Source organism: Mirounga angustirostris, unplaced genomic scaffold, assembly GCF_029215605.1.
Source record: "Mirounga angustirostris isolate CCGP_5_RB_7025 unplaced genomic scaffold, mMirAng1.0.hap1 SCAF_9, whole genome shotgun sequence".
Taxonomy (NCBI): Eukaryota; Metazoa; Chordata; class Mammalia; order Carnivora; family Phocidae; genus Mirounga; species Mirounga angustirostris.
Genome location: NW_026991717.1, coordinates 73,915,448 through 73,982,857, shown reverse-complemented (window position 1 = coordinate 73,982,857; position 67,410 = coordinate 73,915,448). Strand labels below are relative to the sequence as shown.

General features: G+C 53.2%; 4 protein-coding genes across 16 annotated transcripts in view; 1 reads left to right on the top strand and 3 right to left on the bottom strand.

Annotated features, from left to right (window-relative positions):
• Positions 1-8,337, bottom strand: part of KHNYN (KH and NYN domain containing) — an 8,490-nt gene extending 153 nt beyond the window's left edge. The window contains exons 1-8 of one of the 2 annotated variants that reach the window (XM_064570890.1): positions 8,200-8,332; positions 7,353-7,573; positions 5,409-6,523; positions 5,159-5,289; positions 4,977-5,073; positions 2,077-2,184; positions 1,782-1,883; positions 1-1,216 (exon numbers count right to left, since the gene is read on the bottom strand). The exon at positions 1-1,216 is cut by the window's left edge and continues 153 nt beyond it. In XM_064570890.1, the coding sequence (XP_064426960.1) occupies positions 964-1,216; positions 1,782-1,883; positions 2,077-2,184; positions 4,977-5,073; positions 5,159-5,289; positions 5,409-6,523; positions 7,353-7,553 (2,007 nt within the window). In that variant the 5' untranslated portion in view covers positions 7,554-7,573; positions 8,200-8,332 and the 3' untranslated portion in view covers positions 1-963. Of the gene's footprint in view, positions 1,217-1,781; positions 1,884-2,076; positions 2,185-4,976; positions 5,074-5,158; positions 5,290-5,408; positions 6,524-7,352 lie in introns of both variants that reach the window. The other variant, XM_064570891.1, reaches the window with a different exon arrangement.
• An 848-nt stretch (positions 8,338-9,185) lies between these two features.
• Positions 9,186-10,704, top strand: CBLN3 (cerebellin 3 precursor). Its single transcript, XM_045901955.3, has 3 exons — positions 9,186-9,635; positions 9,920-10,039; positions 10,378-10,704. Exons 1-3 carry the CDS (start codon positions 9,336-9,338, stop codon positions 10,573-10,575), a joined length of 618 nt encoding a protein of 205 aa, XP_045757911.1. The 5' UTR covers positions 9,186-9,335; the 3' UTR covers positions 10,576-10,704.
• A 10,597-nt stretch (positions 10,705-21,301) lies between these two features.
• On the bottom strand, positions 21,302-41,225 carry NYNRIN (NYN domain and retroviral integrase containing). Of its 3 annotated transcripts, none has more exons than XM_045900631.3 (9): positions 40,827-41,225; positions 40,443-40,657; positions 31,170-31,837; positions 29,516-31,051; positions 28,474-28,604; positions 28,286-28,382; positions 26,471-26,572; positions 26,148-26,249; positions 21,302-25,044 (listed from the first exon to the last, which is right to left on the bottom strand). In XM_045900631.3, exons 2-9 carry the CDS (start codon positions 40,638-40,640, stop codon positions 22,194-22,196), a joined length of 5,685 nt encoding a protein of 1,894 aa, XP_045756587.1. In that variant the 5' UTR covers positions 40,641-40,657; positions 40,827-41,225; the 3' UTR covers positions 21,302-22,193. The 3 variants fall into 3 exon arrangements, with proteins under 3 accessions (XP_045756587.1, XP_045756588.1, XP_054369635.1); XM_045900632.3 differs by having other exon boundaries at positions 31,170-31,354; positions 40,827-41,224; XM_054513660.2 differs by lacking the exon at positions 40,827-41,225 and having other exon boundaries at positions 40,443-40,772.
• A 1,576-nt stretch (positions 41,226-42,801) lies between these two features.
• Positions 42,802-66,873, bottom strand: NFATC4 (nuclear factor of activated T cells 4). 10 transcript variants are annotated; one of them, XR_010405131.1, is made up of 11 exons: positions 66,607-66,839; positions 64,403-65,501; positions 62,889-63,051; positions 62,100-62,299; positions 61,597-61,769; positions 60,975-61,115; positions 60,083-60,138; positions 59,679-59,805; positions 58,901-59,482; positions 58,314-58,393; positions 57,782-58,152 (listed from the first exon to the last, which is right to left on the bottom strand). XR_010405131.1 is itself a non-coding variant. In XM_064570888.1 (10 exons), the coding sequence occupies exons 1-10, from the start codon at positions 66,704-66,706 to the stop codon at positions 48,790-48,792; spliced, it is 2,682 nt and encodes an 893-aa protein (XP_064426958.1). In that variant the 5' UTR covers positions 66,707-66,839; the 3' UTR covers positions 48,640-48,789. The 10 variants fall into 10 exon arrangements, 9 of the variants coding, with proteins under 9 accessions (XP_054369634.1, XP_064426958.1, XP_064426959.1 ...); XM_064570888.1 differs by lacking the exons at positions 57,782-58,152; positions 58,314-58,393 and adding an exon at positions 48,640-48,830; XM_064570889.1 differs by having other exon boundaries at positions 57,782-58,393.
• Positions 66,874-67,410: the final 537 nt, after the last annotated feature.

The following is a 67,410-nucleotide window of genomic DNA, read 5'->3' as shown; positions in this document are numbered from 1 at the left end:
ACATTCGTTCATCTGTAAACACTTGAACGCAACAGGAGAGCTGCCATTTACAGGAACCCTGAGAGTATTTTGGTAATGCAAACAGTCACCCCTAATTAACTGTTTTGTAAATGTGGATTTGGGGGGTTGCCCAAAAGGGACGCAGCCATTACAGGGCATATGATACTGAGGACGCAGTGTTAATTAAAATCAAGGGCCTGAGCCCTGGGGACAGAGGATCCTCAGCTCTGGCAAAGTGAGGTTTTGGTTAGGCAGCCTGTGCAGCCACAGACAGACACACCTGAGACTTGATGCAAGTACCTTTCCTCCGAGGAGCTTTCCGCTGTGTTCTCATTTCTCTTCCCAGCCGGCATTTTTAGCCCTGATTTACAAGCAGAAGTAAAGGCCAAGCAGCTCCATCAAGGTCACAGACAGACATAGCTGAGACCGGAAGCCAAGTCTCCCTCCCTGTGCCTTCTCCACCAGCAACCTGCTGCCCCACTGTGACCCAGACCCCATAATACCTCCCCAGGGCCTCCCCAGGGCCCAGCATTCCCTTCGATGAACCCAGCAGCCCAGCCAGGCCTGGGAAGCAACTGTCCCTCTGGCATCCAGAGCCACAGCCAAGGGGGAGGAAAGACTTCGCTTCCTTGCCACCTGCTCTTCATTCCCCACCCACCCCCCCAAGCCTCCATCCCCAACTCAGTTTGAAGGAGCCGGCAGTCCCCACTTCCAGGACCTGCTCTTCCCAGTAGGTCCCCACTCCCTACAGAAACCCTGTGCTATGGCAAGGTTGAGAACTTAAGGCTGAGCAGAACCTCTTGAGAGCTATCTGAGGTCCCGACTCAAGATGAGATCAAGTCCCACCAACTCAGAGTGAGTCTAGGTCAGGGTCTGAGCAGCACAAGGACCCTCACAGAAAGAGCTGAGCTGGGCCAGGCTGAAGCTGACCGGGCGGCAGGCAGGCAGTCAGGCAGGGGAGGCTCAGAAGTTGAGACTCAGCAGGGCCTCAGAGAGCTGGTTGATGTCCCGGCAGTAGGGTTCCCGCTGCAGGATGAAGTCCACCTTGTGATCCTGGCCCCAGAACACCTCCAGCAGCTGGCGCCGCAGCCGCTCAGTCTCCCGGGTCTTCCGGATGCCACTGCTGCCTTTTTCCTCCTCTTCTCTCCCCTGCTGCTGCTGACCGGGTTCTGCGAAGGCCCTGGAAGGATGCTGAGCCTTAGAAGCCCCCTGTGCCCTGGGAAGAAGCAGAGGGTACACGAAGAGCTGATGAGCATCCTGGGGGGAAGCGAGAGCTCAGTGGGCCTCCCAGGTAACGGCCCGGCCTATTCCTGGCTTAGGAGTGGGGCTGGGGCCACGGTGGAAGACGCAGTCCTGATGTTCCCCAAGCTGACCACTGAGTGGCAGCATCAAGCCACTTCTGAAGGGGAGAAGACCGGTCCCTTTAGAACCAGGAAGGTGAAGCCTGTCACTATTATGATCTAGTTCTAGTCTAATACAGTGATCGCTTACGGAATAGTCCAGCAGAGGGTGTGTGGAATACAACTGGCTGTAAGTAAAAGCAACCATGTTCCAAATAATCCACCAAAAATATGGATTAGGGGAAGCGCCCCTCCCAGCCAGGAGGGCCTAGATCAGGATGCCCTGAAAAGCAGTTAAAATGCCAGGCCCACAGCAACCAACCAGTACAGAAGCAAGCTGGCCCAGATGAGGTCACCCTGCCCCCAAGTCTCGGGATCTACAAGGCCCCTGCAGACAGAGGGCCAAGGCTGGGGGCTGCCTGGGAGAATGTGGGGCATTACCTGACTGGCTTCTTCAGGAACTCATCCAGCGTGGGGCCATTTCGCCCTAACGGGTCATCAGGAACCATGAAGAGGTTTCCCACAAAAGTGAAAGGCAGCAGGCTGGGTGCGGAAAGAAAACATATGGTCACAGGGGTGCTCTGACGAACCTGCCAGACAGCTGAGACCAGCACCACCAGAAAACTACTGGCCACCATCCTTCGAGACCATATCAAGCCCCTTCCCAGAGTCTTCACCCGGTGGCAGAGCAGAACTGGTTTAGAGAAAGGTCTGAGTACACGCCCTGTTCTCTCACCGCTCCCTGATGATCGCCATCCACTTCTCAGACTCCTCCGCCAGGTCCCGGAACTGGTCATTGGAGACAATGACCCCATCGGTCTCTTCAGCCAGCTTCACCATGAACCTGTCTCAAAAATCACAGCAGCCGTTCTGGCATTCTCCAAGGCCCCAACCCCAAAGAGTATTATTGACTCCCATGACCCACTTCTGTGGATGGAGATCTGGCCCCCCACCTCACCTTGACCCAGCCACCAGGTGCCTGCCAGATTTGGGTGCCATGGGTTGGAGAGGAAACAAAGATGAAGCCAGCATGGTGTCCCAATAGCATCCCCTCCACCTACCACAATCTTCCACCCAACACTTTGTGCCTCATTAGTGAGAGACAGTGAGATCTGGCTCCAGCGCAGTCTTCTTCCACCCTACCCCACCAGTCAGTCACAGATCTATCATGTTCTTCTCCTGAAAAGCCTTCCACTCTGCCCCTTCCTTTCCAGTCATACCATTACCCTTGCAGCTGAGACACCGCATAGCCTCCTGATAAGGGGGTCCCCTGACCCCAACCATTCACCACCCTGCAGTCTCTCCTGCCTTCCCCTCAACAAATCTCTCCCCTGCTTGCCCTTTATCTACCGAGTAAAGTCCACATGCCCAGGCCTGGCAGCTAGGGCCTTCTAAGCCCAGCTCGAGCCATCCTTACAGCCTTATCTCTCCTGGTATTCCTAATGAACTTTCAACTCTGCCAAAATCAATGATCAGATAACACCCCGTTCTCCAAACATGTCCTGTGCTGACTGCCACCATGTTTCTCAAACTATTCCCTCCATCTGGAGGTGCTTCCCTAACCGCACTGATGAACAGAATCACCAGGGAACTTTTAAAAAAAAAAAAGAGATGCCTGGGCCCCACTTTAGAAATTCTGACTCCACAAGACTGGGATAGGACTCATGAGGCAGTGGATGGGGGTCTTTTCTAACAAGTTTAGAAACTAAAAGATGCAGCCTAGCCCAAGTCCTCAATCGACAAAAAACTGGCAAATCCCTCCCTTCCCAGAAAACTCCTACTAGAAGGGGGCTCCCTTTCCTCCAAGTTGCCACTGTGTTTGGTTTAGGGTTTGTGTGGGCTCCGAAGTCAATGATCAGGCCCGCCCTAATTCCCAGCATCCCCACCTCCTCCTGCAGGCCATGCGCCTACTGCTAGGTGCTAAGTGAGCAGGCAGTATTTGAAAGACAGTGTGGCACACAGGAGACTAGTAATCAGGATTCAGTGTAACATGTCTGGTTCTGAGTTTCTGTCTGGGAAACAAATGAAGGTGTATCCATGGTATCACAGGATAGACAAAAGGCATTTGCTGGTTAAGGGTATTTTACTATCGTGTTACTTCATCTGTTGCTCAGCAGTACTCATTCCGTGGGCCTACGCCACGCACCACCGTGTCATTCACTGTAACCAGACAAAATTCCAAATTCGCATTGCGCTGTCTGCCTACTGGGACCTACATAGCTGTACAGACACGTGCCTTTAAAATTCATTGCAACTGACTCGCTCTTCAATTTCAATTCTGTGTCAATGCTGGTGTGGAAAGGTTCCATATCTTGGATAATCTGTGAAATCTAGACATAAAACAGAAGAGCATTGGGAGAAAGTGAACTGCCTTTTTGTAGAATACCATTTGCTTGTTAGGGAGGAAACGTTGTTTGAAAAGACAAAATATATAAGCGCTATAGTTGGAAACTAGTTTTTCTTTAAAACTGAAAATCCTAGAGAATAAAGAACTTGTAGTAGTAAAAATTTTTTAATTGGTTAATTGGGTTTTAAAACCTGCCCATTTCTGTGGCGCCTGGGTGGGTCGGTCGGTTAAGTGTCCGACTCTTGATTTTGGCTCAGGTCATGATCTCAGGGTTGTGGGATGGAGCCCCGCACTGGGCTCTGCGCTCAGTGTGGAGTCTTCTTGTCCCTCTCCCTCTACTCCTCCCCTCCACCACCCACTCCCCACCGCTGCTCTCCCTATCTCTGAAATAAATAAATAAAATCTTTAAAATCTGCCCATTTCCCCACTGTATAAACTCTGGGGAGGGAATGTGCCCTTCGTTTTTCATTTAAACAATTTGGCAGTTTTAAGTTCTCACTTTTCCTTTGCCATGTAATAGCCTTGGTCAAGAGAGGTCACCACTCCTACCCTATGTCTGCGGTTCTGTAGGACAGAGACGAGACCCACTGCCACACTTGATTGGGTCTGTGAACAGTTAAGGAATATCACTGTACACTTGCCTAGCACCTTGAGTGAGGCAAGCACATCCCTCAGCTCCTTTTGATATTCACAAGGAGGGTGACCAAATGAAGAGGACCGAGACAGAGGTTAGCCCGCTAAGAGACTGGTCCACGGGCAGAGTCAATGAATAGTACAACTTGGGGCTCAAATTCAGATCTTCTGATTCTAAGTCCAGTGACCTTTCTATCAGAACATGTTTTGTATACTCTTAGAATGCATGGCTTGTGTCTCTTCATTTGACTTGTGATTTTGAACATTTACCCTGGCGCTTCCAGAACGTTGGGGAATTTCTCTACATGTTTGGAAATGTGGGTTGTCAGAAGGTACTTGTCAGTTACCCACGTCACCAGCTTTCCATTAAACTAGGATTTTCTAGACAGGAAAGCCTACATAAATACAAGGCAGCATTCAGCTTGAGGAACGAAAAATGAATGAATGGACACCCACGGCTGTCCACCATCTGTCTCATCACGCCTGCGGGGCAGGTTTACTGACCCGTTCGTACAGGTCCATGAAGGAATGACTGGCCATTTTCCCGCTGCCCAGGCTTAGAGACAGCACAAGGGGTCAGGAGCTTCTGTCTCTCCCTCAGTTTCCCCACTGTGTTCCTGGAATCTCAAGACGGGGGCCAGGAGAGAAGCAAGTACCTATCATCATAGGAGGAGATCCTCTTGCCATCCATGACTCGGGAGGGAGTGAGGGAGAGCAGGCTGAGGGAATACAGCTTTTGCAGGAAGTGGCCCTCTAGAGAAACACAGGCGCACAACGGGGTTATCCTCAGGCTAAAGCGGGGCCTATCCCAGGTTACAAAAGACCAGGCCCAACTCACCTCTGACCCTGGCATCCTTACTGAAGCGCCACTGAGGCACAAAGACGGTTATGTCCCGGTGGCCCCGGTCCCAGAAGTATTGTACAGCAATGGCGATGCCCCGGCTGGAGAAGTAGTGTTGGAGGCCGTGCCTGCGGCGGGAAGGGGTCAGCGCTCCGGGGCCCCAGAGGGGCCACTCGGGGTCAGGAACTCTGCTCGGATCATCCCTCTCACCCCCCAGCCCAGATCCTCAAGCCCACCGGGTACTCACACCATGGCCACATTGCTGCCGTCGATGACAATGTGACGGAGGTCTGGCTGGCCGGGGACATTGGCAAGGCACAGGGTGAAAGGGTCCTGCAGGGCCTCCTGGAAACGCTGCGTGCCGGTCACCAAGTTGCCCCCGCGCGAGCCTCGTTTCCACGGAGACCCACGACCTCGTGCCGCGACCTGCTGCTTATCTCCCCTGTCTCCTCGGTCTCCACAGTGCCACGGGGGTTCGGGCGCAGGTGGAGGGCTAGGCACCCTTGGAGGTGAGGCTTTCCCGTTGTGTAGCCGCTGCAGGAGGGAGGCTCCCCGGGGCTGAGCTGCCCTCTGACAGGGGCCCTGGGCACCAGGAGGCTCGCCCTGGACACAGACCGACCTTCCTCTGTCCTGAGGCACCCCCTCCTTGCCCAGGGCCTTTCCTGGCAGGGGCCGTACCTGCCCTGCCATTCCTCCTCCTGACTGTGATCTGAAGGCCCCTTCTTTCTCCCAAGGCTCTTTCCCAGGCAGCTCCTTCCACCCCAAATCCATCTCCCTGGGACCACCCTGCTTCCCTCCCTCCAGCTCCATAACCTGTCTCTCTACCCTCAACTCTCGCCACCCCGTAGGTCCAGGGTCCAGGGACTCCCTGCCTTCACTCGAGGGAGCTCTGACACCCTGGTACTGAGCACCCAGTGGGCCGGGGCTCCCCCCACCGCAGGGGGGCAGTGCCTGAGGCCCCTGCCCCCTGGCTGCCTCCTGCACCAGGCTCAACAGTTCCTCCTGGACAGCTAGGGGCAGCTGCAGCAGGGCCTCTCTGTGGGCATCCCCACAGGGCTGCAGCAGGGCCGAGAAGTCTCGCAGCACTCCAGCACACTGGGAGGTTCCAGGGGCTCGCCCTGGCCGAAAGTCCCAGCTCAGCCGCTCCACCAGCTCCTCCACTCTGCTCTGAGCCATGACGAAGGCCTCGGTCAGGCCACTGACCATCAGCGAACCAGGGGGCCCTGGCACGAGGTGGGCTGATGTGCTCCAGACCAGACAGTCAAGGAAGAAGCCCTGGGCTCCCAGGAAGATGCAATGCAGTTTGGGTGGATAGTGGACTTCATCCTGCAGCTCTGGGCTGCAAAGACCCTTCAGGAACTCCTGGGGGAGGAATGGGCGGGGGGGGGGGGGGGGGGGGCGGGGAGGGAAAAAGGACTGCTGGAATTCTACATGGCCCAGTAGCCTCTTCAAGCCCATTGCATCCCACCCCAAGCTCCAAGACGCCTGGGCAGAGCAATGGAGCCCCATAGATCCTGACAAAGGTAAGGATTAAAAAGGGATCAAGAATCCACTTCCTTCCCTTTTCAGCTGATAGTCTATGGCTAATATTTCCATTTAGAACTTGACTCAACTTAAGGTACTATTATAATTAACTGATTATAATTAACAAGGTTGTCTCTCTAAATATTTATGCGTGTATGTGTGTTACATATTTCCATCATAATGACTGTCATTGCTAACTTTTGCTGAACTCATGCTTTATCTCATTCACAATAAGCCCAATGAGGTGGACACTGCTATTATTCACATTCCATAAATAAGGAAATAGGAGACTCTGTCACAGAGCTGGTAGGTGGTGGAGCTGTACTGGAACCTCTGACTGAAGGAAGCAATGTGGCCTGGCTTCCCATCCCCCACTGAATTCCTTGGTGGGGCCTGCTTGCCCAACTGGATTATCTCCCAGTCACAACTGATTTGAGCGAATCACCTGTCGCTAAGTCTTGGCAGAAACTGGCTCATCACGGCTGAAATGAAACCAAAACTCCACAGAAATAGATTTGCAAAGTCCCTCAAAGTTCAGAGCCACTGAGGTTGCCAGTAAGACAACCAAGGAGTGAGTGGAGATCCTCCCCAGCAGCCCCTCCTCTCCTCTGCCTCTGTGCAGGGGAGGGAGTCACTGTTCCCTGAAGGGGCAGAGAGGGGTGTTCACCTTGGCTCTGCTGGCATTCTCCTTGGGGCCCTCCAGCTGCAGCCAGATGTGAGGATTCTCAGGACAGTCCTTCGGGAGGACACTCATCCCCACGCTGAAGATGCGCTCCACGTACGGTTGCTGCTCCCGCACCTTGTTCTCAGCCTCCGCGGACACAGCAAAGCGGTCAGGGGACGGCGAGCCAGCCCCCCACGTAGGCATGGCTGCTTGGCCACCCAGCCCTGGAAGGAGGGAAGGCAGCTCAGAGCCTCCTCGTCCCCTCAACCCAAATTTTGGTCTCCCAGCCGACACCAGCTATCAACAGGTCGCACTTAGTTACCCATCTAGTAAACACCCTGGGTCCATCTAGGAAGGGAATGTCAGATTATGCGGAACGGGGTCTTCTCTCCGAGACGAAGTCATGGGCAAACAAGGCTGCCTGTTGGGGATGGGCATCTGGCCTCTGGAAAAGGCTGACCAGGGCCCTAAGCAGGAAGAGTGGGGGGCTCCAGCTCGGTCTGGAGGCCAGAAGTGAACAGATGACAAAACAGTCTCTCTCCTCGGGGTCTCTGCAGTCTCCGGGTCCAAAGCGGCCTCTTAAAGACGAATCCTCACCGGGGCTTGAGCTGGGATGTCCTCGCGAGTCCCTGGTCTGCCATTTCCAAGGTTCTAGCCCCTCCCACCTCTCCCCCTCCCTCCGCTGTCCGCCGCTCCTCTCCGGCGCGGTACGGCCCCACTCGGGGCCCAGGGGCCAGGCCGGGTACCGCCCACAGCCGCCTGCGGCCGCCGCCCCTCCCCCCGGCCGCGCTCTGCACGGGGGCCTCCGGCTCGGCTCCCGCGGCCCGGGCGCGGGGGAGAGCGAGCCTACCCGCCTCGGCCGCCCGCTTCGGCCTCAGTCCCGCCGGCGCCTCTCGGAGCCTGCCGCCCCCAGCTTCGCCCGCGCCCCAGGCCCAGAGGAGAAGGGCGGGGGGCGGGGGGAGGGCCGAATCTGGGCGGGCCTTCCCGAAGTCCTCACCCAACTGGGACCTGTCTTCACATCTCGGACAGTTTTTTGAGTCACTTCCTGGCCCGGGGTGGAGTCAGCCAGACCCCACCCCGCGCTGGGCCGGCTCCGGGCCCTAGCGCGCGCCTGCCGCCGGGCTCCTCCCCGGCCCGCCCCCGGCCCCGCCTCCCCGGCCCGCCCACTCGCCCGCAGTTCCCCCGGGCTCCGCGTCCGAGCCTGGCTGATGGGCTCTTCCGCGCAAGTCTGGGTTCTCGCTCCTTCTGAGCAGCTGTTTCTCGGGAGAGAAAAGCCACTCGTTGAGAGCTGGAGGTGAAGAAGGCCTTAAAGGGACTAATCCATTACCTTCGGATGAAGATATGGAAGACCAAGGAGAGAAAGAGACTGGCCCACGGTCACAAGATACTGACACCGTTGGCCCAAGCACTTTCCACCAAAACAATTGTAGGGAAAAGACAAGGGCGCCCGCTTTCTTCCAAGAGCGGAAAGGGGCCACTGAGGGCTGTTGACTAGCGAGGGATTTTGAAGAGGGGAGGAACAAGGAGAAGTAAGGGACTGTAGCGCTGTCTTGCGCACGCATGCACTCACACACACACACGACGGGCACTCACACGTCCTCACAGGCACATGTACACTCTTACGAACACACCAAGTTCTCTGTCGTCCCATATGCAGCCTTCAGTGCTCTCCAGGAGGGCTGCCCTGGGTTCTGGCTGTAGCCCTCCTGTCTGGCTGCTTCATCCCTCCTCTCCCTCCTCGAGCCCAACTGCTGCTGTCACTTCATGCCCTGCCAAGGAGGAGGGAACTGCAGTGACGGTGGGAGAGAGAGGCAGGACAGAGAGGTATGGAGAGAGACATGCTGAGACCAGGGAACAGTGAGACCCAGAGAGAGGGCTGAGGAGCAGGGTGAGAGGTAGTGAGAGTCCGCCAGAAGCGGAAACTGAAAGGAACACCGAGAGGGGGCAGAAGACAGGAGGACTTGTGGGTCACAGAGCCACTCAGCCATGCTGGGAGCCAAGCGACACTGGCTACCGGGTCTCCTACCCAGCCCCAGGCTGCGCTTGGCCCTGATGCTTCTGGCTCTAGGGTGCGGGTGGGCCCAAGAGGGGGCAGAGCCTGTCCTCCTGGAGGGTGAGTGCCTGGTGGTCTGTGAGCCTGGCCGAGCTGCTGCAGGGGGGCCTGGGGGAGCAGCCCTGGGAGAGGCGCCCCCTGGAAGAGTGGCATTTGCCGCAGTCCGAAGCCACCACCATGAGCCAGCAGGAGAGATCAGCAATGGCACCAGTGGGGCCATCTACTTCGACCAGGTAATCCCCCTACCCTTGTCCAGACGACCTGTAAGGACCTGGAATCAACTGCCCAAACCCACTTTGCTCTTAAGGAAAAGCCCCCCACTGTGACCAGGGGCTCCTCAGCGCCACTGCCCATCTCCCTTCCCTACACTCCTACCCACATCCCTCCTTGCCCTTTCTCACCATTTCTTTTGAATCTGGGCCTTCCTCCTGTTCTTGTCTTCTTGCCACCCCTACTTTTCCTCCCCACAGCCCAGTAGTTTCCCCGAGCCCCACTCAGCAGAGTCTGCTTCCCACAGGTCCTGGTAAATGAGGGTGGTGGCTTTGACCGGGCCTCAGGCTCCTTCGTGGCCCCTGTCCGTGGTGTCTATAGCTTCCGGTTCCATGTGGTGAAGGTGTACAACCGCCAAACTGTTCAGGTGACCTGTGGGCTGGGGCCCTGTCCTGGCTCAGGAGGGGAGGGGAGGGAGGGTGAACAAGTGGAGTCCAGCTGTGACTCCTCGGTAGACCCTCCATTGACCTGTGGGGTGGGGGGCTGGCAGGGGCAAGGGCGGAAAGGACCGGCCTAGCAGAGAGGGTGGAGGAGGTAGAGGACAACACTGGCCACCTCTCAGCCCTCCTACAAGAGTGCACTGAGCCCCAAGTTCCCAGGATTACAGAGTCCCTTAGGAGCTGGAGAAAAAAAGCAGCCCTCAGGAAAGTGGGGGGTCTTGGGACAAGGGCTGGGCAGAAGTGCTAACTGGGCTCACCTCCCCAGGTGAGCCTGATGCTGAACACATGGCCTGTCATCTCAGCCTTTGCCAACGACCCTGATGTGACTCGAGAGGCAGCCACCAGCTCTGTGTTACTGCCCCTGGACCCAGGGGACCGGGTGTCCCTGCGCCTGCGTCGGGGGAACCTACTGGGTGGCTGGAAATATTCAAGCTTCTCTGGCTTCCTCATTTTCCCACTCTAAAGGTTCAAGCTTTTCAAGGACTGGAATCTAACCCTTGACCTCTGACCTCCGCCCTCTGCCCTCTCCTGCCCCAGAAGCAGCTTCTTTGGGGTAGGAGAGAGGCTCCCTCTGGCTGCCTGTATTCTACCTTCTTGCATGGGACCCTGTGCCTAACACCCAAGGTGAAGAGTGAAGAGTAGAGCTGTGGTGTCTGGGGACCTGGCCCCTCTTACCTCCCCTCCCACCCCCTGCCTCCCACTGCAGCTCTTTGTGCCTGTGGGGTTTGGCAGATAGGGAGGTCTGTGCCACTTTGCAGACTCTGCTCTTCCTGTTCCTCCACCCCCAGCTCTCCACTCAGTGCTATTTGGGGACAGGTGGCCCAGGTGAGCCTGACAGGCCCCCACCGGGGCCCAGATGGACCAGCCTCAGTGTACCCTGCAGGCTCCTTCCTATGAGGTGTGCCAGCATCACGGATCTTGGCCAGCACAATCAGAAGCTGAGCCAGCACCGTGTGGGCTAGGGCAGGAGGCTTAGGCACCAGCAGAAGTGCGGGGAGGACCACAGAGTGGCCCGGAGCCTGTGGCTGGTGAGGCAGGCAGGGCAGGTGCCCAGCCTGAACATGGTATACGTATTTCATTTACATGGGGACAGCCAGCAGGCAGTGAACCTGGGTATCCATCTGTGCTAGGTCCCAGATGGACTCTGGCCTTCCCCTCCCCATCCAAGAGATGGGGTGTGTGTGTTCGCTCTAGCCAAGAGTGGGTGTACCCAGTTTCCTTAGACAGCTGGAGGTAGGGGTAGAAAGTCACATGTGAGCAAGTGTAGATCTCCAGGCATGGAATGTGTCAATGACAAGGCCACCTCCTAGAACTGCTCCACCTTTGTGATCTGAACTTCAGCCACTCCACACTCTGACGGTCACCTCGCAGCTCTCTCAGCTTCCTTCACTGTACCTGTTCCAGATGATCCCTCAGCCTCTCTTCTTTCTCCTGATTTGTGCTGTCTTGTCCTCCTTTCTTAAACTTCCTGTTATCTTGGATGCTATGACTCATCCCTTCAACCACTCTCCTGCTGGTATTTTAAAATCTCTCTGTCTTACCGAGCTGTCCCATTCTCCCAGCATGGATGAGCCTATCAGTAAAGCAACTAGAGAATGATGGTCAATGAGAAACTGCAGGATCACTGAAGAGACAAGATGCCATTACAATTGGGATCAGGGGTTACAAGTTACAGGCAGGTATGTTGTTGAGAAGATAAATGTAAGCTTGTATATTCAAGTCAAATAAAAAAGGAAATTAGTAATGCTTGAATTAAATAGGAAATACCAATGTGAATTTGTGGTTTTCAAAAGAAATAACTTTTTCAAATGTTGTCATTAAAGTAGCCTAGAAACAACATCAGGAAAAATCTGATATGCATTCTTAGCACCAGGATCTTTGCCTCAAATATTATTCACCTTTAAAATAACTCATGGGGGAGGGGCACCTGGGTGGCTCAGCCAGTTAAGCAGCTGCCTTCGGCTCAGGTCATGATCCCAGGGTCCAGACATCAAGCCCCACCTTGGGCTCCCTGCTCAGCGGAGAGTCTGCTTCTCCCTCTCCCTCTGCCCCTCCACCCACTTGTGCTCGCGCTCTCTCTCTCTCTCTCAAATAAATAAATAAAATCTTTAAAAATTAATTAATTAATTAATTTAATTAGATTAAATAACTCAGGTGGAAGGGTGCCTAGCTGGCTCAGTCAGTGGAACGTGTGACCCTTAATCTCGGGGTTGTAGGTTCGAGCCCCCTGCTGGGTATAGAGATTACTTAAAAATAAAAATCTTTGGGGTGCCTGGGTGGCTCAGTTGGTTAAACGACTGCCTTCGGCTCAGGTCATGATCCTGGAGTCCCGGGATCGAGTCCCGCATCGGGCTCTCTGCTCAGCAGGGAGTCTGCTTCTCCCTCTGACCCTCCTCCCTCTCATGCTCTCTGTCTCTCATTCTCTCTCTCTCAAATAAATAAATAAAATCTTTAAAAAAATAAAAATAAAAATCTTTAATAAATAAATAAATAAATAGAACTCAGTGTTCCTTGGAGAATAAATAGCTCCATGTCTTAAATAACTCTAGGCCTGGAACATGTTGTTAATGACAAAAAGCAAGGATATTTTTTTAAAACTGTATAAGGTAGCGCTGAAAAGGCAAAGGAATCCGTCTTAAAATGCTCCCACCTGACATACTGTGACAATTTGATCATCAAAAGGAAAATAATAGGGGCACCTGGGTAGCTCAGTCGGTTAAGCACCTGCCTTCGGCTCAGGTCGTGATCTCAGTGTCCTGGGATCGGGCTCTCCGCTCAGTGGGGAGTCTGCTTCTCCCTCTTCCTGACCCTCTGCCCCTAGCCCCACTCGTGCTCTCTCTCACTCTCTCTCTCAAATAAATAAAATCTTTTTAAATTTTTAAAAATTTTTTTTAAGATTTTATTTATTTGTCAGAGAGAGAGAGACAGAGAGAGATCACAAGCAGGGGGAGAGGCAGAGGCAGAGGGAGGAGCAGGCTCCCCGCTGAGCAAGGAGCCCGATGCGGGACTCAATCTCAGGACCCTGGGATCATGACCTGAGCCGAAGGCAGACGCTTAACTGACTGAGCCATCAGGCGTCCCGAAATTTTTTTTTTAATTTTTTAAAAAAGGAAAATAATGGGGCGCCTGGGTGGCTCAGTCGGTTAAGCAACTGCCTTCGGCTCAGGTCATGATCCTGGAGTCCCAGGATCGAGTCCCGCATCAGGCTACCTGCTCAGTGGGGAGTCTGCTTCTCCCTCTCCCGCTCCCCCCTCTTGTGCTCTCTCTCTCTCACTCTCTCTCTCAAACAAATAAATAGAATCTTTAAAAAAAAAAAAAAGGAAAATAATATAATTAATCAGAACAAGGTGAATTTTTAAAATCCATGACTCTGAAGTGATATTCAAAAAGGAAACAGTCACTATAAAAATGTCCAAAAAGATAGTTAATATACCAAGTGGAGAAGAACAAATATAATGGTATATTTTTAGTTAATTCTGATAAGTAGAAGAGTATAAAAATAGTAGGTATTTTATCTCTTCATAAGGTACACTCATTTCTCTTTATCTGTATAAGTAGGGAGGGGTGGACACATAGAGCTGTGAGTGATTCCAGAGAAAGTTGGAACTGTGTCAAGAATGAAGAAGACTGATTGGCACCATCTGGTCACATATTACGACTAGGAAGAAAGGGAGCCCAACAGTGGGTTGCAAGACGATGAATTAGTCAAACGTCTAAAAGATAACTGCTCACAGCTCGAACTTGATCCTTCCTCTCTTGGGAAAGGGAGCCTCTATGTTACGATACTAATTACAATGAGATTTCAGTAAGAGTAAACCCGATAATAATGGCTTAACCGAGGAAGATTATTTCTGTCTCACATAGAAGAATTCGCACATAAAGAGTCTAGGGCCGGATTGCAGTTTCATGATGATCACAGCTGAGTTTCCCTTCTTGCAGTTCTACCACCTTAGCATGCCATCTCATGGCCCAACATGGCTCCTTGCACTACAGCCATTGCATCAGCCTTACAGCCCCCCAGGAAGGAGGAGGGAAGAAAGGGCACACCACTTTCCTTTATAGAAGCCTTCTGAAAGGTGCATCCCAAATTCCGGTTGCATCTCATTGACTAGAATTTAGTCACACCTGGCCACACCAGGCCAGGGAGAGAGGCTAGGAGGTAGAGTCTTTATTCCAGGCTGCTCTGCCCAACTAAACATTAGAAGTTTTATAATGAGGAAAAAGAGGAAACTGCATATTGGGGGAAAACAACTAGATGTTTCTAAAAGTGCAAATGGACTACATAAATTTGTCAATAATGACAGTGAAGTTGTAGTATTGGTTTTCCATTGCTGTGTAACCAATTACCATACAATTAGCAGCTTGACACAACACCTATCCATTATCTCAAAGTTTTCTGTAGGTCAGAAGTCCAGCAGAGCATGACTGGATTCTCTATCTGGGGTTTCATAAGGTCAAAAGCAAGGGCTGCCTTCCTTGCTGAAGGAGAAGAATCCACTTTCAAGCTCATTCAGAGTTCAGTTCCTTATGGCTGTAGGACTGAGATCCACCATCTTTGAGCCAACAATGTTGGGCCAAGCCCCTCATACACTTTGAATCTCCCTGACCCATCCATGTCTCTGACTTCAGTGGAGAAAGTTCTCTGATTTTAAGTGACCACATGATTAGTTTGGGCCCACTCAGAAAATCCGGGATAATCTCCCTATTTTAACCTAAATTACATATGAAAATGTCCATTTTACCATGAAACATAATTCAAGTTTCCAGGAATCAGGGCATGGACATTTTTGGAACATCTGCATGGAACATGGACATTTTTGGAATATCCTCGTCATTAAATTTAAGGTTGGCATCATCTAAAGGAAAGCCATCCAGCTACAACACACTAATCATGTGGGGAAAGTGTGGGCTTGAGGAATTCCCATGCTATTCAAGGTAAACACTGGCTCTGATTTTAGTCATTTTAGAAGGGGATCCAGTTCCCAGGTCCCAACCAAGAATTCGTTGATGAGTAATACAAAACTTCATCTGCACTGAGATAAGTTTCTTTTTTTGGATAGCTAAACTGAGATAGTATCCATCTCTTGGGTCTACAAACCCATTTTTATAATAAGTGTAAGTGTAGGTGTAATAAACGTCATGGTCCTTGTAAGATGTGTGTGCTTTACCAAAATCATGCTTTTAGAGAACTTAATACATTATATTGGTGATCCTATTGAAATATGTATGAGGATTTAAGTTTACAATCAATGTGTAAATCACTTGATTTGTAAAATACATTTATTGGGTATATAAATCGTGTTTAAATGTTTAGACAATTTTGCTTAAGTAGGTTTACAAGGTAAATAGATTAAACAACAAATAAAGCACAGATGGCGGTTAGTGTTCCTCTCCAGGTACAAAAAGCTCCTCAGACTTTAAGGATCCTAAGAATAGAATCCAGCTGTTTTACCTTCCTATGCCCACATCCTGGCAGCAGGTTGTGGCAGAGAAAGTCCCACCACTGAAAGATGCGCTGTAGATCTAAACTCCTGGTGTCCAGCCACCCCTGGTCCTCAAGCCCTCTGTCCAAGTCTCTGTGGTTTCCTCGGCCAGGTGTTCTCGTCATCCTCCCCAGCATGCAACTGAAGCCTTCTGTTCTCTCCTGAAACCTTGTACACCACCAACTCTGCCCCGTTGTCAGCAGCAGACAGCCCCCTTCACAGAAGCAGCAGAAACACCAGGCAGGAACCCTTCCCACCACCACATCTAGAAACTCACCATTCTCAGCTCTGCTTCGTCCTATCTGGCTCAGTAGAAGCTGGGTCCCTCTTCTTGTCAGGGCTGCCATCTCCATCCACCAGTCACGAAGCTCACTTCCCCCAGACATCCCCTTTTCTTTTCCTCACTTCTCTCTTGTAGGTGCAACTTCTCCCTCTCTACTCCTTCTCTTCAGCAGTTAACTAGACTCAAGTATCTTAAACCTGAAAGAGAAGAAGATGGGTATGGAAATAGTTGTAGGTATAGAGTTGTCCTCGGCTTTATATGCCCCCAAGGCTACTTGGTGCCATCTCTCCTCCTCTTTAGAGTCAAATATTTATGCTCACCAGTTACCCACCTCTTAAGTCAACTGTGGCCTCCACTGCCCCACCTAAACTGCTCTCAGCTGGTCACTCACAACTTCTGTGTCACTAAAGTCAGTGGACACTTCCTGGTCCTTCTGTTATTTGGGCTCTCCCTAACATTTGGCCCTGTTGACCTCACCCTCTTACTAGAATTCTCTGTGCCAGTTTCCCTGACTATACGCCTTCTGGGCTTGCCCTCCACTCTCGGCCCAGGCTCCAGTTTCTTTTCCAGGGTCCTCCACCTCTGCCCATGGCTTAAATGTTGGTTTTCCTCAAGGTTCTGCCCTAGGATTCCTTCTGTCCTGACACACTCTCATCCATGTGCTGACAGCTTCCACATTTGTTATCTTTCTCCCTGATCTCCCTCCTGCATCTCAGACTCATACCTTGGACAGCCCACCTTAAAGTCAACCTCCTAAAATGATAGACTTTCCTCCCTAGATCTGTTCTCTCTGTGTGTCTGTTCTCTGTAAATGGAACCTCCCAGTTGCCCTAACCCAGCACTAGCCATTGTCCTCAGTTCTCCCCTCTCCCTTATCCCCCCACAGCTAATCACTTACACCCATGGGTTCCATCCATTGTTTTCCATCCATCCTGGCTCAAACTACCAATCTCCCAGATGGAGTTTCCCAAAACCTTTCTTTTTTGGGTTTTTTTTTTTTTGTGGGGGGTGGGTTGTGTTCTTTTGAGGTAAGGGAGGGACAGAGGGAGAGGGAGAGAGAAAATCTTAAGCAGGCTCCACACCCAGCATGGAGCCCGACTCAGGGCTCAATCTCACGACCCTGAGATCATAACCTGAGCCGAAATCAAGAGTTGGATGCTTAACCGACTGTGCCATCCAGGTGACCCTAGTTCCCCAAAAGCTTCCTAACTTATCCCTTGGCCTCCAGTTTCACCTCCCTCCACCCGTTCTCCACACTGGGGCTGCCATAATGATGTTTGCAAATGAGCTTCACTGCCTAAAGCCCTTTAGGGGATGAGGTGTGAGTCTCAGAATGAGACATATCTTTGTGTGGTTTTTGAGATCCTTGGCAGTCCAGGCTCAGTAAACTCTCCTGCTTCATTTTCACCATCTGCAAGAATGTGGAGGCTTACAAAGTAGCACCAGGTACTAGCAGAGGGAAAGCGGCACCATCCTCTGTTGGGGGACCTGGAGCTGGTATATTAAATTAAAACTCTGCAGCTTATGACCTGCTGAATGAGGAGGCACAAGCCACCCACACGGATGTTGTAGGCAGGTCGCTCCCTCCCCATCTGAGCTCTCACCTCAGGGGGATGAAAACCCCAGGACCATTTTCACTGGAGGTGCAGTTTCAGTACATGCACACAAAGGAAGGAAAGACACAAGATTTATTACTTACAAATCCCAGACTTGGAGGCGGGGGTTCACGCAATGAACCAAGGGAAGGGCAGTCGTCTATCCCTGGTCACGAGTGAGCGAGCAGGAAGTAGAGAGCAGGGTAACAAGACCTATTAATCATAAGGTGGTCGGCCCAGAGGTCACTAAAATGTTTGTGGACTCAACTCTAAGTGGTTATTTTAAAAGGTGCCCCAGGAAAAGCAAAGTGGGAACTTGGGGCGGGGTGGGGGCGGGAGGAGCACGGCATCCTGAGCTCTGATCCTTGAAAATGGCCCAGCCTCTGGCATGAGCCAGGTTGCCGTACTGCAAAATGGCCAAGCAGCAATTCAAAAATCACTGTTTTCTCATCACACCACAGAAAAAGAAGGCATGGCTTTCAAGTCAAAATTTATCAAGGCCAAGAGAATCGTTCTTGGGCCCACCTGAGGTAAATCGGGACCTGTTTTAGTTTGTAAAGCATCTTGATCTGGACCAACCTGAAATGGAGAAATCTTAACTGACCCTGTGTAACACATTCGTGAAAGATGGAGAGCCACAGATTGAAGGCGGGGGGGGTGGGGGAGTAACTCTAGCAACCAGGTGAATATGCTCACATGAGAAGCAGTGAGCATAGCGGTTAAGATGGTGGCGCGGGAGCCTCTCACTTAGAAGCTGCATGTGACCTTCTGTGACTTAACCTCTCTGTACTAATTCTTCCTCTATACAATGGAAAAAAGAATTGGATCTACTGCACAGGGTTGGGAAACACCTAGAACGGTGCCTGGCACAAAGCAAGTGCTCTATATAAGTGACTGTTACCATTTGTATTAGTAAATAAATTAAAACTGGCGCATGTCCCCAAGATTCTTGGGCAATCTTTAAAAAGCAGGTAGGATTTTTGTTTTGTTTTATAGTGGCCACTTACCTGTTACAAAACGTCTTTCGTTCTGATGTGTTCACTTTTACCCCGAACACAAGGACTTAGTAACTGGTTGCTCAGAAAACGTGGTATAACGTAAAGCTGAGAGGTCCTAATCTCACTAGCTAGTTTATGTAAGTTTTAACATGGGAACGGGATACAGTGTGGAACGTTCTTTGTCTTTACAGCTTGTGTTACATCATGGGACTATCTGCATAATGGCTGTTTTGTAATTTCTCTGCTAGAGACTTGGGGAAGCCCACCTGCCAGTGCCGCATATAAGAAGGGAAAATCGTGATGGGTGTAAATGAGAGAAGCAGTGACTGGTAGTCTACCATGCCTATGATGCTCAACTGTAGATAGACGTTTTTTATTCACTCCCCCAAAGAGAGAGGAGGAGTCGCAAATCCTGCTCAGACCTTGTAAGTTGTTCCATAGCGAAGAAGAAGAATCTCACCATCAGAGGGCTGAGAAGCCAATGTGGGTAAAATCTGATTATGGCTTAAAGTCATCCTGAGTAGCAAATAGGTTTTGCTGAGCCACCTTTCTGATCAGCCTTCCACTTAGGAGTTCGAGCCTTTCACTTGCTGACCTGTACTAAGAGCATGTGCACGGCTCTCGGCAAGCCCAGGACCTCTCTGAATGGCCTGTGAGCTGAGATCCCAGGCGCCTGAGCCACAAGCTCCTCTGGAACACTCTCTCTTACCACCCTGCTCTGCATTTGCTTGTTGAGTCACCTTGAATCATCTCCCTCACCCGAGTGTGGGTACCAAAGGGGCAGAGACCATATCACTCACATTACCCGCTACCCACCCCACACCTAGACAGGGCCTGGCACATAGCTCCACAAATAATGAATGACAGGGTACACACAAACTGGGGAGTTCTCAGGAAGGACATTTCCTTCCCACCACTCCATACCCCTGCCAGTGCTGGACAGAAGTTTGGGCAGGTGAGGTGCGCCTGGGTGGCTCAGTCAGTGAAGCATCTGACTCTTGCTCTGGGCTCAGGTCTTGATCTCAGAGTCCTGGGATCGAGCCCTGCATCGGGCTCCCTGCTTCTCCCTCTCCCACTCCCCCTGCTTGTGTTCCCTCTCTCACTGTGTGTGTCTCTCTCTCTCAAATAAATAAATAAAATCTTAAAAAAAAAAGAAGTTTGGGCAGGTGAAAAAGGCAGCAAGAAGCAGAGGCCCAACTTTGGGAAGCTTGGCCACCATTAGGACAGTGTCTGAGCCTGAAGGGCAGTAAGAGCAAGAGTCCAGGGGCAGGAAGAAGAGAAATGTTAGCTGGCATGCAATTGGCGTAGTCCACTCAGGCTGCTATAACAAAATGCCGTAGACTGGGGGGCTTACACAACAGGCATTTATTTCTCACAGTTCTGGAGGCTGGACATTCAAGATCAAGGTGATGACAGATCCAGTCTGTGGTGAGAGCCCACTTCCTGGCTCGGAGATGGCCACCTTCTCACTATACCACACATGGTGGAGATAAAGTGACTTCTAGCATCTTTCTCTTCTATTAAGGACACTAATCCCACCATGGAGGCTCCACCTTAATGACCTCATCTCTGATCACCTCCGGAGGGCCCTTCTAATACCTTCTAATACCTCTAATATCTAATACCTCCTAAGAGCATCCTACTGGGGGTTAGGGTTTCAACAGATGAACTGGGCGGGGGGGGGACTCAAACATGCAGTCCCTCCTAGCCCTGCCGCAAACCAGCAGTGGGGCCTGACGCCTGTCGATGCTCGGGGCTGGTCTCCCCATCTGTGAAATAAGAGCATGGATCAGGTGAGCTCGGAAGGGTGGTGCCCAGGCCTTCAACTCTGCAGGTCAGCCTGGGAAACGTGCGGCAGCGGTACCCCCACGACCACCTCCCACCCTCCCCACTCCCAGAATTGAGTCCGTAGCTAAAAAGAACTGGCCATTGACTCCATGTGGATCCATTTATTGACAAATCGAATGAAGAAAAAATCATATAAAAGGGTATAAGATCATAAATGTGGTTAACAGCTGGGCGGGGGGGGGGGGGAGGGAGGCAGGACGTGGGTCCAGCACGGAGGGGAGGTTGGCATACTATTGGAGGGAGGAGGCAGAGAAGCCGGGGAGCAGGGAGTGGAGGGAAAAGAGGAAAGAAGGTATCTGCTAACAATCCCACAGCTCACCTTTCAATTTCTCAGCTGTCACCCAGTCATTCTCTCCTGGACAGAATGAACAGCTGGAAATGGTTTAAGGGCAACATCGAAGCCGTTTGTCTACGAGAGCTGGGAGATGGGGAACCAGAGAGGATTCTGAGGGATCCTCTCCCTCGAACCTGTCGCCACAACCCTGTTTAAAGTGAACTGAGAGTCGGGAAGCCGAATCCCGGTCCCAACTCAGCCACCAACTAGCTGTGTGACTTTGGGCACATCGATGCCCCCTCTGGGCCTCTTTCCTTGGCTGCAAAACAAGCAGATTGGACGCGACGGTAGGCAATGCCTAGCTCTAGCAATGCCAAGTGCTTTGGCAACCTGGGCCGGGCCAGGAGACTGGCTCAGCTTCGGAGAAATAAAACTACTCAGAGGCCCCGCCGGAGTGACACGGTGCTGGCCTTCACCTGGAACTGCTCTGTGGGTGGAAACAGCAACTCGGAGGGGTCTGTGCAAGCACACACATCTAGGAGAAATTCACTCTCCCTACAAGATGATCTCTGCAGAGAGTGGCTCGGAGGGAGCTGGGTTTTGCTCTACACAGAAGGCAGGTGCAGGGGATGGGGTGATCCAACCAAAGCAGTCACACACTGTGCAGGGTCTAGGGATGCAGGGCACAGCAGACATGGGAGAAGGAGAGGGCTGTGGGCTTTGGGGTGGGGTTGGGAGGGCGAGCCATGCCAGCACGTCACCGTGTGCCAGACTGCTCATTTCAGACGCCCTGCCCCCCTTGAAACAGAGGCCTGGGCCCCTTGGTCTAGTTGAAGTAGCTTGTCAGGCGGAGATGCCACACTCGGCATCGAGATCCTTGATTTCTGGATGGTTGACGCCATTGAAGCAAGGGACGGGGACTTGTCTCCATTGGCTGGAGCCAACTGAGGTAGGCCGACTGTCTCCCCTCGCCCTTCCCCTGCTGACAAGCAGAACGCTCGGCGTGGCTGGCCGTACTCCTACCCCAGCTCCGAGCCTCGGGCCCAGAACTGCCAACCCCTCCTTAGCTGGGCAGGCCTAGCCTGGCCCGAGGAAGGTGGCCAGGAGACTGGGAATGAGCTGTGACAACCTCATGGACTTGAGTCACCTCTGACAACTTGAAGGGCAAGAGCCCCCAGTTGAACGTTCAGGGGAAGAGTCCACATTAGAGGAGGGAATGGAGTTCCGGTCTTGAGGCCCAGAAGCACACCAGAAGTAAAAGTCGGGGGGGCATGTGTATCTACCTGCCCACGTGCGACAGGACAAAGGAAATACTTGGCGAAAGACATTGAGCCTGGCCTACCCTTACCCCAGGGTGAAATCGCCAGAGGTCCATATCTCACAGCCTTTGATAGATTCTCCCAATACCCCAAACTGGGGATGTTTCCGTAGGGACACTTGTCCCCAGTTCAAGGCAATTCAGCAAAGCTTTGTGAATTAACGTCTCCGCAAAAGGCACAACCGAGGCCCCCGGGGGGCTGTGAGACCACTTCCCGGGGCTGGGGGCGGCCTAGCAGCAAAAGCCCAGGACCTCGGCGTGGGGGCTCTCCTACCACCCCGGTCATTGCTCCAAGACCTTGAAGGACAGGGGTGTGCCGCTCTTGGCAAAGGCCTTCATCAGACTGCTGGGGTAGATGCACCCCAGTTTCTCCGGGGTTGGGAAGCCCCAGACCCTGTAGAGAGACAGGCTCAGGCGGTCCCCGACATAGAAGGGGCCCACCCATTTGGCATTGCTGCCGTTCCTGGGCAGGGAGAGCAAAAGGACCTGGTCGCCCACGTTCCACTCCTTCTCCTGACTCTCCCGCTTGAACCGCCTGTTCTCCACCTTTTCACTAGCCTTGTCAGCCACCCGCCAGTGTAGCTCCAACAGCTCCCCAATGAGCTGCAGCAGGAAGACATCCATCTTGAGGCCTTCGACGTTGGCACTGCTCATCTCCCACCATAGGGGCTCGCTCAGCCTCACTTCGTCCCCCGTCAGGATCTGGACAGGCGTGGCCTGGGCAGAGGAGGCCCTGAAAGCCAGGTGCAGCAAGGGCAGGGAAGCCGCCCACTTCTTGCCGTGCAGGAAGATGAACTCCTTGAGGGCCCTCTTGAATTCCCAGTAGGCGTCGGAGCTGGTCAAGCAGGGGAACTGGAGGTCCCGGCTCAGGGAGGCGGCCTGGGCTCCCAGGGCCAGCCCACAGCTCACCAGGACGTGCCGAGCGAACTGGGGGCCCTGGGCGGCCTCCAGCCTCACAGGGACGCCCCACCTGGCAAACACATGCTGCAGCAGCACCTGGGCCACGGCCGTGTGCGTGTAGGGCTTCAGCGGGAACGCCTCCACCCACCTGGTGTTAGGGTCGGCCACGATCAGCACATGCTTGTGGCCCTCCTCGCTGATGGTGATGGGGCCCACCACCTCGATCTGCAGGGTGGACCAGGGGGCAGTGGACCTGAGGGGCCAGGGGGACTCAAGGACCTTCAAGTCACTGCCAGTGAGGTTGCGGGGGATGCAGAACAGGCAGCTCCGGCAGTAGTCCCTCACGTGCTCCTGCATCCCGGGCCACCACCCCAGCAAACGCAACTTCTTGTAGGTCTCCTCGGGCCTCTGGTGGGCGCCCAGGGGCAGGTCGTGCACAGAGAAAATCAGGTCCCTCCGGAGTTGCCTCGGGACCACCCAGACCCTGGGCCTCTTGTCCCCCTTGAACATGAGCAGGCCGCTCTCCTGGTCGAGGCTGAGGGAGTTGAAGACAGAACTGAAGGGGGAGGAGCCAGGCAGTTTCTGCCCCACCCGCAGCTTGGCAATGATCTCCGCCAGGGTGCCGTCACTCCGCTGCAACGCCAGCAGGTCGGGCCTCTTGCCCATAGTGTGGGGGGACACAGCAGGGACCGGCACGTCCTTTGGCAGGTCCCACCACTGCCCACCCCCCTGCGCGCCCTGCTTGGCCAGGGTGTCCACCGTCACAGCAAACAGGGAGCCCCGGTAGGAGGTTCGGTAGATAAACGGGAGGGACGAGAGGCCAGAGGTGAGCGAGATGATGTAGGAGAGCAGGCTTGGGTGAGGTAGCGGGGCGCCGTCCGAGGAGAGGAAGCCTCGAGCCCTCCACAGGGGCAGGAGCTCCCAGAGGAGGCTGAAGATCCAGTTGCAGTGCGTGAGGAAAACCACGGGCAGGCGGGACTGGCCAAAGCGCTCCAGGCCACAGGCCACGGCCGCCAGGTGGGCATAGGTTGGAGTGTAAGGGGAGCAAGAGAAGGAAAGGGAGACGGGGGCGCTGGTGGGAGACAGGACATAGAGACCAAAGCCGGCACACCACTCGTCCTCACGGTAAAAGCAATAGCCCGACATGTGGATGCAGACGAAAGTGGACAGGTCGGAAAAAGGAGGCAGGACCTGGAAAAAGCGAGGCATTGAGGACGCGGGCGTCAGCAGTCGGTTTTCTCCCAGCAGGCCCTGGAGAAGGGTCAATTCCAGGGCCCTCTTGCCTTTGTCCTGTACCAAGAGGGACCATCGGATCAACCATGCTTTGGAAACCCTGCGGCCCTCCCGCATCTCGGGGCCCACGGTGGTCCGGGAGGCGTAGGAAAGATCCAGGACCACCGGGGTATCTCCGATGCAGCGGGAAAAATGTTTGAGGGCCCAGGCCACAGCGTAGGGGCTGTCTCCCCCTGACTGGGGGCCCTCGCTCTCCTCGTCGGGGAGGAGGGGTTTTGAGGTATAGGCTATGGGGTGCTTCCTCCCTGAGTGCTCCTGATAGACAACGGCCGTTAGGGCCACCTGGCTCACTGTCACCTCCAGGCGGAAGGGCAGCTGGGCGTTGGGGGCCGTCAGACAGAGGGCAGACACCAGGGCTCGCTTCAGAGCCAGGAAGGCCTTCTCATGCTCCCAGTCCCACTGCCAGTCCGGCTTCTGCTTGAGGAGGCTGTGCAGGGGGCCCACGAGAGCTTCGTAGTCGGGGATGACATCCTGGTGGGAGTCCATGAACCCCACGAAGAAGGAGAGTGCAGTGAAGTTGCTGGGGATGGTCAGCTGGGCCAGCTGGGCCAGGACCTGTTGGCAAGGAGCCTTCCCGTCCCAGGGGATGCCCAGGTAGGGAGAAGCCGGTGCGGGCAGGAGATCGATGTCTAGGGCCCCGTCAGGGGGGTCTTGGAGGCTGAGGCACCGGAGGATTTCCTCTGAAAGGGAAGGGCACTCAGCCCTGAACACTGATGCCAGGGAGGAGTCCAGGGTGTCTTCTTCAGGCGGCTCCTGCACCCCCTGCCCCTCACTCTGCTCCTCGTCCTGCCCCTCCTCCTTCTCCTCCTTGACTTTCTCCATATTCCGCAGACTCTCGGGAGGCGCAGGGGCAGCACCGTCACTCGGCTCGGAGGCGCTAGCCGAACTGGGAGGAAGGGTCTTCCACACCTTCAGGAAGTTGCCAACATCGGTGTCCAGCCTACACCAGAAGAGCAGAGCGGAGGCGTTAAGGGACCTTGTGGAGGACGGAGGGGCACCCCAAGAGGAAAACTGCATCTGCGGAGCCTCACCCCATGGCCCAGTGTCCTTGAGTCCGGGCCAAGTGCCAGCCGGCGACACGGCAGAGCCTCTGTCAGGACCCTGCCTACGCCGGTGTCTTCTCTACCTCCAGCGTGTGCCAGGCCTCCATATCAGAGATTCAGCTGTGCCCTGAGGGCTCATCCAACCCAAACCTCATTAACCAAGCAACATTTCCAACGAGATCTAAGCCGATGATATGGTAGGAGTAAAGTGACTGGCACTTCCAACCGGCCCCGACGATGAGCAAGCCAGGGGAAGGTCAAGAGAGGGATTGGGGCCTGACAAGGGATTGGGAGGGCACAGCAGACAAACCCAGGGAAATGAGACTGAGGGACATGGCCCCAGAAGCAATGCCCTGTCCATAACAGGGGCCAGGACCTGGCCCGTGTCCCAACACCCCGCTGGGCCCAGGGAACTAGGAGGTGGGGAGTAAGGTAGCTCAGAGGGGGCAGATACCAGGGCATCTGAGTTACTGCAAATCTGGCCCAGGATAATGGTCATGTATGTCTAACTCCAGTTGTGAGAATCAAAGATAACAGAGAGGGGAAAAATCCACCAGAATGTACTCCAGCGCAGCAACCTTGTTCACCAGGAAACAAGAACGAGCCTGTCCACGGCAGCACCAGGGCCGATAGCATGATACGGAAAATGTCAAATGAGCCCCAACAAAAGATTGGATACATCCGTTGGGTACTTAGGGAATGGAATAGCACACAGCCATTAAAATGAGCCACGTGAATTCACACGGCATCGATCTGGAGAAACAATGAAACACTGAGTACGAACGCCAACGGCGAAGGGTGCGTGGCGTGCAAAATTGGAAAACTGGAAAACCGTACTATGGGTGGTTTACGATGCATCAGTATGTGGTAGAAGCATCAAGACCTGGAAAATGGAACCACTCGGCTCATTGTTAAGCACGAGACAAATGCTGGCTAGCACCAAGACGTTTCTGGTCAATCCCAGGAGGGGCTGGGACGCAGCGGAGGCCTGGCCCATTACCTGTTTGGCTTCTTCAGAAACTCGTCCAGAGTAGGGCCATCACGGCCCAGGGGGTCATCCGGCACCATGAAGAGGTTCCCCGCAAAGGTGAAGGGCAGCAGGCTGGACCCGAGAGAGAAGGGACATGGTCATAGAGGAGGCCTTGACTCACCCACGGCCCATCGCTCCCTGGGTGTCCGGACAGGGCTTGAGACCCACTCTCCTCCCAGGCAGGTGCTGGTGGGCACAGTTCCAAGGCCCCTCTCCTGGGCCCAGCACCCCCTGCCAGGGGCTGCCCGATATCCACAGGGAAGGAACGGCTCCAGCCCCTGGGATCACCTCACCGATCTTTGACCATCAGTTTCTTGGAATTATTCATCAGGATGTGGAGCTGCTCATTGGTCACGATGATCCCGTCTGTCTCCTCTGCCAACTTTACCATGAACCTGCAAGGAGAGGGGGTGCCGCTAACCACCCAGAAACCCTCCCTCGCCAGGCCTTCGGGGAAAATGAACTCTCAGTGTCACATGGAGGTGTGCCGACCAAAAATGCTGCCTTTGGTAGTCGGGGAGCCAGGGCTCGAGAGCCCATCCCCTCGTCTATGCGGCCATCCGAAATCACCACTAGCCCCCGGGAGGGTGAGGTTGGATGCACACCCCCAACTGTACATACAAACACAGACCTCTATTTAAGAGACAGACCTTCACAGACACATGCACAGACACGCACACGGGAGCCTGCACACTAGTCCGCATTCACACATGCATTTTTACCGCTGCAGTTCCCACGTCTGCAAAACAGACACATAAAATACCTACCCTGTATTGCTGTGAGGATTAAACTGAATGAGCTAGGACATTGAAGCATCTGCCTCGGTGCCTGGCACACAGCGTGCACACAAATACTCCATTGTTCCTCTTCACCAATGCACAACATTCTCGTACGTGCCAAGACATACATACATCTGTATGTACGTATACACGCTACATATAGACACCTGTATGCACGTAAGTACGTATATACATATAAACATATATAAAAACACATACCTGAATAAACAAATCCACTTTTCCAAGGATCACCTCTCCTTGAAAGAGGGCTGTGACCAGGAGAGAAAGCAAAGGCCACCTACTTCTCGGCATTCCCTGGAGGCTGCCATCCCGGTGGCCCCAGGCGCACTATTCCACAGGTGCCCAGCAGAGGGGCCTTTGCGGAAAAGCCACCTTCCCTCAAGCCCAGACCCGAAATTAGAGGCACTTCAAGACCTTACCAAAGGGCCTAGCCCTTGAAGGAGCGATGCCTGGGCTACCAGGCCCAGCCCTTCCCAGGCTGGGTAGATGCCAGGTCTTGGGGAAAGTGGGGAGGAACAGAACTTCTCATTGCCCAGCGTAGGAGGGGCCTAAGGGCAGCCGAGATCTGTGTGTGCCCAGCATCGGCTCCAGCCTAGGACCAGTGGCAGGGCCTTCCCTGCCCCAACAGAGGCAGCATCCCACACACACACACACACACACACACACACACACACACACGCCCTGTGCGTACTGGTCCTGCAGCCACGCTGGGGACTGGGTGCTTAGGACTGACAAGTAGGGAGGCACTGGGGTTTTAGCGAGGAGACAGGGCCAGTCTAACTCCACTGTCAGAGCCCAGCCAGGGCTCCAACCACATACAGTCACACACATACCTCCGCCCACTGCCAGGGCTTGGTGCGGCCGGGGGGAGGGGGGGGGGGGAGACTGAGGCAGTTCCTTAAGACTTGAACTTTAGCCCAAACTGGAGCCCCAAATCAGTCACTTGGGCAAGCAGCTCACTGGAAGCACCAGAGGTCCCCTGGGCTAGTCCTGCCCAAAGTAGTGGGTCTCAGCCCATAGGTCATGGGGGCAGAAAGCCTGTTGACTAAGGGAATGGAGCTGCGGAGTCCCAAAGTCAGGACTCCGCCTTGGCCTGGGGTAGAGCCGACCTTGGAACCCTCGGCCCACGGTGTCCCTCCCTCCGCCTCCAGGGGGCGCGCGCACCAGGCCATCCTCTCCGACAGGACTCTCGACAGGACCCTCGGACCTGTGGGCCTCCATCCCCCCAGAGCAGGGAGGCAGGACTCCACCTGACACGGCAGCCCAGCCCCCGGAGCCCTACAGAAGGAAGGCCTGGGACTGGCACACCTATAATCGTAGGTGGTGATCTTCTTGCCGTTCTCGAGCTGGGAGGGGGTGATTGAAAGCATCTTGAGGGAGTGCAGCTTCGTCAGGAAGTGGCTCTCTGGAGGTGAAAGGCAGAAGACGGGGCTGCTCAGAGGAAGGGCCACGTGGCAGGGGCCACGGTCGGGACAGAGAGGCAGCGGGCAGCTCACCTCTCACCCTCCGGTTCTTCTTCAGCTGCCAGGTGGGCACGAACACAGTGACCTCTCGGTGGCCCCGGTTCCAGAAATACTGCACCGCCATGGCAATGCCACGGCAGGAGAAGAAGTGCTGGAGGCCATGCCTGGGCGGGGGGGGGGGCAGGGGCAGGAGGTGAGGGAACAGGTCCCTCCTGAGGAACATGGCCCTGCCTCCTCTCAGTCCTCCCTCAGGGCCAGGCAATGCCACGCACCCGCATCTGCCCCAGCAACACCCTTCTCCCTTTCCTCCACCATCAAACATTCTGGGAACACCTACCGGGCTCACTCACCTACACTGTGTGTGTGTGTGTGCGTGTGCGTGTGCGCGTGTGTAGGGACCTCCAGGGCAAGAGGAAAAAGAAGGTAACCTCTACACCCAAAGAACTCAGTTCAGGGCTGGAAGCAAACGAGCATCCATTGCCCCTTACTGTGTGCTGGGAGTGCACGCAGCACAGTAACTCCTACCCTGTGGGGGGAAAGACCACAGGTCATCCACGCACTTGGGCGGACACGTGTACGGCAGTAAGCGCCGGGCAGGCAGGACGGTCTCTAAGGGGGGATTGGCACAGGCACGAAACGCCGCACACAGGACACCCGGGCTGGGCCTCAAGGCTCGGGCTCAACACTGATAGCTGGCCTGGGGTTGACAGACACCACGCCACGTGGAGCAGGCTGCAGTGGGAGGAGGACAGGCCTTGGCAGGGGACAGATGGGAAGCCAAGGCCAGCCAGGCCCCTTACTAGGCCCTGGAATCTGGGGCAAGGTCCGTCACCTCTTTGAGCCTGGCTCTGCTTCTATCAAAGAGGGAGAACAGAAACCTCCCTTCGCAGGGCTGTCGTAACAATTCCGTGCACTCCGCCAGCATGCCGTAGCCACCCACCGTCTCCCCATTTGAACCCCATGTCACCCAAATGCAGAGGTCGAGGGGATGCCACACTCTGCCCCCCGCCCCCCTGGGATGCCCTGCCCCAGCTGCCCAGAACCCCCAGCCCACCCCACGGCCCTGGGTACTCACACCATGGCCACGCTGCTGCCATCAATGACCACTCGCCGCAGCCCCTGGTTCCCGGGTTCCCCCGACAGGTTCAGCTCGAAAGGTGTATTCAGGGCCTCGTGGTACCTCTGGAAGCTGGTCACTGTGCTGTTTGCCTGTGGGTGGCGAGGCGGCTGCCTCGGGGCGCCCTCCCGGGCCCCCGGGAGCCCCTGCGTCTGAGGTCGGTGCTTACTACTGGGAGCCGAGGTGCTGCCGGACTGGGGACCCTGCCTTTCGGCCTCCCCCTGGCCCTTCGCGAAGGAGGCGTTGCCCCTTGAGGAAGGCTGGCCCTCGCCCAGGAGTTTGGCCCCATCCGAGACTGGCCCCAGATCTGTGGGCGTCTTCTGAGCCGCAGGTGTTTTGGGAGCTCTGGAGGCTTTGGGGGCGGCAGACCCTGTTTTGGCTGCAGGCCCAGTTTGAGCTTTGGGTGCTTTGGGCCCCGCAGGTGATGATTTCGCCGCAGGCATTTTCTGAGCCACGGGAGCTTTGGGAGTTGCAGGTACCTCTGGAGCGGCTGATGCCAGCGGAGCCCCGGCGGCCTTCTGAGCCGTGGGCACCGCTGGAGCTGCTGGCTTTGTCGGGGCCGAAGGCACTTCGAGAGCTGCAGGTTCTGCGTGGACCGCCAGCGGCGTCTGGGCTGTAGGCACTTTGGGGACTGCGGGCAGCGCTTGATCCGCGGGTGGGGTTTGAGCTCTGGCCACTGCTGCAGCCATGGGCACTTCGAGAGTTTCAGGCACTGTTTGAGCGTCGGGTACTGGCAGAGCGGTTGGCCCCCCTTGAGCCACGGGTCCCCCCTGAGCTGTAGACACTCCTCGCCCCGGCGGCAGTGCTGGAAAGGGCCCCTCTTCTGGCCCCTTCCTATCCCACTGCCCACTTCCTTGATCCCCTGGCTCGCTTCCAGCTTGCAGCTGCGGTACAGAGGTCAAGGGTGGCCCTATCTGTGGAAATCCGGGGCTAGTCTTGTCCTTTACGCCTGAGCCCCCCGAGACCACCAATAAACTCATGACTTTTTGGGGGGTGTCCGGCCCCGGGCATTTCTGGAGGGCCGCCTCTCCTCCTGGTCCCGCATCCAGTCTGCAGTCTGGGCTTTCCATGCTGGGCAAAGGAACCAGCTCCTTCTGCTTCCACTCGAGATTCAAGGGCAAAGGATTCTGCCCTGGTAGCTTGAACTGAATGGGGCCCAGCGGCCTCTGCCAGAAGGGGAAACTGAAGCACGCCTGGGACAGGAGCCAGGCCAGGTGGAGGGAGTGCAGCTCATTGATCCTCCAGAAGGTGGCCGCGATAGCCCCCGGCCACAAGGGCCCAAAGGCTGGCCCTGGGGTCCAGGCCTTCCAGGGCGGGCACACACCCAGGGCTGACACGGGGGGCTGGAAGGGGACTTTGTCTTCCACTCTCTGGCCCTGCCTCTGCTGTGACAGGGCCTGTGTGTGGGCTGTGGAGTCCTGGCTGCCGGTGGCTCGTGCCGGCCCTTCCTCTCGGGGAGCGCTGTCTGTGCCACTGTGGCTGCTGGAATCGACCCTGGAGGAAGCCCCAGTTTGTTGGAAGGGTGGTTAGACCACTTAAGTCCCCCACTATGTCCTTGGGGTGGGGGAGCAGGGATAGGATCCGAGAAGCAAAGAGATTCTTCAGAACTTACCGTACCAGCTGGTTGGCGGGTTCCTGCTGGGTGTTCTGGCCGGGGGTGCCCGAGACCAGGGCCCTGGTGGCTCCTAGGCTGGTTAATCTCTTGGAATGTTCTAGACTCCTGTTCTGGAGGGTCCCCACCTCCAGGAAGGGCCCAGGACCGTCTCCCACAGACACCATGGCCGGGCCTTCCTTCTGCTGGTGGGGAGGGCAGATCAGGACCTCGGGGTCAGAGCGCGACTCGGAGGTGCCGATGCGGCCGAGCCACTCGATGATGTCTTCCTTGCCCGCAGCGTCCCGCACCAGGCTCAGCAGCAGCTCTTGGACCGCTGGGGGCAGCTGCAGCAGATCCCCTGCGTACTGGTCACCACGGATCCAGACCAGAGCCCCGAAGGCCCTGGTCACCTCGGCCTCCCAGATCCCCCGGGGCGTGAGCAGAGCAGCAGGGCCCCAGCGCAGCCGCCCCACCAGCTCCTCCAGCCAGTTCTGGGTCATGATGAAAGACTCGGTCAGCCCCCCCACCATCAGGGAGCCGGGGGGGCCAGGCACCAGGTAGGCCAGGGTGCTCCAGCAGAGACAGTCGAGAAAGAGGCCCTGGGCCCCAAGGAAGGCGCAGTGCAGGGCCTGTGGGTAGCGAACCTCCTTCCACAGCTCCGGGCTGCACAGGCCCTTCAGATACTCCTGAGGCCACAGTAGGGAGAGCAAGCACAAAGGAAGTCATCCTTTTAGGGCCCTGCACTCACTGGCTTGCACTCCCCAACCCCAAGGACATGCCCTCCCCTTGCCTACCATAATCCAAATGCCACCCCCCTGGCCAGCCCCTGTCTCCTGGCCCTGGCCCCTCACACACTCATTTCTTCCCAGGGAACTCTCGGACAGGATGAGGGAGGCACCCAGCGGAAGGGGAAAGCACCTAGGCTTGGAGTCAGGGGCCCTGGTTCTAGTTCCAACTCGACTGCAACCTAACCTAACCTTAGGTAGGTTAACTGTGGGAAATTTACCTTCTTCTTGGGACCTCTGTCCCTTCGCCTGTAGGATGGCAGGTTAAGTGAGCTACCCCTAAGGTCCAGTCCTACCCTGGGGTTCTAGAAATGTGAGCTAGCTAGGAGAAGGGGAATTGCACACTACTGAGTATCCTCCATGTGCCAGGAACCCATGTGACCTGGGGCAAGTTATTTACCCTCCCTGTGCCTGCGATTCCTCATCTGTAAAATGGGGATAACATTCCCCCCTCATTAGGCTATTATGAAGCTTCAATGAGTTAATAAAAAGGAAGTGCTTAGCCTAGCGTCTTAACCTAGCTATTCGAATTCTGTATGCTCAGAAGGGACATGACGCTTGCCCAATGACACACAGCTAGAAGCTGATGGGCCAGGAGCACAATCCACATCTGTCTGACTCTGAAACCAGAGCCCTTTCCACCTCCTCAGACTGCACAGTGACTACAGGGTAATCCTGAGGGATTCTGGCTTACTCCCCCTCCAGAAGGTGTCTAGCACAACCTGTACCTGTAACCATGGTAACTCTGTTGCCCAGAGGCAAGAGAGGAGGAGGTAAGTCACTGGGCCAGCAACCAGGGGAACCCCGCCGATATGCACAATGGTTGAACCTGAACGAAGGCCTCTGGCTCTCTGGGCAGACCAAGTCCTCGTGTTTACAGGGCTCACACACTCAGTCTTCAGCAGCCGCTGGGAGGGGAGAGGTTGGGGTTCCCCCCTACACGGCTGAGTTGTACCAGCATGGCCCCATGATCTCCAAGGGAGCATGGGCACTCCCTCGTAATCAGCCAACCCATGTTGATTGCACTTGCCCTCGTGTCCCTCCTGCCCCTCCACATCCCATGTCCATGACAGCCATCCCTCTTCCTGTTTTCCCCTAACAGTTCCATTAAGGAACAAAGGCTCCATTTTAGATCTCCAGCAGCCATCCTGAAGACCACTCCAGCCCCCTGCTCAGACCATTCTGCTCAGGCCTATGCTTACCTCTTCTATCTGGATCAGGCCACAGACCTCCAACCCCTTCCCCAAAGGGCCTAAATATACCTAGGCACTTCTGCCCAGGTCTAACCCCTTTGCGATCAATCCAAAACCAGCTCAAAACCTGATAGACATCCCAAGCCAACCCCTCCCACCCAGAACCTCAGCTGGTCCCACTGTCTGGCAAGGGTGAATCTGACCAGATGCAGGATAACTGTCGTAGACCTTAACCAATCCTCACCCCAGTACCCTACATTCCAATTACTTGAAAAACAATATGTAAAAATGAAGAGATGTGCTGGAGAAGAAGATTGTGGGTGGTTTCTTTCTCTTTGTGCAAAGAGCTTAAAATAGTTATTGTTCCATTAACTGTTCAATATTTTTTAACTAAAAGATACATTAAAAACTAAGATCCTTTTCCAAATAATAAATGTGAACTAATATTCATCGAATACTCACTGTGCATCAGGCTCCATATACACATGATCTCATTTATTCCTCTCTCTGCCCTAGAAGGAAATTACTACATCCCCATTTTAGATAAGCAAGGAAGGGCACAAGTTCAAGGTTACACAGATAGTGGGCTGGGATACTCAGGCACTCTGACTCCAAAGTCTGGGGTCTTAACCACGGTGCTGTCTATACCATTCAACAAAAAAAGGTAAAGAAACAACAGACTTGTAAGTTGGAGCCCCACATTGGGTATAGAGATTACTTAAAAATAAAATAAAATTTAAAAGTAACAAGGCAGACTGAGGTAAAGTTGTTCGAGGAGCAGTTAGAGACCAACCAGCCCCCTACATGAAGGCTGGGTAAGTACCTCACACGCGTGGAGGTTTGCTCTCTAGACAAACTAACAGGCAGGAAACGAGGTCCTGGGATTAGAGGTTGATCACCACACTTGAGGGTGTGGAGACCGTACAAAGAAAATGAAGGAAGGGAAGAAGGCCAGATGATGAAGTCTACAATGAAAGCTGAGTGCAGAGAAACCCATTCTTCCCATTCGGCAATTCAGCAGCCAGACCGTGACCCTCCAGGGCACAGAATAGAGAAATAACATTCTGGAAATCCGGCCAGCCGGAGAGCAAAGACCTAAAGATCACCAAACAGGTTCCCTGACAGACAATGCCCTCAGATCTCCGTACACCAAGCTCAAAACCAGCAAGTGTCAGCCTCATGCATGGATTACCATGACATATGAGGAAAGCTCCTAATGTGAAATAAACATACAGGAGCGCCTGGGTGGCTCAGTCGGTTAAGCATCCAACTCTTCACCTCAGCTCAGGTCTTGATCTCAAGGTCATGAGTTCAAGCCCCACGCTGGGCTCCACAAAAAGAAAGAAAACACACAGAAAGGGGCGGGGAACAATTTGAAGGAAGAGAAACTAGGCAAGGAGAAGAAAACTTCAAAACGCTTACTGTCATTGCTCTCTCAGAGAGATAATAAAGAACACTGAGCACATTAAACAAGAATAGAATACTACTTTTTTTAAGATTTATTTATTGGAGAGAGAGAGTGTGTGCAAGCAGGGAGGGGGGCAGAGGGAGAGGGAGAGAAAGAATCCTCAAGCAGACCCTGCTGAGCGCGGAGCCCGATGCAGGGCTTGATCCCAGGACCCCAAGACCACGACCTGAGCCATAACCAAGAGCCAGCCGCTTAACTGATGGAGCCACCCAGGCGCCCCTTTGAAAAGAGAATTCAGAGAACATAAATGACATTTTTTTTAAGATTTCATTTTTAAGTAATCTCTACACCCAATGTGGGGCTCAAACCTACAACTCTGAGATCAAGAGTTGCACGCTCCACTAACTGAGCCAGCCAGATGCCCCCATAAATGACTTTTAGATATTAAAAATATGATGGCAGTATAGCACCTGGGTGGCTCAGGTGGGTGAACCTCTGACTCTTGATTTCAGCTCAGGTTATGATCTCGGGGTCGTGGGACTGAGCTCCAGGTCAGTCTCCATACTCAGTGGGGAGTCTGCTTGAGACTCTCTCCCTCTCACTCTGCCCTTTCCCCCTCCCAAATAAATAAATAAAATCTTTTTAAAAACTTAAAAAATAAAACGGTTGGAAGATAAACTTCAGGAAATCTCCGGAAAACAGAGCAAAAAGTTAGAATTGGAGAACAGAAGAAAAAATAAGAAAAAGTACACCAGACCAGAATGTGCAATGTCTGAAGAGGAGTTCTAGAAAGAGAGGACAGAGAAAACACAGGGGGGAAATCATCAACAAAATAGTTCCAGAAAAATTTCTAGATCTGAAGAACATGAGTGTCCAGATAGGCCCACAGAGTACCACCGCAGTAGTAACCGAAGATGGCTGAAGATAGACCCACACAAAGGGGTCTCACTGAGAAACCTCAAAGCAGTGGGGAAAACTACAAACTTCCAGAGGGAAAACATTTCACACACAAAGGACCTGGGACCTGAAGAGCTTCAGACGTCTCAAAAGCAAGAAGTCAATGGCATAATGCCTCTGCATTTCTGAAGGAAAATAATTTTCCATTTATAATTCAATACCAAGCAAACTATCAATATCAAGCGACCTTCAGATGTGCACTGTAGATATGCCAATGTGCGTATCATTTTACCTCCTCCAACATTTTGCCTCCTATAAAATCTTTCGGCGGGGGGACCTTTCTCGGGAAGCTGCTGGGGAGCATCTTCCAGCGAATCAAGAAAGGACGTAGGCAAAAAGCAAAGACAATCTCCAGGATGATGGTGAAGACAGAGCTCAGAATGGATTCATCTAGTCAACAAATCGTCACTGAGCCCCCAGGCACTATTCTAAGACCACAAGCATCAGCAGGCATGGGGGACAGCTAGCTCGGACTGGAGACAAGCTTGTTGAGAGCAGTCACCAGCATACCCTTTAGCACTGCACCATCTTTCTCACTTGATGATGCCATCGATGACGTGACCCACCAACCCAAGAAAGAGAAAGACATTCGGTCCAGTAAACAAAGCATTTGACAAAGAAAAAGGCAAAGGGATGACAAGAATGACAGCAAACTGAAATCTTGGATGACAGCTGTGCAGTCCTGGCTAGACAGAAAGATGTCTCCAAGGAAGCTGCAACTGCAATAACACCCTGAACCCATAGATCGACCTTCTAGAAAACTGTAGCGAGAGGCTACTGAAGTTGTAAGAATGGGCTACAGGTACAAAGAAAAACAAGCAAATTGAAAAACAAGGGGTCCTTACCTTAGTGAAATAAAAAAGTGAGAAAGAAAACATAAGCAGAGTACATAGCAATGCCCAGATGTGAATGACGCATGCCCAGGCATGATGATGTAAACAGTAAATGTAGGTTCGACAGAAAATTGAAACGTAACTATATTGGGAAAAAAGAATGGACAGTGATGTAAGGGGCTAAACCCTCACCTACAACAGAGAAAGTAAAAAGATATCTAAAACTGGGGCACCTGGCTGGCTCAGTGGGTGGAGTGTGCGACTCTCGATCTCGGGCTTCTGAGTTCAAGCCCCACGCTGGGTGTAGAGATTACTTAAAAATAAAATCTTAAGGGGGCGCCTGGGTGGCTCAGTTGGTTAAGCGACTGCCTTCGGCTCAGGTCATGATCCTGGAGTCCCTGGATCGAGTCCCGCATCGAGTCCCGCATCGGGCTCCCTGCTCGGCAGGGAGTCTGCTTCTCCCTCTGACCCTCCTCCCTCTCATGCTCTCTGTCTCTCATTCTCTCTCTCTCAAATAAAAAAATTAATTAATTAATAAAAATAATAAAATCTTAAGAAAGAGAGATCTAAAATCATTTAATCACCTCTGAAACTAATAGCACACTATCTGTTAAGTAACTGAATTTAAATTTGAAAAATACACAAAAAATAAAATCAATTAATCAAAAGATAAAGATAGAGAGATAGAGAGAGAGAGATAATTTTTTTAAGGAATGCGTAGATGAGGAAATGCCAAAGGGACTACTGTCTAGGAGGAAGAGCACTGAAGACGGAATTGGGAGGCACAAGGCAGGGAATCATGGTGTCCTATTGTGTGCTTTTTAAAAACTATTGGACTTTTTAATTATGCATTACTTTGATAGAAGAAAAACTAAGTTTAAAAAAAAAAAAAAAGAGAAAGGTTAGTTGCCCAAAACCCAATTAAGTGTGTTGGTAAGAGTTTAGCATCAGCCCGTGGGGGGTGCAGGGGGATAGCCCTGATTTGCAGCATTTGACAATTTCTATGGCATAAATACTCCCACCATGGCTGATTTCAAACTACCAATGGGACTCCACTGGTTTGCAAACTTCCTGAAATGTTAACAGTGGGCTAGTAGCAGCCAGCTCCAGCATATCCCTGGCCACCAACGTCCATGGGACTGCTCACAGTGGGGAGCAAGGGACAGCTCAGCTTCCATCTGACAAGTCAAGCCCAAAGTCAGCAAACCTTGCCCTGTCCCACAGCTCCCTGAACCCAATCTCTGGCTCCCCCTCACCTCCCTCCATCATCTCCAGAAAGGAGAAAAGTGAAATGTCACCTCTCCTCTCTGCACTCAACACTTCCTCACATCATTGCCAGGGACAGAGGGCTGAGCAGGGCTTGTCCGTGGGCAACTCTGATCATTATTAAAACCCTCCTTTCCACCTGCTGATTACGCCTCAGAGAGGCCAGGCCACCCCACTGTTTTCTGCCGCCTGGGAAGGTGATTTCCGGCAAATGTCTTCATTATTTTTTAAATCCCACCACAAGATAACAATTGAAAGGCACTCTTGAGTTCTACAGACATTTTCCTGGAAAGCCAGGGCATATAATTTAGAAACATACCCGGGCCCTTCTCCAGATGAGCCTGTCTCCTTCACCCCTCCTCCCCTCCCCATCCAGCCAACCCCATGCTCACCCTTCTCCCATCCCTCAGCCTCTGGTCTCACTAGGTCCTCTCTGCCTGTTGGCCTGGGTATCACAGCACATTATCAAAGTGCAGGCTTCCGTGTCCCCACAGTTTAGGATTAGGTTCAGCCCCAGCACCTCCACACGGAAGCCACGAGACATCCTCATACTTGAGAAATTGTCACGTATGAGATTGCTGGACCTTGGGGAGCATTTCATCTTACTTTAATTTCAGCTTTTCACTTTACAAACAAGGAGACTGAAAATCAGAGACAAAAGCACTCGTTCAAAGTTGTACAGTAATAACTGACCTATATGGGGCGCCTGGGTGGCTGGGCCTGTTGAGCACCCAGCTCTTGGTTTCAGCTCAGGTCACAATCTCAGGGCCCTGGGATGGAGGCACCCCCCCTACCCCCATGAAGCCCTTGGTGGGGAGTCTGCTTGAGGATTCTCTCCTTCTTCCTCCGCCCCCCAAAATAAATAAATAAATCTTTAAAAAACAACGACAATAACTGCCATCTATATCCCGTAGCTCTCCACATTTGCAAACGTACTTAAGCATGCATTATTTCAGCTGACTCACAACCCCTCCATGATGTGGGTGTTATATTATTATTTTATAGATGAAGAAATAGGCTCAAGGGAGAGTAAATTATTTGACCCAGGTCACCCAGTTAGAGGGTAGCAAACCCTGATCTCAAACTCTCTCTGCCACACCCCTCTGTCCCAGACATAGCTTGGTGACAACAGGTTGAGCCCAGATCTCCTGACTCCTAGGACAAAGCTTTATCCTCCCACCCTCCCTGCTCTCCTTCTCCAAACCTCCAACCATCTCTTCTTTCTGCTCATTCTGTGCAGTAAGAGAGGGACTTATCCAGAAGACCCTCACGTTATGTTTCCATCTTAAACAGGGCCTGGGGAATGAGGTGACAGGTAGGGGAGTCGAGAGAGCCACTGGTTACAGTAGCAGGGCCTGGGGTGTGAGGGAGGGTTCAGTGGCCCAAGGAACCCTGAGACGGCAGTGGAAACAGGAGCAGACAAGCCTGGAGAAGCTGATCCTGGATTTAAAGCAGGGGGCAGGGGCGAGGGGCACCTCTGAAAGTACAAATCCCATAAAAGGGTGAGTTGTTCTATTTCAAATTAACAAAAAGATTAAGAACCCAAAACAACCCCAAAGGCTCCTCTTGTTAATCCACCCTATTCCAGCTACTGAAAAGTCTGAATCTCAGGGGCTCCTGCCCATCCATTCTCTGGGCAGGCACCCCTCCCCTCCCCCAGCACCTCTGTCAGAACTGGAAAAACTGCTGACCAAGCAGCTCAGTGGAGGGGCTGAGGGAGGAACTTTCCAGCCTGCCTGCCTGCCACTGGCCAGTGTATTCTGGGCTCCCCCACCCATGGCCTTGACCAATTAGGATATTGGTATAGACCCAGCTGGGGAAGGGGTGTGTTTTGGGGGGGGTGAGAGATGCACAGGGAGTGGTGACCTGGGACCCAGGGAAGCTGTAGCATTCCTACCAGGAAAAGATAAGGGAATCTAGGGGAAGAGGGAGACCTTGGCCATGATTGGGGGTCAGAGGGAACCTGAGAGGCCCAAGTAGGGAAGAAGCTTGTGAGAGAAGCCAGGGAGAATGCAAGAGAGGTGCACTGTGACCTGGCCTGTCCAGCGCCCTGCCCCACACAGCAGGCCCTTTCATCTGAAAGCCCACAGCCCTCCTCCAAGATTCCCACCCATCCCCAAGGGCTGCTGCCTTCCAGAGCAGCTGCGCACACACACACACACACACACACACACACCAGCCCCTGCAAGAGGCCGCCTAGGGCATCAAGAGTGTGGAGCAGGGAGCCCAGAGCCCTGGGTTCTAGTCCCAGCACTTGCCACCCTCCCCCCACCCCCACCTGACACTGTGTGCTCAGGCAAGCCCGTTACCCTCTCTGATCCCCAATACCGCATCTGTAAAATCCAGCATTGCTCTAGAAGGCTTTCTAAGGGCCCCTCTAGCCCAGCACTCTGAGAGGCTCCAAGGGGCAGCCCAGGATTTAAGAAGACTCAAAAGGAGACAGAAGGACCTGGGCCTTCCAGCGTCTTGATGGAGAACAAAGAGGTGTTACAGAGGCCATAGAAATGCTGGACCTTAAGTTGTTCCCCGGATGGGGGAGCAGGCTACGGATGCTGGGGTCCTGGCCATGGAAGGCTCCTGGGGGAACACACACCACGGAGGCTCTCTCAGAGCACTTGAGGGACAGAAGTGACATGCAGGAGAGGGGTGAGGCAGAAAAGAAAAAGGGAACCAGAGGGAAGGAACCAAGGCTGCAGATCTGGAAAGGCAGGAGACCGGCCCACTACCTGCCCGCCATAGTGCCGAATCCAGTTCGAGGGACCTCTGGGGACCCCTGTCTCCCCGGGACAGGGGAGCGTGAGAGGGGTCTGACTGGAAGGGGCGGGTGGGGGTGGGGACAAGCTGTTTACCTTGGCTTTGCTCATGTTCTCCTTGGGCCCCTCGAGCTGCAGCCAGAAGTAGGGGGTGTCTGGGCGGCTCTGGAAGGCGTTCAGCTTGACCCTGAAGATGCGCTGCACTTGCAGCCGCTGCCGCTGCACCCGGGGCTTTGATTTGGTCTGCACCATGAACCATTCCTGCGCCGGAGGGTCGCCCCCGGACAGGAGCATGGCTGCCCCGCCCGCCCCTGGAAGGAGGGCGTCGACAGTGTCACCGGGCTCCCAGCGCGGGAGGCGCCCCAGCCGGGTGCCCGAGGAGCCCAGGCCACGCCCCCTCCTCCGAGCGGCGCGCCCCCTAACCCCCGCCCCCCCCCCCCCCCGCGCCCGGGCCCGGGTCCTCCCGGCTCGCGGACCCACCCGCCACCGCCCGGGCGCCCGTCCGCCCGAGCTCCGTCCCTTTTGGCGGCGGCTCCCGCGACAATCTCTTCCTGCCAGGGGCCGCAGCTGGGGGTGGGACCGCTGGGGCTCCCGCCGCCCTTCCCTCCGCCCCCAGCCTTCCCCCTTCACCACTGCGCCAGCCCCCGCAGGATGAACCCTTTCCCCGTCTGCCGGGTGGCTAGAAGGGGCGCGGAAGGCCGGGGGAGGGGGCGACGAGGCGGGGGGGAGGGGGCGGGAGGGTCCTCGAAACCTCCGCCTTCCACCCAAGTTTTAGGCCTCGAGCCAGAATCAGGGGTCAAAGTTAATTTCCTTCCACGTTCCCCTTTCCTGGGTGGAAGGAAGAGGAAGGGAAGGAGGGGCGTTCGGGTGCGGGAGAGGGGGCTTGGATTCTGGGACTTTCTCCCAGCTCCTCCCACCGCGCCCCTCCCAGCCCTCCCTGGAGAAGCGGACCTGTGCCACTCCCCCCCCCCCCCGCCCCCCGGCCCCGGAGGAAAGGGTTAAGGGAGAGCAGGGTGGGGAGCCGGGGAGGCCGGGGCCTGAGGAAACTCCGGGCTGGAAATCTAGCAGGAAGCTGAGGGTAGCGGCACCTCCTCCCCACCCCACCCCCAAGTCTGGGGACAGTCGGGGTTGGCAGGCAGCCCAGACCCTCCTGAAGCCCCCAGGGCCGGAGGGGCGGGAGAGCCGCCCGAGTGTTCAGACTCGCGCTGTTTATGAAAGCCCCATTTAGGGAGTTTGAGTAATGCCGGGAGGGGAGGCTTCAGGATGGGAGTGAGGGTCTGGCCTGTAATGCCGCCTTTGAGGGTTCCCTCAACCCTTGACCCACAGCCAACCGCTTGGCATCAGCGGTCAGGGACCAGCTCTGGGCTGCCCCCCGCCCCCCCGCCGCCGCAACACCCTGCCCCGGAGGCGTCATCCGCACAAAGAACACCTTATGCAGCCCTGCGGCCTGAACAGAAGAACCTGGCTCTGTGGAAGGGCGCAGTCTGGGTCCTGGGCTTCAGTGACCTTTATTTTACGAACCCCAAATGAGACGGGCATTCTAACAGACACAAGTGTACCTATGGGGACAAAGGGCAGTGGACTTTAATTTTAGGCCAACCCTGGAACATCTCCCCTGGGGGGCCATGGCATGTGGGGCCCAACTGGGGAGAGGTGGGTGCTCACACTGCTCCTAGTCCGGACTGGACTCAGCGCATCCTGTCCCAGCCCACCCCCACTCCTGTTGCTTCTCCCTAGACTGGAATCCAGAAAAGGAAGAGGCTCCACAGCCTTCTGCTGGGCCCCATCTGAAGTCCCTGTCCTGCCACTTTAGAGCACGTGGAAGCAGACCCCCAGAGTGAATGTCAGGTCCTCTCTGCTCTTCCTACCTCTATCTGCTCTCCCTTTATTCAGAAGAGGCTCCTGCCTCCTCATGCTTCAGTTTCTCCTCGGAAGCAAGGTGAGAGCCTCCTACCCCTGCTTCTCACTCTTCCCTGAATAACGTAACTCTTGTTGACCTCTTCCCACTGACTGTGGACCCCACGCACAGGGGCATCTTCAAGGAAAACTCTCAGGTTAAATCCTAAGTTTAAAGGGGCGGTGCAGAGGATGGAAAGAGGTCAAGTTTAGGATAAATGATAAAATGGATAAAAGAGGGTAATTTATGTAAACTCCTGTGACTCCGTTTCTTCAGCTCGTAAGAATGGGGATAATAATACCTTCAGCACAGGTTGCAAATCAGACCGCACAGGTGCGTACCACACCTGGCACGTTTTCTGGCACAGAATAGATACCCAATATATTTTAATTTTCCCTTCCTAGATCTTGTCTCTTGTCCCCACCTCACCTCTGGCCCATATGTCACCAGAGCTTCCCAGAGATCCCCTCTTTCCCACTGTCATCTGCCTGGCTCTAGATCAGGCTCTCCTCACCCTTCCTGCTAACCCATCCCCTCCTCCTGCCTCTCCTCCTGAATGTAGTTGATTTAATTAAATAGCCTGGCTCCAGTCCCAACTTCGCCAGTGATGAGTTGTGCACGATTAAGCAGGTAGCTGAGTCCTTGACCTCTCTGGGCTTCCTCATCTAAATTCATTCACTGGGCCAAATTCATTCACTCATTCAACAAATTCGACACATATTTATTGTTTACTATAAGCTGGGCTCTGAGAGTATAGCGTTGACTAAGTTAACTCCTGGCCCTCATGGACTGGGAGAAGAGAGAAGAAAACAGTTGTGATTTCAGGGGATGATAAATATTCTACTGGAAATAAAGCAAGTTGGGCTGATGAAGAGTGCCCAATGGGACCTCTCCAGGGAGGGGATAGTTCAGCTAGAGGCAGAGCAGGAACCCGCCCTGAGATGATGATGTGCAAAGCTCTTAATTTTTGATCAAACCTCTCCCGGCGTGAATCTGTTTTAGTGATTCCTTGCCTACAACATAAGTTAAAACTTGTTCGATTGTGATAGAGGCTTTCCTTGCTGCGGCCCAAATCTACCTTCCCAACCGCTCAAGTCTAAGGAGAATCCGATCTGTCTCGGCATGTCTGGCAACAGGGGAGCACACCCTGCCAGGAGTCTGTTTGCATAAGGAATGAGAAGCCTCCGGAGAAAGTTCTTCGTGATTAAAGGAGGGGCCTGCCCTGTAAGCCTGACATATAGGCTTATTCCAGTTGCTGGAGGTGGGGGTGGGGAGCCCTGGGATCCAGACAGCCTGCTTGGGACCTTTGTGTGGGAGTAACCCAGAGGGGAGACAGGCTTCCCCCTGACTTTACCAGAATCCTGAGCAGCTTGCCCTGGCGGGCTCCCGTTGGAACAGAAGTAGCCTCCCAGAGGCACAAAGAATGGTCAGGACTTAAGGCGCTTTCAAATAAGCAAGCGGAGGCAAGAGCCAAGGAAACTGGAGTTACTCCCCGTATTGGTCAGGATCTCCGTAGGAAGCACATGGTCCCCTCCAAAGGAATGGCTGAAGGAAGGTTACAGAACGGATCTCTATAGGGATGTGGGCAGGGTGAAGGAAAACCAGTAAGCGGTTCTAGGGTGAGTGTGGGGGAAGCTGTTACCATCGTAGGCCTGAAAGGGAAAGGGGAAGAAGTGGTTGCCGGAACCAACCAATGGACCAGAGCTGGAGCTATAGAGGGCCACAAGACAGGAACTGTGGCCTTAGGTAAAGATGCGCAGCCACCGACAAGCTGCGACCCAGAGTGGAGGGAGCACTTCCAACTTGCTGCCAGTGACTGGCATTGGCCAAACCCGGATGGAAGCCAAAGGGCAAGGAAGTAGGGTGGCGGCAGGCCATTGAGGTCAGCCTCCTGGACACTGGGCAGGGTGTTGGAGAGCAAAGAGGAGAATGGGGAGGGACACAGAATGACCAGCATACCCCTTTGTCTGTAACACCCATAGGCTGACGAGGCCCAAGGAAATTGGAGACACACTAATTTCCCCGGCTCCTCCCCATCACACACTCTCTCAGCAACAGGGATGAATATCCCTGCACTCCCACTCAGAACACAGGGCTCAGGCTCGCACTCAGACTCGCCTTCAAATCCCAGCTCTGTCACTGTATCAGCATTACAGGTTACCACAAACCAGGGGGGTGGCTTACAACAACGGAAATGTATTCTCTCACAGTTCAGGAGGCTAGAAGTCTGAAATCAAAACATACAAGCCACTATTAGCAACTTGGTGCATGAATAGACAAAGTGTTGAGTGGAACAGACCAACAATGTAGAAAGAAGAGCAAGTACACACTGAAATTTAGTATATGACAAAGATAGCCTTTCAGTCTGTGAAGATAAGATGAATTTTCCCTAAAGACCTTGGGATGATGGGGTAGCTTTCTGAGCTAAAATAAAATATCCACACCTCACCTTGTACACCAAAACAAATTCCTGAAAAATCTATTATTTAAATATTAAAAATGAAATCATAAAAATACTATAACAATGGGAGAATTTTTTTATTATTATATTTGGAGGAAGCAGGTCTTTCTAAGAAAGACAGCAGGTCAGAAGTCATCAAAAACTTGTTTAATACATTCAGTTACATAGGGGCGCCTGGCTGGCTCAGTCGGTGGGGCATGTGACTGTTGAACCCCAGGTTGTAAGTCTGAAGAAGCAGGTTCCCGGCCTAGCAGGGAGCCCGATGCGGGACTCGATCCCAAGACCCTGGGATCATGACCTGAGCTGAAGGCAGACGCTTAACAACTGAGCCACCCAGGCGCCCCCTGAAAATAAATCTTAAAAAAAAAATACAGGGGTGCCTGGGTGGCTCAGTCGGTGAAGCGTCTGCCTTCGGCACAGGTCATGATCTCAGGGTCCTGGGACTGAGACCTGCATCAGCAGGGAGCCTGCTTCTCCCTCTCCCTCTAGTGCTCCCCCTGTTTGTACTCTCTCTCCGTCTCTGTGTCAAATAAATAAATAAATAATCTTTAAAAATATATATATTCAGTTACATAAATACAACATTTTTTTCCCATGGGAAAATAAACCCCATAAGCAGAGTCAAAAGATAAATGAAAAGCCGAGGAAACTGATTTGCCAATTATATCACAGACCAAGAGCTGATTGCCTTGATATTTAAACAGCTTTTACAAATCAGTAAGAAACAGACTAACTCGGGGTGCCTGGGTGGCTCAGTCGCTTAAGCGGTGACTTAGGCTCAGGTCATGATCCTGGGGTCCTGGGATCAAGCCCCACATCTGGCTCCCTACTCAGCGGAGAGCCTGCTTCTCCCTCTCCCTCTGCCTGCCACTCTGCCTACTTGTGTGCTCTCTCTATCTCTCTGTCAAATATATAAGTAAAATCTTAAAAAAAAAAGAAACAGACTAACTCAATAGAAAAATGGACAAAGGATATAAAAACTCCCCAAAGAAGGAGATATAAATCGTTCTTAAACATATGGGAAAAAATGTTCCCTTTCATTCGCAATAAGAGAAATGCAAATCAAAACTATGGCAAGATTTTTCATCTACAGAGTGGCAAAAATGAGCAATGCTTGCTAACACACTGTTGACCATGCTCTGACCCTGCTAGCATGTCCTCACAACCTCCAAGGACAGCAATTAGCAGTGTCAATTAAATTTTAATTGGATATACTCTGGATCCCAGCGATCACACTCTAAGAATGTATTTTACAAATATATTCTCACACGCGCTTAAAAAAATTCTTCGCGGGCGCCTGGGTGGCTCAGACAGTTAAGCGACTGCCTTCGGCTCAGGTCATGATCCCAGGGTCCTGGGATCGAGTCCCTCATCGGGCTCCCTGCTCCTTGTGAGCCTGCTTCTCCCTCTGCTTCTCTCTCTCTCTCTCTCTCTCTCTCTGTCTCTCATGAATAAATAAATAAAATCTTAAAAAAAAAAAAAATTCTTCGCAGCATTGTTTGCCGTGGCAAAATATGGTTGTCCATTCATGCAGTGGGATGCAATCATTCAAAAAAAGTAGGAGGTAGAACTGTCCTAATATGGAACTAGGTCCAAGACCTATAAAAGTGAACTTTGGGGATGCCTGGGTGGCTCAGATGATTAAACATCTGCCTTCAGCTCAGGTCATGATCCCAGGGTCCTGGGATCGAGCCCCACATCAGGCTCCGTGCTCAGCAAGGAGCCTGCTTCTCCCTCTGCCTGCCTGTCTTCCTACTTGTGATCTCTCTCTCTCTCTCTCTGTCAAATAAATAAATAAAATCTTTAAAAAAAAAAAGTGAACTTTGTAAAGCCTAGTGCAAGGGCAGGAGGGCTGTGGGGAACCACCCAGTTGCTGATTGATTGCCCCAGCGCACCAGCCAGCACCCACCAGAGGCGCGTGTGCTGTGTGCTAAGGAAGCTGAGGCTGAAGGGGCCCCCCCGGAGCAGAGGCCCCTGTCATGTGTGCATGCAATCTTATGTTTTTGTGAAATGTGGAAAAGATATTTTAACCCCAGTGTGTAAGACTGCTGTGTCTTTCCCTTCAGGCTTCCCTGTCACACTTCCCCTTGGGTCAGGTGACGTTGGAAGAGCCAAGAGCAGTTTTGGGATCCAGCAAAAGGAAGGTGGGTTGGAGATACATTAATTATAAGTTTAGTGGGATAGATTTATGTGCCTTGTGGTAACTTCCACACAGAGTTAAGTTATTGCTTGCCATCCCTGTGCTGAAATGGCTTTCAGAAATATGCCTTTGCCTGACTTGGGATGGCCACACAAAGATATAACTCATACAGACTCACAACAGGCAGTTAATAAGTTTTTTTTTATTTAAAAAATTTTTTTGGTCGGGGGGCGCCTGGATGGCTCAGTCAGTTGGGCATCTGCCTTCGGCTCAGGTCATGATCTCAGGGTCCTGAGATCAAGTCCCACATCGGGCTCCCTGCTCAGCTGGAAGCCTACTTCTCCCTCTCCCACTCCCCCTGCTTGTGTTCCCTCTCTCACTGTGTGTGTGTCTCTCTCTCTGTCAAAAAAAAACAAAACAAAAAACTTAAAAGTCTGAAGTTCAGGGGCGCCTGGGTGGCTCAGTCAGTTAGGCATCTGCCTTCAGCTCAGGTCCTCAGGTCATGATCTCAGGGTCCTGGGATCGAGCCCTGCTTCGGTCTCCCTGCTCAGTGGAGTCTGCTTCTCCCTTTCCCTCTGCCACTCCCCTGCTTGTGCTCTCCCACGCACTCTCTCTGTCAAATAAATAAATAAAGCCTTTAAAAAAAAAAAGTCTGGGGGTGCCTGGGTGGCTCAGTCGTTAAGCATTAAGCGTCTGCCTCTGCCTTCGGCTCAGGTCATGGTCCCAGGGTCCTGGGATCGAGCCCCGTGTGGGGCTCCCTGCTTGGCAGGAAGCCTGCTTCTCCCTCTCCCACTCCCCCTGCTTGTGTTCCCTCTCTCACTGTGTCTCTCTCTGTCAAATAAATAAATAAAATCTTGGGAAAAAAAAAGTCTGAAGTTCAATCTCTGGGCTGTCTGGCTACCTCATTCGAAGGGAGTCCTTGATGTTTCCTTTTTTTTTTTTTTTTTTAAGATTTTACTTATTTGAAAGAGGGAGAGAGAGAGAGTACAAACAGGGGGAGGAACAGAGAGACAAGCAGGCTCCCTGCAGAGTGGGGAGCCCAACACAGGGCTCGATCCCAGGACCCTGAGATCACGACCTGAGCCCAAGTCAGACACTCAACCGACTGAGCCACCCAGGCGTCCCTTCGGATGTTTACTTTTAATCTGATTTCACCCATGTGATAAGGAATCTGGGGCAGGATGGTGGGAAAGATCACTGGACCTGGAGTTGGGAGCTAGCCTTCCAATCTCTAGACATTACTTAAGCCCTCTGTGCCTCCGTTTCCTCAGCCACGAAACAAGGATAATAGGATTGTTGGGAGAGGATTAAATGAGATGGGCTATGTAAAGGGCTTGATGAGGTGCTGGGAGCAGAGTGAGCACCCCTGTTACCTATTTCTGTCACGGCTATTCTCAGTGAACATCTCCGAGCCTTAGTTTGGGATTGCAGCAAACTTGGAGTTAAAACACAGAAAGCACTCCCCTAATATGCATCACAAAATGGCAGCTTTTATTATTCACTACACAAGGAGGCACAAGGAGTTTATAAATATAAACACTGGCTCTGCTCTTTAGGACCTTACAATCTGGCAGGGGAAACAGGGAAATCTCCCTAAAAATACAGTTAATGAGGCAAATCTGTGATTACCGAGCGCCAAACGACTGACGATTCTGAGAAGTGGGAGCCAATCTGTGAAAACGCACAAGAGGATCGGATGTGAAGTTCACATAGGCACAGGGCACTGTTTTTCCGACCTTTCTCCTCCCGCCTGCCCACCCTACCTTCCACTTGGTACTGCTGCCCCCTGGTGTCAGGCACCCTCCCAGCGCTCCTGGGTGACAATCCGGACACCGTTCAGCCCCGGGGCAGTCTGGAGGGAGAGGAGGCCACCTGCCCACGGCACAGCCGGGCAGGACTTGAAGCTGAGCTGGGTCCCACTGGGAAGAAAGGAGGTCTCTCTTCTTCAGATTCTCCAGCCTGGACAAGGACACAAACAGCAACTGCCTAGGTGGAGGAAAGGGAAAAACTGAGAATTATTGTCCCGTGGCAAGTGAAAGGCCTGTGACACATCGGGATGGAGGCAGGGTCTGAGTGTTCCACATACATGGGCTGCATCTCCAAAGGTTACGGAATCACAAAGCTTTAGATTACACGGCCCCTCCCTCTCCTAGAGCTTCAGCTTTTCCCTCCCTTCCTGGCATCAATATATAAATATGTATGTGTGTTTCCTCAAAAAGAAAATTGAAATCTCAACCCCTTTCAAGATTTGTGGTTAGATCTTTTGTAGAATGTTGCCCAGTTTAGGTCACACTGAGGTTATGGGGTTTGGGAAAGAATATCACAGAAGTGATGTGTGCTTCTCAATGCATTGTATCAGGGACATCTGATATCAACATGAATTATTGCTGATGATGTTAACATTGACTGCTTGGTTTAAGGTGGTGTTTGCTTGGTTTCTCTACTGTAAAGTTGCTCTTTTTCCCTTTCCGTACTCTATGTGTTAGAACAAGTTGCTAAGTCCATACCACGTTCAAAGTAAGAGGAATTAAGTAAGCTCTACCTCGTAGAGCAAGGGGTATCAAAGAATTTGGGATTGTATTTTAAAACCCTCACAGTAATTAGTATATTTAGGAACAGATATTTTGAGGTCTGCAAATATCCTGTTCTACCTTAAAGTTTTACCTACTGATTTTAGCATTCATCAATGGATCTTGCCTGTAGCAATTATTAATGTGATGGTCTAATGGTGATTTTCTATTTCACTTATTCCTTCTACAGTTATTAATTGGAATTCTTCTTTAAAGGAAACTTGTCCCTTCTCCCTCAGTGAGTTATTTATTCAACCATTTATTTGTGTCAGTATGGATTTACAGAGATTTATTTTATTCTTTGTGTTATAATCTAATATCACTGTTATTTATTACATTGCTCAAATTGTTTCAGCCTTGGCTATTAGGACATCTTTTGAGTTGGCTCCTGCATCCTTTTGATATCCGCCCCCACTCCCCTGCCTATTTTTTTAGCCCTAACTTTCTAGAAATTCAAGTTGCTCCCGGTTTGTCTTGCATTAGAATTAGTCATTTTTCCAAGGAACACTGGTTCTTTTTATTGAAGAATGGTGTTTAGAAACCAACATCTGGATGTCAGGTGTGCTCATTGTTAACGTGGTGCCCCTTCTTTTAGGACTTTTTAGCTGACAAAACTAGCAAATATATGTATGTATATTAGCTCGCATATACATACTATTTATATTATTTGTATGTCTGTATATATAATATATATTATATATATCACACAGGTATATAATATAATATATATTTTATATAAAATATTATACAGATATATACTAAATATTATATATATAATACAGATATCTGTAGCTTATGAATCTATATAGAGTGATATCTACCTACATAGATCTATCACATATATTCTATAATTCTTTGTGAATATGTATATAAAACAAGCATGAGTTCATGCTGGTATCTCCAACTCAAATCCAGCCCCACAGGTTTATTCTAGGCTTTCTCCCCAACCAACCCCTCTTTCTCTGACAGTAAAAACCTTATGTCCCATTAGCTACAATTTATCTACTTATTTGTTCAAAACTAATATACATGTTAAATCATTTCAGAATTGTCAATCTGTGACAAATTTACCGACTATAATGTTTATAAATGATTCCTTCTTTTTTTCTTTTTAATGTATGGTTCCTTTTGTCTGTAGCCTTACAGTATCCAGTCAAAACATTGCTTTCCAAATTTACTTATTTTAGCTTTTCCCCCACCCCCACTACCTTTTTCATATATATTTGTAATATAGTTAAATTCTTATGTTACATCCTGGGACTGAATAATTTTGTTTGTTTGTTTGTATACAATTAACTTTGGTCTTTGTAGAGTTCTATGGATTTTGATAATGGTATAGTCATGTATTTGCCACCATACTATACAGAACAGTTCCATCACATTAAAAATTCCTGTGTGCTGTCACTTTAGAGTCAACCATTCCTTGTTCTCTAATCATTTCCCCTGGCTTCCACTGATCTGTTTTCTTTCCCTATCCGTTTGCCTCTTCCAGAATGTCAAGCCTAGGTCAGGAGCCCCAGTTTCCATGGTATTATGAGTTTCCCCTGTCTTGGCATTAAACATTCTGTAGTCACACTTCTCACTTACTCTTCTGTGTCCCTGTGAAGCAGTATTTCCCAAATTGTCTCAAGCAGCTGTTGAGTGAGTGAGGTGTCACTGGAACGTGAGCCCCACAAGGATAGAGATGTGTCTGTTGTGTTTGAAGTTGTGTCCTTGGTGTCTAGAACAGTGCCTGGCATATAACAGGCACCAGGAAATATTTGCTGAATGAATGAAAACATGAAGATTCATATCTGTGGTACCAGCCTCCCAGATGGTCCATATGACCCTCACTTCCTGCTGTTCCCACAGTAAATCAGGGCTAGTCTGTGTAACTAACAGAGTATAATGGAGAGGACCAAAGCTAGCTTATAAAGTTCCCGCCTTGGCTTCTTGGATTGCTAATGCTGGGGAAAGCCAGCTGCCATGTCATGAGAACACTCAAGCAGCCCTGTAGAGAGGCCCATGAAATGAAGAACTGAGACCTTCCACCAATAGCCAGCATCAACTTTCCAGCCTAACTGAACCACCTCAGAAATGCATCCTCCCATTCCAACAAAGCCTTCAGATGACTGCAGCCTCAGGAAAGACTCCAAGCCAAAATTGCTCAGCCAAACCACTCCCAAATCTCTGACCTTGGAAACTGTGAAAGATAATTTTTTATTGTTGTTTTAAGCCACTAAGTTTTGGGATAATATGTAATATAGGAACAGATAACTAATAGTGTATTGTCCTAAATAAAAGAGCTTCATGACCAAGTACATTTAGGTAACATTGGATTATACAGCTAAAGGGATTTATTTACTGGAGGAATCTTCAGAGCTTTTAATATGCTAAATGCTCATTGAGAATGCCCATTCTCATTTAACTGTTTACTTCTTGTTCATCATGTTACCTTTCCAGTTTAGAAATGTAGTTGTAAGTAAATCTACAATCTCCCAGCATCCCAAGTAAAAGGGAGATTGTCCAAGAACAGCAGGAAAAGGAGAATCTCCTGAGGAATGAGGGAGTTGGCCTTAAAATTCCTACTCTTCACTCGTTCAAGTAGCTACTTCAAAATCACCTTTCATTTGGGAATCCCATGCCTCATGGCTACATCCGCCAAGCTGGCATCAAAAGATAATGCTCTTCCTTACGCTGCATGGGTCCAAACATGGACACCCTTGCTTAACTTGCCATAACACAACTGAGATCAGAAAGACTGACAAAACTTTACATGAAATTCAGTGTGCTAGATTGAATTGGTCGTCAAAAGAGATATGTTCCAGTCCTAACCTCTGGTACTTTTGAATGTTACCTTATTTGGAAATAGGGTCTTTGCAGATGTATTCAAGTTAAGATACAGTCATACTGGATTAGGTAACTGAGTGTCTTTATAAGAGAAATTTAAACACAGAGTAGACACAGGGAAGAATTACATGTAATGACAGAGGCAGAGATTGGAATGATGTTTCTACAAGCCAAGGAATACCAAAGACTGCCAACAACCATGAGAAGCTAGGAGAAAGGACTAGAACAGATTCGCCCTCAGAGACTCCAGAAGAACGAACTCTGCCAACAACTTGATTTCAGACTTCTGGCCTCTTGAATTATGAGAGAATAAATTTCTATTGTTTTAAGCCCCCTAGTTCGTGGTGCTGTGTTACAGCATTACAAACATTAAAGAAAGCTAAAAGGAAGGACACCTGGCTGGCTCAGTAGGAAGAGGATGTGACTTTTGATCTCGGGGCTGTGAGTTCGAGCCCCATGTTGGGTGTAGAGTTTACTTAAATAAATAAATAAATATTTAAAAGAAAGAAAGAAAGAAAAGAAAGAGGGGTGTCTGGGTGGCTCAGTCGGTTAGGCATCTGGCTCAGGTCATGATCTCAGAGTCGTGAGATAGAGCCCTGCAACCCACGCTGGGCATGGAGCCTGCTGGGATTCTCACTCTCCCTCTCCCTCTGCCCCTCCCCCTCCTGCCCCATCTGCCCCCCACCCCACCCCCACCCCACCCCCACTCACACCCATGCATCCTCTACACCAGCCCTCACTCTCTCTCTAAAAAAAAAAAAGAGAGAGAGAGAGAGAAAGAAAGGAAGAAAAATAATCTTCAAAAAAAAAGAGCTAAAAAGAATTACTCAGAGGAACATAAAATGTCGTGCTACCTACTTACGGAACAGCCACCTTGCCCAACCTTGGCTCCCTGACTTACTGCCCGGCCAGGATCCTGCCCCACTGTGGTAGAGGCCACTTGGATGCACTCAGGTCTAACTAGATCCCTCAGGGTTCAGGCCTAAGAGAGAAAAACATAGAGCGATGCTCCTTCTAACGTTACGCAAGGTCTGAGTGATAAATCCACATTTCCTGACCCTGGATACTCTTCATCCAGGACAACTGACATCGTGAATATCCATTCCTTTCAGGGAATGTCTTGTCCACACCCCCTCCCCCACCCCAAAAGGGACGGATTCAATAGATTCTCTCAAAACATAGTCATCTACCGTTACTATAAGAGATACACAAACAATGGGAAAGGATAGGTTCAGTGAGCTTTCTGAAAGATCCCGAAGTACTTCCCCACCATTACACATTGTTCTGTAACTGCCTATTATAAACTTTGAGTTCCGTGAGAGAAGGAACCATGTTCGTCTCACTTACAGTTCTATCCCCAGTAGCTATCCCAGAGGATGCTGCATAGTAGGACCGCGATAAACATTTATAGATGAGGCAGCTAGAGCCCAGTTAGGTCTGGGACGTGCTAGAGATCACACAGAGAGTTGATGGTTGAGTTAGTGCTCGAGCCCAGCAACCTTTCTGTTCCCTGACCCCCCACCTTAGCTGAACCTATTTAGCTAAGCTAATCAGTAAGTAAAGACCAAACTTCTCTTGCCTAAACTACTGCAAAACCCTTTCTGATCTCCCTACCACTATTTCTCCATACAGTTTCTATTTTTTGTTTGTTTGTTTGTTTAGATTTTATTTATTAATTTGACAGAGAGAGACAGCGAGAGCAGGAACACAAGCAAGGGGAGTGGGAGAGGGAGAAGCAGGCTTCCCGTGGAGCAGGGAGCCCGAAGTGGGACTTGATCCCAGGACCCCGGGATCATGACCCGAGCCGAAGGCAGACGCTTAACAACTGAGCCACCCAGGCGCCCCACTCCATACAGTTTCTAAACCTTAAATCATGCATGCATGTGCACACACACATATCCACACCTGTAGACCCTCTGACCAAATCAGTCCTTTGCATGACTGATTAAAGCATCCCAAGTCTGATTCTTTCCCACCAGTGTGGTCTTGACCTCATGTTTTCACCCTCAGGCATGACCCCTCTCATGCTTATCTTGTTTATCCAGAAAACTCCCCCACTTCCTTGAAGATGGAGCTCAAAATCACCTGTTTTGTAAAATGTTCTTTGACCCTCCCTCTCAAGCTCAGCTCCCAGTGTTTCCATAGCAACAGACCGTTTCTGCCTCTTGGACAGCTCACATAAAATCACCTCACCCCTGCCACCAGGGATGAAGGTCTCTGGTGACTGCTTTATCTGTTCCTCCACAGCAAGGCCCCAATGTGATGCCCATGGCCCTCGTGCCTAGCTCAGGGCTTGGCACACAGTAGGGGCCCTGGGGGACTTTGTGGGGAGTTGGCTAAGTGAGGAATGAGACACGGAGGCCACTAAAACCAGCTCCCAAAAGGCAGCCAAATCCCTCTGCCCTTCCCACATCTGGAATTTCCAGGAAGTGCCATTTTTTTCTGCAACCTTCTTCAAGCAACTGAGATTATCTAAGCAGCAAGACAGAGCCAGGTGAGGGGAGAGATGGGTCGCAATGTCAAGAATGTGAGTGCCCTTCCCCTCTCCTAAGAACACTGTTCCAGGTGAGCCTCACCCAGGACAGCCCAGGCAAGATCTGTGAGAAGGGGGCAGGGAGCTATTTTAGAGTCTGGAGTGGGAAGTAGCACACAAATGACTCTAGTTCTCAAGCATTCTTGTGTTGAATAATTACCTAGGGCACTCTTTCAAATGCAGATACCAGGGTACCTGGGTGATGCAGTCCCTTAAGCATCCGACTCTTGATTTCAGCTCAGGTCATGGAATCAGCCCAGAGTCAGGCTCTGCGCTCAGCGTGGAGTCTGCTTGTCCCTGTCCCTCTGCTCCTCTCTCTCTCAAATAAATATATAAATAAAATGTTTTTTTAAAATGCAGATACCTGGGTCCTGCCCCCATAGTCTATAATTGAGTAGGTCAAGGGTTGCCTAGGAATCTACATTAAAAACTAAAACAGGGGCACCTGGCTGGCTCAGTCAGAGCTTGCAACTCTTGATCTCAGGGATGTGGGTTTGAGCCCCACGTTGGGTGTAGAGATTACTTAAAAATAAAATCTTCAGGGGCTCCTGGGTGGCATCAGTTAAGTGGCTGCCTTGGGCTTGGGTCATAATCTCAGGGTCCTAGGATCGAGCCCTGTGTTGGACTCCCTGCTCAGTGGGGAGTCTGCTTCTTCCTCTCTCTCTGCTGCTCCCCTTGTTGTGCTCTCTCACTCATGCTCTCTCTCTCAAATAAATAAAAATAAAATCTTAAAAAAATAATAAATAAAATAAAATCTTTAAAAAACAACAACAAGAAACAAAACCAAAAAACTGTCCCCAGTGATTCAAATGCAAGAAATCCGCAGACCACACTTTGAGAAACCCGGGCCAAGAAAGTCTTTTCTGGCACCAGCTGAAGATCTGGCCTTCTCCTCTCTCCCTCTCTCTCTCAACTCCAGCCTCAGGGACCTAGATGTCTGTAGGGATCCTGGGAAGAGGCAATGACCCTGGGAGGCTGACCCAAGGCAGGATTCCAATAGGAAGAGAGGTTAAGCCTATAAAGTGTGGGCCCAGAGGGCAGAACAGGCCTTGGCAGAGCAAGTCACAGGGAGGCAGATGTCAGCTCCACCCCAGGAAGACTTTCATGGCAGATCTATTGGATCACTCCCAGCTTAAGGCCTGCCATCTAGAAGGGAAGCTCCCACTATCCTTGGGCAACTCTAAATTCCCTGGCGTGGCTACAAGGCCCCTCAGAATCCAGCCCCTGCTTACTTCTCCAATCCTTCACAGTCCCCCATTTCCAGAACTTAGCCTGCACCCCACTTCCACCAAACAGAACTTCTCGGGCTCCTCCAAGAATGCCAAGCCCTCGACCTGTTAGCCTTCTTTGTTTGCCTCTCTCCTCCAGGATTTGGCCTGTTCTGGTAGCTCTGCCTAACCTGCCCGGGCCCTAATTCTGTCATCTTTAAGTTAGTTCCCTCTAACCCCACAGCTGGATGACAGGTTCCTGATCTCTGCTCCTTTTATACCCCATATTAAAATTATTCACTGCCCCACCCCCCAAGACCTGACATACTAGCTGTACAAAAATGATTTACTGGGCACCTGAGTGGCTCAGCGCCCAACTCTTGATTTTGGCTCAGGTTATGATCTCAGGGTTGTGAGATGGAGCCCCATGTCAGGCTCTGCATTTAGTGGGAGTCTGCTTGAGATTCTCTCTCTCCCTCTCCCTCTGCCCCGCCCCCTGCTCACACTCTAAATAAATAAAATCTTTTTATTTTTAAAGTTATATTTACTGAGTAGAACTGTTCGATTTTTTTTTTTTTTTTTTTAAGAGACTGACTGAGCCAGCCAGGCGCCCTGAGGGTTATCTTTAAAAAAGAAGCCAAAGCCCAGTGAGCTGATCATTTGATGTCAGTTTGGTTCATAAAAATGTGTATTCAGGAAGACAAAGGAAATTCATTTCAGAGCAGCAACCCAGATGGAAGGGGGCGGGGAGAAGGTATCACCCTGGGTTTCCAACCCTCCAATCCAGCTTCCGTCACACCTGCCCCTGAAAAAATAGGTACTTGCCAGGCCTGTCTGGACCCACTGGGCAGAGAGAGGCCCCACCAACCTTAGGTGAGGCTAGTTTCTCAAGTACTAATTCCCTGACTATCTTTTGAGTATGCCCCCCTGCAGCCGGGCCTCACCAACTCAGCCTGGTGGTACTCACTGCCTACCATGTACCAGGCTCCAAGTGACCAGGGCAGACAAGGTCTGAGTCTCCCCAGCCCACTGGTTGGTCCCGTAGCCTGTCAACTGAGGTAAACCAGGTTTCCAACCCTGGCCTGTCAGTGGTGACATGTGGGTGTCCCTGCAAGATAGGCCAGGAGGTCATACAATGCCCTGAGCCAGGGCAAGTGGTGGTAGAGCTGCTGGGGAGCTGTTTGGTTTCCTAGCCTACCTCTGAAGCACAGATCTTTCCAGAATGTCTTCACAGTCCCCGGAGGTGGGAGAATCCAGTGTAGATGGATCCATGCCAGCCCTCCCTCACCCCCAACCGTATTCCAGGGAGATAAGCCTCGCTGGGGCCTGAGCCCCAGGGGTCAGGATATCTGAAGGGGGCTGGGGGCAGGAGCCCAGAAGTGTGGTTGTTCAACCTGCTAGTTGATTAGCTGTGTAACCTTGGACAAGCTCCTTTTCCCTCTCTGAGCCTGGGATTCCTCCTTTATAAATGGGGGAAAGGGACTAGACTGGTGTTTCGGGACCTTGACTATGAATCAGAATGATCTGAGCAGAGGCAAGAGAAAGGAACTTGAAACGCGTAAATCCCTGGGCCCCATCCCAAAGCTCCTAAACAATCTGAATTCCCGTGGAGGACAGGCCTCCTCCAGCCCTGGCCCCCAACCTCACCCCAGCTGGGGAGGATCTGGAGCCCCTCCAAACCTTCCCCGGCACCCGTCCACTGAGAAACTCTTTGGGATACAACCCCTAGGCCTCCTTGGACCAGGGCTCGAGTAAGCTGCCCCATCTCTCTCTCCAAAGACTTCTGGAGCCTGAAGCACTAGTCAGTGAGCAGTTTATTATCCATCAAGCTGTCCCCAGCCTCCCAGCACCATGGCCTGTACACAACTAGACACAGCCTTCACTCCCGTCTGTCCTCACTCCCGGCCTCGGACCCCACTCCCATCCTAGCCCTCCAAGGCAGCACCAGGCCCAAGGGCCACACCTCAGCTAGGGGCAGGGGAGAGGAGGCAAAAGCTGGAGAAAGAGGAGCTAGATCGGCCCCAAGCTTCTGGAACCAGCACCCCAGGAGGAAGGGAAAGTGGGCAAGGCTGGGGGGAGCTGGGGTTGCCAGGCGATGCTTCAAGCAGGAGGCTCTTCTCCAGGAGGTGCAGGGAAGCCACTCAGGTCTCGGCCAATGATCTCACTCACTGTAAAGGAGGGGCAGTTGAAAGATTGGGCTAGGGACTGGTCCCCTCCTCCAGAGACCCCCAATCCATTCCAGGCAGGCCTCAGTCTAGGATGCCTCTAGGCTCCTCCTCTACTGGCTTCTCTTCCACTGGGCCTCAGTTTCCCCAATATGTCTTGATACCTGGTCCCAATCCAATCTCGCTCAATTCCATCCATGTGGGCTCCCAGGCCCCTATCCCAGCCCTTTCCTGCCGGCTCGGCCTGCAACGTTAGGGCAGTGACTGTCAGCAGCGCTGCGGGCGGGGGGAGCCAGTGGGAGGAAGGAGACACAAAATACCAAGGCTCCTCACCACCAACCCTGACCACAGTCACCACGTGGAGGGGAAAGCTGAGGCAAGGGGAAATATGCTCAACTGGGACCTCTGCAAGCCCCTGCCCCTCTCTGAAATACGGCGTCTGAATCCGCAAATTGAGGGAGCTAGGCTGAATGATCTTGAAAGTTCTTCCAGCCCTGAGATTTTGTGATCTGGGGCAGCGAGCAGAGGCAGAAGGGCGGGGGCAGGTACTCCATGCACGCTTCGGAGCTAAGCTTAACTGGATTCAGGCGGCCACATGCACCAAGCGCTTGCCTCCTGAGACCCTCCGACTGGCCCTGAGGGACCAAGGACGCCCCATCTCTGGGAAGCCCAACTCCAGCCCTCAGCAAACATGCAGAGCAAACTCTTGTACACACACACTCACACTCACAGCCCCCAGTCGCACACCCACCTTCCTCCAGCGTGATACCCTGGATAGGGACACTGTCTCGGAAGCCGCTGCCGAAGCCACCCCTGGATTTCTCCTGCTCCGGAGCCCCCTCCCCAGGGCCATAGCTTGGCCCTACCTCATCGTATCCCTCAGCAGGTGGGGGGTGAACACCACTCTGGGGAGGGAAGGGGACTTCCAGCGGTGGGGATGAAGGCAGTGGAGGCCGAAAGGGGGTTGGAGGAGGGAATGGCAGCCCCAAGGGAAATGGGGAGCCCCGTCCTCCGTAGGGGTCACTAGGGAAGGGCCGGGGAAGGAAGGAGACTGGAGATGGGCGGGCACAACCGCTGGCACCCCCAGTCTCAGGAAACATCCGCAGGCCAGGTCTGTAGGATGGCGGGGGCCCCGTCTGGGGGTACAGAGGGGGTGTGCCATAGCTGAAGCCTTCTGACAGGTAAGGAGTTTCATAAGCAGGGTCTTCATGGGGATAGGAGGGGTAAGGGGGCCTGGATGGTGAGAAGTCCATGTCAGTGCCAAAGGGAGGGCCAGGTGCTGAAGGGAAGCCGCGGAGAGACAAGTCGGGTAAAGGCTCCTCCTTGAAGATCACTAGGTAGGAGGGAAAGCAGGAGGACACACTGGTGAGAGGGCTTGCTGTCTCCCTACTGCACAGCTTCCAACCTCCTCTCCATCCCCAGGCTTCAGCCATAGCTTGGCCCCTCACCATGAGGGCCCTGCATCCCTCTGCCCCTGCCTCAGCTCTCCATATCCCCACCCCGCCACTGTGGGCTGTCCTAGAGCGTACCAGGCAGGAACTTGAAACTCTGGGTAGGACTGCGCTTCCTCCGCCCATTGGAGACATAAAAGTAGACCTGGACTGGCCGGGACACCCGCTTGTTGCTGTACTCGGGGACAGTCAGGGTCAGCGTCACCTGGGGAAGGGCACAGGATGAGGCAGGGAGCCTTCAGGGACCCAGGCTCAGCCCAGCCCTCCCAAGGACCCAAGCTCCGCCTCCTGGCTTTTTTCATTTGCTTAACAGCAAAGTTCATTCCCTCGAGATGAACCTGCTTCTACGGTAGCCAGGCCGCCTCCTCCAGAAAAGAAAAGGTAGCTTCTGGACTCCATTCCCATGGGCAAGAGAGAGAGCTGTGAATTTCCTGCCTTCTCCTGCCACCCCCCAGGGGTGGGTGCCCTAGTGACCCTGGTACCTCGTTGCTCTGCAACCGGTTCACTGTGGCCTCCTCCTCCCATTGCAGCTTCCCATCTGTGCAGGAGGAACAGAGAGCTCCAGCCCAGCTCCAGGGCCCCTGCCCCGTGCTCCCTGCCATTTCCCCTCCTGCTAGAGCCAAGGCCAGACTCAGAAGTCCCCTACGGGGCCTGGCTCACGAGGAGCCCACTGAGTGTTTATTCAATTGGATAGAAGAGGCAGCAAACTGAAACCAAGAGAAATGGCAGGGCCAGCCCAGGAACCAGAGAGAATTCATAATGGAGGCAACTCTTGAACCCCCTCCCCCAACCAGCTCCAAACATTCCCTCCCATGACAGTGCTGGGACGAAGTTCAAGGGTAGGAAATGGTCCTAGCTTGAAGGAAGACCACGAGATCCCAATCTCAAGATCTAGAACCTCTGAACCTGCTTTGACATGGTCTCAGGGTGCTAAATTTGAGTGTAGGGGCTGGGGCTCTTGATGGGCAGGGTTAGGGGAGGTGGTGGTTTTACCCAGACCCCTCAGTCTCCCCTTCTCCAGCCCTGCAGCTGCCCTGAGGCCCCTCACAGGCTTTGTAATCACAGGCCCATAACTGCTACCAGGCCCATAACTCAGGAGGGTTTCAGGAACTCACCACCCCGAGACCAGGAGTCGCATGCTCCACTGACTGAGCCAGCCAGGGACCTCCCCCCGTCTCTAGAGCCTTTGAGATTGCTGTCACAACCACCTCCCCATGGGAAGCAGACAGGACAATGGGAAGGGCAGTCTCTCTGTTCCCTTTTACAGATGAGGAAACAGAGGCTCCACTTGCTAGCTTAGGGACAGCGCCAGAGATCTTTCAGCTGCGCGGTCCAAACTCTTCCTGCCTGCCCCCCGCCCCCGTGGGTGCTCACCAGGGCCCCTCTCGATGAACACCACCTTGGAGTCTGGCAGGAAGTTGGAGCCAGTGAGTACTAGTTCCTCTCCTCCTCTCACGGAACAGGCACTGGGGCTGTACGCCTCTACCTGGGGCAGCTCCTGGGCTGAGCGCTGGGCTGCAGAGCAGGGCAGGAAAGAAGCTGGCTGGGCTGAGTACAAGAGGACAGGACCCTCTGCCCCCACCCTCCTTGGAATAACTGCCGCAGGACCCTGGAGGAGTCCTCCTCAGCAGTAGACACACAAGTAAATCAACAGTATCCCTGGGGTCACACAGACCAGGTAAGGAGCCTGGGCAGAGAGAGAGAGATGAACAAGGTCACCAAAGGCCAGAGTTACCCAGACAGGGACACAGAGCCACCCAGGGACAGATGGAGGCCAGGGCCACTCTAGTCCAGCCCAGAGACAGAGTCTGCAGCAGGGATAAATTAGAACATTGCCCCCACCCCCTCCATAAGAGAAATAAGTGCTGAGTCCCTTTCAGGGCTACCTAGGACAGACAGGACACAGGACACGACGCAGAGGAGATGGGAAGTCACACAGACACACAGAGAGGGAGCGGCAGGAGACACAGAGCCGGCGCAGCGCCTCTTTGCTCACAGCACTCAATGGGCACTGATGCTGTCTGCACCGAGGCGACCTTCCCACTGCCCTGGGGCACGTGCACCCGGAACACGAGCCGCACTCGTGTGTTCTTGCGCCCAATGTCTGTCTCCCCCTTCCGCAGCTCGATGTCTGAGTTCCGGAGCTTCAGGATTCCAGCACAGTCAATGCTGAAGGCAGAGAATGGAAGGCAAGCCCTCCCAGCTGAAGCCAGAATAGTGATGCTCCCATAAGAGGGAAGCCCCCACCCTTCATCCAAAGCCTTGAATGACTTCGTCTGGGAGCCTTGAGGGTGGGGGGTGATTTTCTAATCAAAGGTGGTCTCTCCAAGGTGCTCCCTAACCCCCAAAGTCCTCTTCTAGATCGTGAGAAGCCTGAAACCTGCTCCTAGGGGTGATGTCTAGCTCTTCTGGGAAGAGGAAGAATGGGCCTAGCTTAGACCTCATGGAAAAGTTGGTCCTAAAGCCTGAAGCCTGAGGGGAAGTGAAATGGGGACCTACTTGGCTGCCATGTTGTTCTCAGGAAGCAGGGTCATCTCCAACACTTTGGTACCACTGACGACAGCCTCATAGCTAGCCGTGGCCACCATCTTGCCCGTGATACGGTGCACCTGATAGAAGGCATGAGGCCGCAGGTTCCTTTCATCTGCAGTGCCAATGAACATCTGTAGAGTCAGGGGCTTCTCACTGTAGCCTAGGAGCTGGCAGAGGGAGAGAGAGGCCACCCAGTTGAAATCCCCACTGTCTCATCCTTCATCCATCCCTGGGTTTTCAGTCCACCAGGGGATGAGGATGGTGAAAGATAAAGGATATCCTGGAAGGGATTCCCAGGGGGAATTGGGCACCAGCTGTGGAGAAAACGTGGCCTGGAGTTCACAGTGCTATTCTTGGAATAAGGCCCAAACTGGGCTGGGCAAAGGGGAAAATCTTCCAAGAGAGACTGGCCCAACTCAACAGACAACCTAACTCCCAGTGAACTTTGGCCTCAGCCTAACCCCTCCCCCACATCTGGCACACCACCATTTTCCAGAGTAGACATGAGGCTGGTGTCCCATGGGAAGAATGGAGGGGGGCAGGGTGGAGGGACAGAGAAATAGAAAGTATATCCGGGTCCTTGAAGTGCACCCTTCCTCCCCTAACTCCAGCCCCTCCCCCAGGCTGCCTGCAGGGTCAATGCTGAGAGGGAGTGTGGGAAAGGGCAGTGCCATGGGTCGGCACAGCTGGAGCCCATCTGCAGGGATCTGGGACTGGAGAAGAGAAAGGCTATCAGGCCTGCCCTCTGCCCCTTACCTTGACTACAGGGTGACCACCAGGGGCGGCTTTGACAGCCCCTCGGCTGCCCTCAGTCTCATAGTGGGCCCGGTGGTGGGCTCTAGGCTGCACCTCGATCCTCAGCTCCAGCTGCTCATACTGGCTGGGCAGAGGCCAGTCCAGCGGGGGTAGGGCAGAGGTCCTGGAGAGGAGAGAAGAGCACTGATCATCTGCAGCCTCAGAAGCCAGTCAGAGAAGCACTAGGCCCAGCTCCCTGGGATGTGAGGGAGGAGGGGGTGTGGGTATGGGAGAAAGGAAATCACAGCAGAAATAAAACAGTCCAAAAGCCCAGAAGCAAGGGGAAATAGGAGACACCCCTCTCAGAACCCCTTGAGATGGGGGTGTGGAAAATGGCCCCAGGCCTGAGACTCCCTTCTTTCCAGCTCTGAGCACAGGGTTTGGGGTGGCAAGGGTTCATTCACCTGGATACAGAGGTGAACCTAGACCTAATCCTAATCCCCAGACCTGGATGGGAAGAGTCAAGTAAAGGAATACCACTTCAGACCAGAAAAGTCCTCAGAGGTTCACCCCTTTGTTTTTCAAATAAGGAAACTGAGGCCCCAGGGGAGTAGAATATAGCAGGCCAAGCAAGCCAGTGCCTGACAGAAGCCAGGACTGTTTCCAGCACCTTTTCCTCTAGTTGGGGCCGGACAGGTCAGGTCCAGAAAGCTGGGGGTTACAGATGGGCAATTTTCCTGTATTGAGCTCGAAGACATCCTCCAGGTGGTGGCTGGCAATGTCTGGAGACAATTTGGGGAGTCCCAACTAGGGGAGAGGATGCCACTAGCATCTAGTGGATAGAGGCCAGGGATGCTGCTAAGTCATCCTATGGTGCCCACCACAGCCCCATACAACCCTGCCCTACAGGAACCCAGGGGAACAGGCATTAAGGTTTCTTTCCCCAGTGGAGCCAGCTCAATCTGTCATCCCCAGATTTAGGATTATTGAAATGGGCAGGGTTCCTTGAGAGTGAAAGTGGTGGAAGAACTATAAGCCCTGCTTGTTTTAATATGAATTCTTGGACTTGCAAGCTATTTTATTCAAATTAGCAGCTACACTTTTAATCAATGAGTCAGGGCCCTAGAAATTAAGTGAGGGAAGAGAGACTTCCTGCTACCCAGTGCAGGGCTGAAATCCAGCCAGGCTCATGCCCAGCCAGCGCCAGCACAGAGCTGGGGGTGGGGAACACCCTAGAGGCACTCCTTCTTCACCTAAGTGGTTCTCCTGGGGGGTAGGGAGGTTTTTCCTTATTCGTCCACAGGGAGTGACTGTCCTTTTGCAAATTATGTCTGGAGGGGGTGGGGTTTGGGTTTGGTTTGGTTTGATAATTCTCCCCAAAACTGGGTAGATGGCAGCCATCAAGCTGGTCGCAGATTCTCTCTTGAAATGCCAAGGGCAGAGAACCAGGACCTTTCTTCAAACCCATCCCTTGACCTTCCTGCTCCCTCAGTGGGATGGCTGGAGACACAGGTGCGGCTAGGCACACTCCTCACCTGAAGATGGGGCTGTGTCCCCCAATCCGGGCCTTGGACCAAGCCAGTGGGGAAGGCACTGCCAGGTAGTCCATGCCGGCCACCTCCTTCCGAGGCCCCCCGGGGGGCGCCGCAGTCTCCTCAGCTCCTGCCTGCAGCTTCCCATTGCACGGGGCAGGCTCCTCAGACCGAGGCAGGGCCACGGCCTGCTCGCTGGAAGTCCGCCGGGTCTTCTGCGGGATGCTCTCTGCCGGTGGGGCTCCCACGTAGTCGAAAGGGCCGGGGGAGCCAGGGTCCCGGGCCAGAGGCAATGGGGGTGGTGGCGGTGGCTCGGGCCCCTCCTCCCCTAGGCTGCCACGGCGGGACAGAGCTGGGGAGGCCGAAGACGGGGTTCCCGAGCTGGAATAACGCCGCTTGCCACATGGAGAGGCGGGCCGTGGGGAGGCTGGGGTGGGCCCAGGAGCGCTGAGGAGTAGCCAGCTATCCTCCGGCCCCCGGCCTCCTCCGGGGCTCGGACCATACAGGTTCCAGGGATCGTCGGGGGTCCACGGCCTAGGGGAGGCCCGGGGCGAGGGCAAGGGGGATCCCAGGCCAAAGCGCGAGGCTGCCTCATTCAGCTCGGACTCCACCTCGTCACAGGCTGCGTACAGGGCTGCCTCGTCTGAAGCATCCGAGAAGAAGCTCCACGAGGACAGGCTGCTGCTGCCGGGGCTGGGGCTGAAGAAGGGGCCCCCGCCCTGGCCGCCTGTCTCTCGGTAGCCCCCAAAGCCTTCTGGCGGCGGGTAATCCCTGGGGGAGCCGTCCCCCCAGGTATCGGGGTTGTCCTCCAGCGCAGCCGGCGGGTCAGGCGGGGGAGAGATGGAGGTGATGCGGATGCTGGGGCATTCAAGAACACGGCCTCCCCCAGCCCCCCCGGAACCCCCTCCCGGGCCCCCCAGCCTCACTGACCGGGCGGGCTGGCTCTCCCAAGTGCCAGGTGAGGGGGCCGGGCGGGGTGGTGGCGAATGCATGCCAGGCCGAGGGGGTGGAGGCCGGGGAATGCCAATAGGGGCAGCGCCATAGGGAGGGGGCTCCCCCAGGGCCAGACGGCAGCATGGCGGGGCGTCCTCTGAGTCCAGTTCTGTCAAAATGGGAAGGGAGGGGGACAGAGAGAGGGATGCCACAGGAGATGGGGACAAAGAGAAGCAGGTAAGATGTCTGGGTCCCTTGAGTGGCCAGCCCTCCGAGTGCTGTATGCCACCCCCTCCTCAGCATAAGGTAGGGGGGGTCCCTGAGGTGCCCTTCAGAGCCCCAAAGACAAAAGCAAAGTTGGACCTCAGAAGGTGGAGTACACAGATCCAGACGTCCCAGGCCTTTTCCCACTCGGAGAACCTGACACTCCTGAGCCCCTGGCCCTGGGTCCTGGGGTACCAGACGGGGCGGGTCTTAAGGTGAGGGAGGCGACTGGAGAGGGGCTGGAGCTGGGCCTGGAGGCGTGTTTAGGGAGGCGCTGGGCTGGGCTGGGGGCGACTCACACATGAACCCAATTAGCAGCGGTTCCCAAACCCCCAAACGGTGCTGGCAGGAGCCCCAGTTGCCATCGCAACGGTGGCCAAGGGGGGGGCGCCGGGGCTGTGGGGACAAGGGGAGGTGGCTCCTCCCTCGCTCCCCCCATCTGGGGACGGGGGTGCAGCGGAGGGGATGCTGCGTGCCGGGCCCGAGCCCGGCCCCGGGGAGGGGGGCGCGGGCAGCGCGGATTCCGTGAGAGCGGCCGCCGCCGCCCCCGGCTCAGTCCCCGCCATCTGCCTCTCATTGCGGCCGGCGGAGGAGGGGGAGGGGCGCCCTGGCGGGGCCCGAGAGCTCCCCCAGCCCCCGGCGTCGGGTCCGCGGGCCCAGGGTCCGGTCCGCCAGCCGCACGGTCCAGAGACCCCCCCTCCCCTGGCGGCGCCGGGGGCTCTCGGGGCCGCTCTTCCCGCCCGCCCCCCATCCCAGTGACAGACGGCCCAGCCGAGAGGCGGCGCGCAGCCAACGGCACCCCCACCCCCACCCCAGTCACAACCTAAAAAGGAGAAAGTGGTGCCCGGCCCCCAGCCTCACCTCCGCAGACCCCGGTGCCCTGCGACTCCCCTCCACCTCTGAGCCCCTCATCCTCCACCCCAGGCTCGCTGCCCTAAAATCCCCAGACTCGGGATCCCCGGGCCCTTTCCTTCACTGACTCCAAGACCCCTTCCCAGCCCCGCACTAACCTTCCCCCGACCCCCCCGCGCCCAGCGGGGGGGTCTCCTTTTCCTCCCCGAACACCAGCTTAAATTCCAGCTCCTCATCCTCGCAGCTTGCGGCCCCCATGGAGCCGGCCAGAGCCCCCAGGTCCCGGTCTGGGTGGGAGGGGGGGAGCTCAGGAGGCTGCCGTATCTTCACCCGTGGCTCCCTCCCTCCCCTCCTCTGAGACGCCCCCTCCTCCGCCGCTGCCTCCTCCCTCCGGACGCCCCCTCGTTATTATAGAAACTTTTCCAAACTTTTTTCCCCAAACTTCTTCAAAGCGCCCCCCCCAGCCTGTCCCTGATTGGCTGCCCGGGATGCTCCAGCCCCTCCTCCGGGGATGAGATGGGAAAACCACGCGCCCCTCGTTCTCCCCCACCCTCCCTCCCCCTGTCCTCTCTCCAGTCCCTCCCCCTCAAAAAAAAAAAAAAAAAGGAACAAAACTGAATTGGAAAAACGGTCCCTCAAGCGTGGTGCGACCTTACTGAAGCTTATTGGCCCGCACTCGTGACAATCATATCCCGCAGGGAGCACTACCACCACACACACCCCCAATTTAGTCTAAGTTCGGGGGCTCCGGGTCCGAGCGCCTTAAAGCGGATACATCCTGGGCCTATAGTGTGGAGAGCCCAGGGAGATCTTAAGTTCTGAAGAGTTGTGCGGCCAACAACTCTCAAGGAAGGACACCTCTCCTCCCCTTTCCCTCCAAGCCTTGAGGCCCAGCGGCCTCTGGGGTTCAGAGTGGCTACAGGCTGCTCTGAAAAGGAAAAGGTCATCGCTCCCCTGAAGCC

Excerpts from the sequence above, each read along its gene's own strand:
- CBLN3 (XM_045901955.3), top strand. The coding sequence starts at position 9,336 with ATGCTGGGAGCCAAGCGACACTGGCTACCGGGTCTCCTACCCAGCCCC. Across the intron at positions 9,636-9,919 it reads GGGCCATCTACTTCGACCAG|GTCCTGGTAAATGAGGGTGG; the intron begins GTAATCCCCCTA and ends TGCTTCCCACAG. Across the intron at positions 10,040-10,377 it reads ACAACCGCCAAACTGTTCAG|GTGAGCCTGATGCTGAACAC; the intron begins GTGACCTGTGGG and ends TCACCTCCCCAG.
- NYNRIN (XM_045900631.3), bottom strand. The coding sequence starts at position 40,640 with ATGCTCCTGTCCGGGGGCGACCCTCCGGCGCAGGAATGGTTCATGGTG. Across the intron at positions 31,838-40,442 it reads AGAACATGAGCAAAGCCAAG|GAGTATCTGAAGGGCCTGTG; the intron begins GTAAACAGCTTG and ends CTGTGGCCTCAG. Across the intron at positions 31,052-31,169 it reads CCCGCCAACCAGCTGGTACG|GGTCGATTCCAGCAGCCACA; the intron begins GTAAGTTCTGAA and ends GGCTTCCTCCAG.
- NFATC4 (XM_064570886.1), bottom strand. The coding sequence starts at position 66,706 with ATGGGGGCCGCAAGCTGCGAGGATGAGGAGCTGGAATTTAAGCTGGTG. Across the intron at positions 65,502-66,606 it reads CGCGGGGGGGTCGGGGGAAG|AACTGGACTCAGAGGACGCC; the intron begins GTTAGTGCGGGG and ends CCATTTTGACAG. Across the intron at positions 60,139-60,999 it reads ACTTCCTGCCAGACTCCAAG|ATGGGAAGCTGCAATGGGAG; the intron begins GTGGTGTTCATC and ends CCTCCTGCACAG.